The sequence below is a fragment of the Heptranchias perlo genome, unplaced genomic scaffold, assembly GCF_035084215.1.
Source record: "Heptranchias perlo isolate sHepPer1 unplaced genomic scaffold, sHepPer1.hap1 HAP1_SCAFFOLD_66, whole genome shotgun sequence".
NCBI classification, from domain to species: Eukaryota; Metazoa; Chordata; class Chondrichthyes; order Hexanchiformes; family Hexanchidae; genus Heptranchias; species Heptranchias perlo.
The window spans coordinates 741,189-813,277 of NW_027139688.1; positions in this window are offsets into that span (position 1 = coordinate 741,189).

The window sequence follows — 72,089 nt, forward strand, 5'->3', positions numbered from 1 at the left end:
CGAGCTGGAAGTTTTTTCCTTAATAGAGTAAGATTTTATCTTAAAATACAAGAACTTTTCGTGGTTCTTGTCAATTTTTGTTGGTTTTCATCTAATGAACTTATTTCAGTCAGCTAGATCTTTCTTCTTCAAAGCAAAAAGATTTTATCTTCAAATACAAGAACTTTTCGTGGTTTTGATGGTTTTCAGCAAATGAACATATTTCAGCGAGCTGGAAGTTTTTTCCTTAATAGAGTAAGATTTTATCTTAAAATACAAGAACTTTTCGTGGTTCTTGTCAATTTTTGTTGGTTTTCATCTAATGAACTTATTTCAGTCAGCTAGATCTTTCTTCTTCAAAGCAAAAAGATTTTATCTTCAAATACAAGAACTTTTCGTGGTTTTGATGGTTTTCAGCAAATGAACAGATTTCAGCGAGCTGGAAGTTTTTTCTTTAATAGCCTAAGATTTTATCTTAAAATACAAGAACTTTTCGTGGTTCTTGTCAATTTTTGTTGGTTTTCATCGAATGAACTTATTTCAGTCAGCTAGATCTTTCTTCTTCAAAGCAAAAAGATTTTATCTTCAAATACAAGAACTTTTCGTGGTTTTGATGGTTTTCAGCAAATGAACATATTTCAGCGAGCTGGAAGTTTTTTCCTGAATAGAGTAAGATTTTATCTTAAAATACAAGAACTTTTCGTGGTTCTTGTCAATTTTTGTTGGTTTTCATCTAATGAACTTATTTCAGTCAGCTAGATCTTTCTTCTTCAAAGAAAAAAGATTTTATCTTCAAATACAAGAACTTTTCGTGGTTTTGTTGGTTTTCAGCAAATGAACATATTTCAGCGAGCTGGGAGTTTTTTCTTTAATAGCGTAAGATTTTATCTTAAAATACAAGAACTTTTCGTGGTTCTTGTCAATTTTTGTTGGTTTTCATCTAATGAACTTATTTCAGTCAGCTGGATCTTTCTTCTTCAAAGCAAAAAGATTTTATCTTCAAATACAAGAACTTTTCGCGGTTTTGTTGTTTTTCAGCAAATGAACATATTTCAGCGAGCTGGGAGTTTTTTCTTTAACAGAGTAAGATTTTATCTTAAAATACAAGAACTTTTCGTGGTTCTTGTCAATTTTTGTTGGTTTTCATCTAATGAACTTATTTCAGTCAGCTAGATCTTTCTTCTTCAAAGCAAAAAGATTTTATCTTCAAATACAAGAACTTTTCGTGGTTTTGATGGTTTTCAGCAAATGAACATATTTCAGCGAGCTGGAAGTTTTTTCCTTAATAGAGTAAGATTTTATCTTAAAATACAAGAACTTTTCGTGGTTCTTGTCAATTTTTGTTGGTTTTCATCTAATGAACTTATTTCAGTCAGCTAGATCTTTCTTCTTCAAAGAAAAAAGATTTTATCTTCAAATACAAGAACTTTTCGTGGTTTTGTTGGTTTTCAGCAAATGAACATATTTCATCGAGCTGGGAGTTTTTTCTTTAATAGCGTAAGATTTTATCTTAAAATACAAGAACTTTTCGTGGTTCTTGTCAATTTTTGTTGGTTTTCATCTAATGAACTTATTTCAGTCAGCTGGATCTTTCTTCTTCAAAGCAAAAAGATTTTATCTTCAAATACAAGAACTTTTCGTGGTTTTGATGGTTTTCAGCAAATGAACAGATTTCAGCGAGCTGGAAGTTTTTTCTTTAATAGCCTAAGATTTTATCTTAAAATACAAGAACTTTTCGTGGTTCTTGTCAATTTTTGTTGGTTTTCATCTAATGAACTTATTTCAGTCAGCTCGATCTTTCTTCGTCAAAGCAAAAAGATTTTATCTTCAAATACAAGAACTTTTGGTGGTTTTGTTGGTTTTCAGCAAATGAACAGATTTCAGCGAGCTGGAAGTTTTTTCCTTAATAGAGTAAGATTTTATCTTAAAATACAAGAACTTTTCGTGGTTCTTGTCAATTTTTGTTGGTTTTCATCTAATGAACTTATTACAGTCAGCTAGATCTTTCTTCTTCAAAGCAAAAAGATTTTATCTTCAAATACAAGAACTTTTCGTGGTTTTGATGGTTTTCAGCAAATGAACAGATTTCAGCGAGCTGGAAGTTTTTTCTTTAATAGCGTAAGATTTTATCTTAAAATACAAGAACTTTTCGTGGTTCTTGTCAATTTTTGTTGGTTTTCATCTCATGAACTTATTTCAGTCAGCTAGATCTTTCTTCTTCAAAGCAAAAAGATTTTATCTTCAAATACAAGAACTTTTCGTGGTTTTGATGGTTTTCAGCAAATGAACATATTTCAGCGAGCTGGAAGTTTTTTCCTTAATAGAGTAAGATTTTATCTTAAAATACAAGAACTTTTCGTGGTTCTTGTCAATTTTTGTTGGTTTTCATCTAATGAACTTATTTCAGTCAGCTGGATCTTTATTCTTCAAAGAAAAAAGATTTTATCTTCAAATACAAGAACTTTTCGTGGTTTTGTTGGTTTTCAGCAAATGAACATATTTTAGCGAGCTGGGAGTTTTTTCTTTAATAGCGTAAGATTTTATCTTAAAATACAAGAACTTTTCGTGGTTCTTGTCAATTTTTGTTGGTTTTCATCTAATGAACTTATTTCAGTCAGCTAGATCTTTCTTCTTCAAAGCAAAAAGATTTTATCTTCAAATACAAGAACTTTTCGTGGTTTTGATGGTTTTCAGCAAATGAACAGATTTCAGCGAGCTGGAAGTTTTTTCTTTAATAGCGTAAGATTTTATCTTAAAATACAAGAACTTTTCGTGGTTCTTGTCAATTTTTGTTGGTTTTCATCTCATGAACTTATTTCAGTCAGCTAGATCTTTCTTCAAAGCAAAAAGATTTTATCTTCAAATACAAGAACTTTTCGTGGTTTTGTTGGTTTTCAGCAAATGAACATATTTCAGCGAGCTGGGAGTTTTTTCTTTAATAGCGTAAGATTTTATCTTAAAATACAAGAACTTTTCGTGGTTCTTGTCAATTTTTGTTGGTTTTCATCTAATGAACTTATTTCAGTCAGCTAGATCTTTCTTCTTCAAAGCAAAAAGATTTTATCTTCAAATACAAGAACTTTTCGTGGTTCTGTTGGTTTTCAGCAAATGAACATATTTCAGCGAGCTGGGAGTTTTTTCTTTAATAGCATAAGATTTTATCTTAAAATACAAGAACTTTTCGTGGTTCTTGTCAATTTTTGTTGGTTTTCATCTAATGAACTTATTTCAGTCAGCTAGATCTTTCTTCTTCAAAGCAAAAAGATTTTATCTTCAAATACAAGAACTTTTCGTGGTTTTGATGGTTTTCAGCAAATGAACATATTTCAGCGAGCTGGAAGTTTTTTCCTTAATAGAGTAAGATTTTATCTTAAAATACAAGAACTTTTCGTGGTTCTTGTCAATTTTTGTTGGTTTTCATCTAATGAACTTATTTCAGTCAGCTAGATCTTTCTTCTTCAAAGCAAAAAGATTTTATCTTCAAATACAAGAACTTTTCGTGGTTTTGATGGTTTTCAGCAAATGAACAGATTTCAGCGAGCTGGAAGTTTTTTCTTTAATAGCCTAAGATTTTATCTTAAAATACAAGAACTTTTCGTGGTTCTTGTCAATTTTTGTTGGTTTTCATCGAATGAACTTATTTCAGTCAGCTAGATCTTTCTTCTTCAAAGCAAAAAGATTTTATCTTCAAATACAAGAACTTTTCGTGGTTTTGATGGTTTTCAGCAAATGAACATATTTCAGCGAGCTGGAAGTTTTTTCCTGAATAGAGTAAGATTTTATCTTAAAATACAAGAACTTTTCGTGGTTCTTGTCAATTTTTGTTGGTTTTCATCTAATGAACTTATTTCAGTCAGCTAGATCTTTCTTCTTCAAAGAAAAAAGATTTTATCTTCAAATACAAGAACTTTTCGTGGTTTTGTTGGTTTTCAGCAAATGAACATATTTCAGCGAGCTGGGAGTTTTTTCTTTAATAGCGTAAGATTTTATCTTAAAATACAAGAACTTTTCGTGGTTCTTGTCAATTTTTGTTGGTTTTCATCTAATGAACTTATTTCAGTCAGCTGGATCTTTCTTCTTCAAAGCAAAAAGATTTTATCTTCAAATACAAGAACTTTTCGCGGTTTTGTTGTTTTTCAGCAAATGAACATATTTCAGCGAGCTGGGAGTTTTTTCTTTAACAGAGTAAGATTTTATCTTAAAATACAAGAACTTTTCGTGGTTCTTGTCAATTTTTGTTGGTTTTCATCTAATGAACTTATTTCAGTCAGCTAGATCTTTCTTCTTCAAAGCAAAAAGATTTTATCTTCAAATACAAGAACTTTTCGTGGTTTTGATGGTTTTCAGCAAATGAACATATTTCAGCGAGCTGGAAGTTTTTTCCTTAATAGAGTAAGATTTTATCTTAAAATACAAGAACTTTTCGTGGTTCTTGTCAATTTTTGTTGGTTTTCATCTAATGAACTTATTTCAGTCAGCTAGATCTTTCTTCTTCAAAGAAAAAAGATTTTATCTTCAAATACAAGAACTTTTCGTGGTTTTGTTGGTTTTCAGCAAATGAACATATTTCATCGAGCTGGGAGTTTTTTCTTTAATAGCGTAAGATTTTATCTTAAAATACAAGAACTTTTCGTGGTTCTTGTCAATTTTTGTTGGTTTTCATCTAATGAACTTATTTCAGTCAGCTGGATCTTTCTTCTTCAAAGCAAAAAGATTTTATCTTCAAATACAAGAACTTTTCGTGGTTTTGATGGTTTTCAGCAAATGAACAGATTTCAGCGAGCTGGAAGTTTTTTCTTTAATAGCCTAAGATTTTATCTTAAAATACAAGAACTTTTCGTGGTTCTTGTCAATTTTTGTTGGTTTTCATCTAATGAACTTATTTCAGTCAGCTCGATCTTTCTTCGTCAAAGCAAAAAGATTTTATCTTCAAATACAAGAACTTTTGGTGGTTTTGTTGGTTTTCAGCAAATGAACAGATTTCAGCGAGCTGGAAGTTTTTTCCTTAATAGAGTAAGATTTTATCTTAAAATACAAGAACTTTTCGTGGTTCTTGTCAATTTTTGTTGGTTTTCATCTAATGAACTTATTACAGTCAGCTAGATCTTTCTTCTTCAAAGCAAAAAGATTTTATCTTCAAATACAAGAACTTTTCGTGGTTTTGATGGTTTTCAGCAAATGAACAGATTTCAGCGAGCTGGAAGTTTTTTCTTTAATAGCGTAAGATTTTATCTTAAAATACAAGAACTTTTCGTGGTTCTTGTCAATTTTTGTTGGTTTTCATCTCATGAACTTATTTCAGTCAGCTAGATCTTTCTTCTTCAAAGCAAAAAGATTTTATCTTCAAATACAAGAACTTTTCGTGGTTTTGATGGTTTTCAGCAAATGAACATATTTCAGCGAGCTGGAAGTTTTTTCCTTAATAGAGTAAGATTTTATCTTAAAATACAAGAACTTTTCGTGGTTCTTGTCAATTTTTGTTGGTTTTCATCTAATGAACTTATTTCAGTCAGCTGGATCTTTATTCTTCAAAGAAAAAAGATTTTATCTTCAAATACAAGAACTTTTCGTGGTTTTGTTGGTTTTCAGCAAATGAACATATTTTAGCGAGCTGGGAGTTTTTTCTTTAATAGCGTAAGATTTTATCTTAAAATACAAGAACTTTTCGTGGTTCTTGTCAATTTTTGTTGGTTTTCATCTAATGAACTTATTTCAGTCAGCTAGATCTTTCTTCTTCAAAGCAAAAAGATTTTATCTTCAAATACAAGAACTTTTCGTGGTTTTGATGGTTTTCAGCAAATGAACAGATTTCAGCGAGCTGGAAGTTTTTTCTTTAATAGCCTAAGATTTTATCTTAAAATACAAGAACTTTTCGTGGTTCTTGTCAATTTTTGTTGGTTTTCATCGAATGAACTTATTTCAGTCAGCTGGATCTTTCTTCTTCAAAGCAAAAAGATTTTATCTTCAAATACAAGAACTTTTCGTGGTTTTGATGGTTTTCAGCAAATGAACATATTTCAGCGAGCTGGAAGTTTTTTCCTGAATAGAGTAAGATTTTATCTTAAAATACAAGAACTTTTCGTGGTTCTTGTCAATTTTTGTTGGTTTTCATCTAATGAACTTATTTCAGTCAGCTGGATCTTTCTTCTTCAAAGCAAAAAGATTTTATCTTCAAATACAAGAACTTTTCGTGGTTTTGATGGTTTTCAGCAAATGAACATATTTCAGCGAGCTGGAAGTTTTTTCCTGAATAGAGTAAGATTTTATCTTAAAATACAAGAACTTTTCGTGGTTCTTGTCAATTTTTGTTGGTTTTCATCTAATGAACTTATTTCAGTCATCTAGCTCTTTCTTCTTCAAAGAAAAAAGATTTTATCTTCAAGTACAAGAACTTTTCGTGGTTTTGTTGGTTTTCAGCAAATGAACATATTTCAGCGAGCTGGGAGTTTTTTCTTTAATAGCGTAAGATTTTATCTTAAAATACAAGAACTTTTCGTGATTCTTGTCAATTTCTGTTGGTTTTCATCTAATGAACTTATTTCAGTCAGCTAGATCTTTCTTCTTCAAAGCAAAAAGATTTTATCTTCAAATACAAGAACTTTTCGCGGTTTTGTTGTTTTTCAGCAAATGAACATATTTCAGCGAGCTGGGAGTTATTTCTTTAACAGAGTAAGATTTCATCTTAAAATACAAGAACTTTTCGTGGTTCTTGTCAATTTTTGTTGGTTTTCATCTGATGAACTTATTTCAGTCAGCTAGATCTTTCTTCTTCAAAGCAAAAAGATTTTATCTTCAAATACAAGAACTTTTCGTGGTTTTGATGGTTTTCAGCAAATGAACATATTTCAGCGAGCTGGAAGTTTTTTCCTTAATAGAGTAAGATTTTATCTTAAAATACAAGAACTTTTCGTGGTTCCTGTCAATTTTTGTTGGTTTTCATCTAATGAACTTATTTCAGTCAGCTAGATCTTTCTTCTTCAAAGCAAAAAGATTTTATCTTCAAATACAAGAACTTTTCGTGGTTTTGATGGTTTTCAGCAAATGAACAGATTTCAGCGAGCTGGGAATTTTTTCTTTAATAGCATAAGATTTTATCTTAAAATACAAGAACTTTTCGTGGTTCTTGTCAATTTTTGTTGGTTTTCATCTAATGAACTTATTTCAGTCAGCTCGATCTTTCTTCGTCAAAGCAAAAAGATTTTATCTTCAAATACAAGAACTTTTCGTGGTTTTGATGGTTTTCAGCAAATGAACATATTTCAGCGAGCTGGAAGTTTTTTCCTTAATAGAGTAAGATTTTATCTTAAAATACAATAACTTTTCGTGGTTCTTGTCAATTTTTGTTGGTTTTCATCTAATGAACTTATTTCAGTCAGCTAGATCTTTCTTCTTCAAAGCAAAAAGATTTTATCTTCAAATACAAGAACTTTTCGTGGTTTTGATGGTTTTCAGCAAATGAACATATTTCAGCGAGCTGGAAGTTTTTTCCTTAATAGAGTAAGATTTTATCTTAAAATACAAGAACTTTTCGTGGTTCTTGTCAATTTTTGTTGGTTTTCACCTAATGAACTTATTTCAGTCAGCTAGATCTTTCTTCTTCAAAGCAAAAAGATTTTATCTTCAAATTCAAGAACTTTTCGTGGTTTTGATGGTTTTCAGCAAATGAACATATTTCAGAGAGCTGCAAGTTTTTTCCTTAATAGAGTAAGATTTTATCTTAAAATACAAGAACTTTTCGTGGTTCTTGTCAATTTTTGTTGGTTTTCATCGAATGAACTTATTTCAGTCAGCTAGATCTTTCTTCTTCAAAGAAAAAAGATTTTATCTTCAAATACAAGAACTTTTCGTGGTTTTGTTGGTTTTCAGCAAATGAACATATTTCAGCGAGCTGGGAGTTTTTTCTTTAATAGCGTAAGATTTTATCTTAAAATACAAGAACTTTTCGTGGTTCTTGTCAATTTTTGTTGGTTTTCATCTAATGAACTTATTTCAGTCAGCTAGATCTTTCTTCTTCAAAGCAAAAAGATTTTATCTTCAAATACAAGAACTTTTCGTGGTTTTGATGGTTTTCAGCAAATGAACATATTTCAGCGAGCTGGAAGTTTTTTCCTGAATCGAGTAAGATTTTATCTTAAAAAACAAGAACTTTTCGTGGTTCTTGTCAATTTTTGTTGGTTTTCATCGAATGAACTTATTTCAGTCAGCTAGATCTTTCTTCTTCAAAGCAAAAAGATTTTATCTTCAAATACAAGAACTTTTCGTGGTTTTGATGGTTTTCAGCAAATGAACATATATCAGCGAGCTGGAAGTTTTTTCTTTAATAGCCTAAGATTCTATGTTAAAATACAAGAACTTTTCGTGGTTCTTGTCAATTTTTGTTGGTTTTCATCTAATGAACTTATTTCAGTCAGCTAGATCTTTCATCTTCAAAGCAAAAAGATTTTATCTTCAAATACAAGAACTTTTCGTGGTTTTGATGGTTTTCAGCAAATGAACATATTTCAGCGAGCTGGAAGTTTTTTCCTTAATAGAGTAAGATTTTATCTTAAAATACAAGAACTTTTCGTGGTTCTTGTCAATTTTTGTTGGTTTTCATCTAATGAACTTATTTCAGTCAGCTAGATCTTTCTTCTTCAAAGCAAAAAGATTTTATCTTCAAATACAAGAACTTTTCGTGGTTTTGATGGTTTTCAGCAAATGAACATATTTCAGCGAGCTGGAAGTTTTTTCCTTAATAGAGTAAGATTTTATCTGAAAATACAAGAACTTTTCGTGGTTCTTGTCAATTTTTGTTGGTTTTCATCTAATGAACTTATTTCAGTCAGCTAGATCTTTCTTCTTCAAAGCAAAAAGATTTTATCTTCAAATACAAGAACTTTTCGTGGTTTTGATGGTTTTCAGCAAATGAACATATTTCAGCGAGCTGGAAGTTTTTTCCTTAATAGAGTAAGATTTTATCTTAAAATACAAGAACTTTTCGTGGTTCCTGTCAATTTTTGTTGGTTTTCATCTAATGAACTTATTTCAGTCAGCTAGATCTTTCTTCTTCAAAGCAAAAAGATTTTATCTTCAAATACAAGAACTTTTCGTGGTTTTGATGGTTTTCAGCAAATGAACAGATTTCAGCGAGCTGGGAGTTTTTTCTTTAATAGCATAAGATTTTATCTTAAAATACAAGAACTTTTCGTGGTTCTTGTCAATTTTTGTTGGTTTTCATCTAATGAACTTATTTCAGTCAGCTCGATCTTTCTTTGTCAAAGCAAAAAGATTTTATCTTCAAATACAAGAACTTTTCGTGGTTTTGATGGTTTTCAGCAAATGAACATATTTCAGCGAGCTGGAAGTTTTTTCCTTAATAGAGTAAGATTTTATCTTAAAATACAATAACTTTTCGTGGTTCTTGTCAATTTTTGTTGGTTTTCATCTAATGAACTTATTTCAGTCAGCTAGATCTTTCTTCTTCAAAGCAAAAAGATTTTATCTTCAAATACAAGAACTTTTCGTGGTTTTGATGGTTTTCAGCAAATGAACATATTTCAGCGAGCTGGAAGTTTTTTCCTTAATAGAGTAAGATTTTATCTTAAAATACAAGAACTTTTCGTGGTTCTTGTCAATTTTTGTTGGTTTTCATCTAATGAACTTATTTCAGTCAGCTAGATCTTTCTTCTTCAAAGCAAAAAGATTTTATCTTCAAATTCAAGAACTTTTCGTGGTTTTGATGGTTTTCAGCAAATGAACATATTTCAGAGAGCTGCAAGTTTTTTCCTTAATAGAGTAAGATTTTATCTTAAAATACAAGAACTTTTCGTGGTTCTTGTCAATTTTTGTTGGTTTTCATCGAATGAACTTATTTCAGTCAGCTAGATCTTTCTTCTTCAAAGAAAAAAGATTTTATCTTCAAATACAAGAACTTTTCGTGGTTTTGTTGGTTTTCAGCAAATGAACATATTTCAGCGAGCTGGGAGTTTTTTCTTTAATAGCGTAAGATTTTATCTTAAAATACAAGAACTTTTCGTGGTTCTTGTCAATTTTTGTTGGTTTTCATCTAATGAACTTATTTCAGTCAGCTAGATCTTTCTTCTTCAAAGCAAAAAGATTTTATCTTCAAATACAAGAACTTTTCGTGGTTTTGATGGTTTTCAGCAAATGAACATATTTCAGCGAGCTGGAAGTTTTTTCCTGAATCGAGTAAGATTTTATCTTAAAAAACAAGAACTTTTCGTGGTTCTTGTCAATTTTTGTTGGTTTTCATCGAATGAACTTATTTCAGTCAGCTAGATCTTTCTTCTTCAAAGCAAAAAGATTTTATCTTCAAATACAAGAACTTTTCGTGGTTTTGATGGTTTTCAGCAAATGAACATATTTCAGCGAGCTGGAAGTTTTTTCTTTAATAGCCTAAGATTCTATGTTAAAATACAAGAACTTTTCGTGGTTCTTGTCAATTTTTGTTGGTTTTCATCCAATGAACTTATTTCAGTCAGCTAGATCTTTCATCTTCAAAGCAAAAAGATTTTATCTTCAAATACAAGAACTTTTCGTGGTTTTGATGGTTTTCAGCAAATGAACATATTTCAGCGAGCTGGAAGTTTTTTCCTTAATAGAGTAAGATTTTATCTTAAAATACAAGAACTTTTCGTGGTTCTTGTCAATTTTTGTTGGTTTTCATCTAATGAACTTATTTCAGTCAGCTAGATCTTTCTTCTTCAAAGCAAAAAGATTTTATCTTCAAATACAAGAACTTTTCGTGGTTTTGATGGTTTTCAGCAAATGAACATATTTCAGCGAGCTGGAAGTTTTTTCCTTAATAGAGTAAGATTTTATCTGAAAATACAAGAACTTTTCGTGGTTCTTGTCAATTTTTGTTGGTTTTCATCTAATGAACTTATTTCAGTCAGCTAGATCTTTCTTCTTCAAAGCAAAAAGATTTTATCTTCAAATACAAGAACTTTTCGTGGTTTTGATGGTTTTCAGCAAATGAACAGATTTCAGCGAGCTGGAAGTTTTTTCTTTAATAGCCTAAGATTTTATCTTAAAATACAAGAACTTTTCGTGGTTCTTGTCAATTTTTGTTGGTTTTCATCTAATGAACTTATTTCAGTCAGCTAGATCTTTCTTCTTCAAAGAAAAAAGATTTTATCTTCAAATACAAGAACTTTTCGTGGTTTTGTTGGTTTTCAGCAAATGAACATATTTCAGCGAGCTGGGAGTTTTTTCTTTAATAGCGTAAGATTTTATCTTAAAATACAAGAACTTTTCGTGGTTCTTGTCAATTTTTGTTGGTTTTCATCTAATGAACTTATTTCAGTCAGCTAGATCTTTCTTCTTCAAAGCAAAAAGATTTTATCTTCAAATACAAGAACTTTTCGTGGTTTTGATGGTTTTCCGCAAATGAACAGATTTCAGCGAGCTGGAAGTTTTTTCTTTAATAGCCTAAGATTTTATCTTAAAATACAAGAACTTTTCGTGGTTCTTGTCAATTTTTGTTGGTTTTCATCTAATGAACTTATTTCAGTCAGCTAGATCTTTCTTCGTCAAAGCAAAAAGATTTTATCTTCAAATACAAGAACTTTTGGTGGTTTTGTTGGTTTTCAGCAAATGAACAGATTTCAGCGAGCTGGAAGTTTTTTCCTTAATAGAGTAAGATTTTATCTTAAAATACAAGAACTTTTCGTGGTTCTTGTCAATTTTTGTTGGTTTTCATCTAATGAACTTATTTCAGTCAGCTAGATCTTTCTTCTTCAAATCAAAAAGATTTTATCTTCAAATACAAGAACTTTTCGTGGTTTTGATGGTTTTCAGCAAATGAACAGATTTCAGCGAGCTGGAAGTTTTTTCTTTAATAGCCTAAGATTTTATCTTAAAATACAAGAACTTTTCGTGGTTCTTGTCAATTTTTGTTGGTTTTCATCGAATGAACTTATTTCAGTCAGCTAGATCTTTCTTCTTCAAAGCAAAAAGATTTTATCTTCAAATACAAGAACTTTTCGTGGTTTTGATGGTTTTCAGCAAATGAACATATTTCAGCGAGCTGGAAGTTTTTTCCTGAATAGAGTAAGATTTTATCTTAAAATACAAGAACTTTTCGTGGTTCTTGTCAATTTTTGTTGGTTTTCATCTAATGAACTTATTTCAGTCAGCTGGATCTTTCTTCTTCAAAGCAAAAAGATTTTATCTTCAAATACAAGAACTTTTCGTGGTTTTGATGGTTTTCAGCAAATGAACATATTTCAGCGAGCTGGAAGTTTTTTCCTTAATAGAGTAAGATTTTATCTTAAAATACAAGAACTTTTCGTGGTTCTTGTCAATTTTTGTTGGTTTTCATCTAATGAACTTATTTCAGTCATCTAGCTCTTTCTTCTTCAAAGAAAAAAGATTTTATCTTCAAGTACAAGAACTTTTCGTGGTTTTGTTGGTTTTCAGCAAATGAACATATTTCAGCGAGCTGGGAGTTTTTTCTTTAATAGCGTAAGATTTTATCTTAAAATACAAGAACTTTTCGTGGTTCTTGTCAATTTCTGTTGGTTTTCATCTAATGAACTTATTTCAGTCAGCTAGATCTTTCTTCTTCAAAGCAAAAAGATTTTATCTTCAAATACAAGAACTTTTCGCGGTTTTGTTGTTTTTCAGCAAATGAACATATTTCAGCGAGCTGGGAGTTATTTCTTTAACAGAGTAAGATTTCATCTTAAAATACAAGAACTTTTCGTGGTTCTTGTCAATTTTTGTTGGTTTTCATCTGATGAACTTATTTCAGTCAGCTAGATCTTTCTTCTTCAAAGCAAAAAGATTTTATCTTCAAATACAAGAACTTTTCGTGGTTTTGATGGTTTTCAGCAAATGAACATATTTCAGCGAGCTGGAAGTTTTTTCCTTAATAGAGTAAGATTTTATCTTAAAATACAAGAACTTTTCGTGGTTCCTGTCAATTTTTGTTGGTTTTCATCTAATGAACTTATTTCAGTCAGCTAGATCTTTCTTCTTCAAAGAAAAAAGATTTTATCTTCAAATACAAGAACTTTTCGTGGTTTTGTTGGTTTTCAGCAAATGAACATATTTCAGCGAGCTGGGAGTTTTTTCTTTAATAGCGTAAGATTTTATCTTAAAATACAAGAACTTTTCGTGGTTCTTGTCAATTTTTGTTGGTTTTCATCTAATGAACTTATTTCAGTCAGCTAGATCTTTCTTCTTCAAAGCAAAAAGATTTTATCTTCAAATACAAGAACTTTTCGTGGTTTTGATGGTTTTCAGCAAATGAACATATTTCAGCGAGCTGGAAGTTTTTTCCTGAATAGAGTAAGATTTTATCTTAAAATACAAGAACTTTTCGTGGTTCTTGTCAATTTTTGTTGGTTTTCATCTAATGAACTTATTTCAGTCAGCTAGATCTTTCTTCTTCAAAGCAAAAAGATTTTATCTTCAAATACAAGAACTTTTCGTGGTTTTGATGGTTTTCAGCAAATGAACAGATTTCAGCGAGCTGGAAGTTTTTTCTTTAATATCCTAAGATTTTATCTTAAAATACAAGAACTTTTCGTGGTTCTTGTCAATTTTTGTTGGTTTTCATCTAATGAACTTATTTCAGTCAGCTCGATCTTTCTTCGTCAAAGCAAAAAGATTTTATCTTCAAATACAAGAACTTTTCGTGGTTTTGATGGTTTTCAGCAAATGAACATATTTCAGCGAGCTGGAAGTTTTTTCCTTAATAGAGTAAGATTTTATCTTAAAATACAATAACTTTTCGTGGTTCTTGTCAATTTTTGTTGGTTTTCATCTAATGAACTTATTTCAGTCAGCTAGATCTTTCTTCTTCAAAGCAAAAAGATTTTATCTTCAAATACAAGAACTTTTTGTGGTTTTGATGGTTTTCAGCAAATGAACATATTTCAGCGAGCTGGAAGTTTTTTCCTGAATCGAGTAAGATTTTATCTTAAAATACAAGAACTTTTCGTGGTTCTTGTCAATTTTTGTTGGTTTTCATCTAATGAACTTATTTCAGTCAGCTAGATCTTTCTTCTTCAAAGCAAAAAGATTTTATCTTCAAATTCAAGAACTTTTCGTGGTTTTGATGGTTTTCAGCAAATGAACATATTTCAGAGAGCTGCAAGTTTTTTCCTTAATAGAGTAAGATTTTATCTTAAAATACAAGAACTTTTCGTGGTTCTTGTCAATTTTTGTTGGTTTTCATCGAATGAACTTATTTCAGTCAGCTAGATCTTTCTTCTTCAAAGAAAAAAGATTTTATCTTCAAATACAAGAACTTTTCGTGGTTTTGTTGGTTTTCAGCAAATGAACATATTTCAGCGAGCTGGGAGTTTTTTCTTTAATAGCGTAAGATTTTATCTTAAAATACAAGAACTTTTCGTGGTTCTTGTCAATTTTTGTTGGTTTTCATCTAATGAACTTATTTCAGTCAGCTAGATCTTTCTTCTTCAAAGCAAAAAGATTTTATCTTCAAATACAAGAACTTTTTGTGGTTTTGATGGTTTTCAGCAAATGAACATATTTCAGCGAGCTGGAAGTTTTTTCCTGAATCGAGTAAGATTTTATCTTAAAAAACAAGAACTTTTCGTGGTTCTTGTCAATTTTTGTTGGTTTTCATCGAATGAACTTATTTCAGTCAGCTAGATCTTTCTTCTTCAAAGCAAAAAGATTTTATCTTCAAATACAAGAACTTTTCGTGGTTTTGATGGTTTTCAGCAAATGAACATATTTCAGCGAGCTGGAAGTTTTTTCTTTAATAGCCTAAGATTCTATGTTAAAATACAAGAACTTTTCGTGGTTCTTGTCAATTTTTGTTGGTTTTCATCTAATGAACTTATTCAGGTCAGCTAGATCTTTCATCTTCAAAGCAAAAAGATTTTATCTTCAAATACAAGAACTTTTCGTGGTTTTGATGGTTTTCAGCAAATGAACATATTTCAGCGAGCTGGAAGTTTTTTCCTTAATAGAGTAAGATTTTATCTTAAAATACAAGAACTTTTCGTGGTTCTTGTCAATTTTTGTTGGTTTTCATCTAATGAACTTATTTCAGTCAGCTAGATCTTTCTTCTTCAAAGCAAAAAGATTTTATCTTCAAATACAAGAACTTTTCGTGGTTTTGATGGTTTTCAGCAAATGAACATATTTCAGCGAGCTGGAAGTTTTTTCCTTAATAGAGTAAGATTTTATCTGAAAATACAAGAACTTTTCGTGGTTCTTGTCAATTTTTGTTGGTTTTCATCTAATGAACTTATTTCAGTCAGCTAGATCTTTCTTCTTCAAAGCAAAAAGATTTTATCTTCAAATTCAAGAACTTTTCGTGGTTTTGATGGTTTTCAGCAAATGAACATATTTCAGCGAGCTGCAAGGTTTTTCCTTAATAGAGTAAGATTTTATCTTAAAATACAAGAACTTTTCGTGGTTCTTGTCAATTTTTGTTGGTTTTCATCTAATGAACTTATTTCAGTCAGCTAGATCTTTCTTCTTCAAAGAAAAAAGATTTTATCTTCAAATACAAGAACTTTTCGTGGTTTTGTTGGTTTTCAGCAAATGAACATATTTCAGCGAGCTGGGAGTTTTTTCTTTAATAGCGTAAGATTTTATCTTAAAATACAAGAACTTTTCGTGGTTCTTGTCAATTTTTGTTGGTTTTCATCTAATGAACTTATTTCAGTCAGCTAGATCTTTCTTCTTCAAAGCAAAAAGATTTTATCTTCAAATACAAGAACTTTTCGTGGTTTTGATGGTTTTCCGCAAATGAACAGATTTCAGCGAGCTGGATGTTTTTTCTTTAATAGCCTAAGATTTTATCTTAAAATACAAGAACTTTTCGTGGTTCTTGTCAATTTTTGTTGGTTTTCATCTAATGAACTTATTTCAGTCAGCTAGATCTTTCTTCGTCAAAGCAAAAAGATTTTATCTTCAAATACAAGAACTTTTGGTGGTTTTGTTGGTTTTCAGCAAATGAACAGATTTCAGCGAGCTGGAAGTTTTTTCCTTAATAGAGTAAGATTTTATCTTAAAATACAAGAACTTTTCGTGGTTCTTGTCAATTTTTGTTGGTTTTCATCTAATGAACTTATTTCAGTCAGCTAGAACTTTCTTCTTCAAATCAAAAAGATTTTATCTTCAAATACAAGAACTTTTCGTGGTTTTGATGGTTTTCAGCAAATGAACAGATTTCAGCGAGCTGGAAGTTTTTTCTTTAATAGCCTAAGATTTTATCTTAAAATACAAGAACTTTTCGTGGTTCTTGTCAATTTTTGTTGGTTTTCATCGAATGAACTTATTTCAGTCAGCTAGATCTTTCTTCTTCAAAGCAAAAAGATTTTATCTTCAAATACAAGAACTTTTCGTGGTTTTGATGGTTTTCAGCAAATGAACATATTTCAGCGAGCTGGAAGTTTTTTCCTGAATAGAGTAAGATTTTATCTTAAACTACAAGAACTTTTCGTGGTTCTTGTCAATTTTTGTTGGTTTTCATCTAATGAACTTATTTCAGTCAGCTAGATCTTTCTTCTTCAAAGAAATAAGATTTTATCTTCAAATACAAGAACTTTTCGTGGTTTTGTTGGTTTTCAGCAAATTAACATATTTCAGCGAGCTGGGAGTTTTTTCTTTAATAGCGTAAGATTTTATCTTAAAATACAAGAACTTTTCGTGGTTCTTGTCAATTTTTGTTGGTTTTCATCTAATGAACTTATTTCAGTCAGCTAGATCTTTCTTCTTCAAAGCAAAAAGATTTTATCTTCAAATACAAGAACTTTTCGCGGTTTTGTTGTTTTTCAGCAAATGAACATATTTCAGCGAGCTGGGAGTTTTTTCTTTAACAGAGTAAGATTTTATCTTAAAATACAAGAACTTTTCGTGGTTCTTGTCAATTTTTGTTGGTTTTCATCTAATGAACTTATTTCAGTCAGCTAGATCTTTCTTCTTCAAAGCAAAAAGATTTTATCTTCAAATACAAGAACTTTTCGTGGTTTTGATGGTTTTCAGCAAATGAACATATTTCAGCGAGCTGGAAGTTTTTTCCTTAATAGAGTAAGATTTTATCTTAAAATACAAGAACTTTTCGTGGTTCTTGTCAATTTTTGTTGGTTTTCATCTAATGAACTTATTTCAGTCAGCTAGATCTTTCTTCTTCAAAGAAAAAAGATTTTATCTTCAAATACAAGAACTTTTCGTGGTTTTGTTGGTTTTCAGCAAATGAACATATTTCAGCGAGCTGGGAGTTTTTTCTTTAATAGCGTAAGATTTTATCTTAAAATACAAGAACTTTTCGTGGTTCTTGTCAATTTTTGTTGGTTTTCATCTAATGAACTTATTTAAGTCAGCTAGATCTTTCTTCTTCAAAGCAAAAAGATTTTATCTTCAAATACAAGAACTTTTCGTGGTTTTGATGGTTTTCAGCAAATGAACATATTTCAGCGAGCTGGAAGTTTTTTCCTGAATAGAGTAAGATTTTATCTTAAAATACAAGAACTTTTCGTGGTTCTTGTCAATTTTTGTTGGTTTTCATCTAATGAACTTATTTCAGTCAGCTAGATCTTTCTTCTTCAAAGCAAAAAGATTTTATCTTCAAATACAAGAACTTTTCGTGGTTTTGATGGTTTTCAGCAAATGAACATATTTCAGCGAGCTGGAAGTTTTTTCCTAAATAGAGTAAGATTTTATCTTAAAATACAAGAACTTTTCGTGGTTCTTGTCAATTTTTGTTGGTTTTCATCTAATGAACTTATTTCAGTCAGCTAGATCTTTCTTCTTCAAAGCAAAAAGATTTTATCTTCAAATACAAGAACTTTTCGTGGTTTTGATGGTTTTCAGCAAATGAACAGATTTCAGCGAGCTGGAAGTTTTTTCTTTAATAGCCTAAGATTTTATCTTAAAATACAAGAACTTTTCGTGGTTCTTGTCAATTTTTGTTGGTTTTCATCTAATGAACTTATTTCAGTCAGCTAGATCTTTCTTCTTCAAAGCAAAAAGATTTTATCTTCAAATACAAGAACTTTTCGCGGTTTTGTTGTTTTTCAGCAAATGAACATATTTCAGCGAGCTGGGAGTTTTTTCTTTAACAGAGTAAGATTTTATCTTAACATACAAGAACTTTTCGTGGTTCTTGTCAATTTTTGTTGGTTTTCATCTAATGAACTTATTTCAGTCAGCTAGATCTTTCTTCTTCAAAGCAAAAAGATTTTATCTTCAAATACAAGAACTTTTCGTGGTTTTGATGGTTTTCAGCAAATGAACATATTTCAGCGAGCTGGAAGTTTTTTCCTTAATAAAGTAAGATTTTATCTTAAAATACAAGAACTTTTCGTGGTTCTTGTCAATTTTTGTTGGTTTTCATCTAATGAACTTATTTCAGTCAGCTAGATCTTTCTTCTTCAAAGAAAAAAGATTTTATCTTCAAATACAAGAACTTTTCGTGGTTTTGTTGGTTTTCAGCAAATGAACATATTTCAGCGAGCTGGGAGTTTTTTCTTTAATAGCGTAAGATTTTATCTTAAAATACAAGAACTTTTCGTGGTTCTTGTCAATTTTTGTTGGTTTTCATCTAATGAACTTATTTCAGTCAGCTAGATCTTTCTTCTTCAAAGCAAAAAGATTTTATCTTCAAATACAAGAACTTTTCGTGGTTTTGATGGTTTTCAGAAAATGAACATATTTCAGCGAGCTGGAAGTTTTTTCCTTAATAAAGTAAGATTTTATCTTAAAATACAAGAACTTTTCGTGGTTCTTGTCAATTTTTGTTGGTTTTCATCTAATGAACTTATTTCAGTCAGCTAGATCTTTCTTCTTCAAAGCAAAAAGATTTTATCTTCAAATACAAGAACTTTTCGTGGTTTTGATGGTTTTCAGCAAATGAACATATTTCAGCGAGCTGGAAGTTTTTTCCTGAATAGAGTAAGATTTTATCTTAAAATACAAGAACTTTTCGTGGTTCTTGTCAATTTTTGTTGGTTTTCATCTAATGAACTTATTTCAGTCAGCTAGATCTTTCTTCTTCAAAGCAAAAAGATTTTATCTTCAAATACAAGAACTTTTCGTGGTTTTGATGGTTTTCAGCAAATGAACATATTTCAGCGAGCTGGAAGTTTTTTCCTTAATAGAGTAAGATTTTATCTTAAAATACAAGAACTTTTCGTGGTTCTTGTCAATTTTTGTTGGTTTTCATCTAATGAACTTATTTCAGTCAGCTCGATCTTTCTTCTTCAAAGAAAAAAGATTTTATCTTCAAATACAAGAACTTTTCGCGGTTTTGTTGTTTTTCAGCAAATGAACATATTTCAGCGAGCTGGGAGTTTTTTCTTTAACAGAGTAAGATTTTATCTTAAAATACAAGAACTTTTCGTGGTTCTTGTCAATTTTTGTTGGTTTTCATCCAATGAACTTATTTCAGTCAGCTAGATCTTTCTTCTTCAAAGCAAAAAGATTTTATCTTCAAATTCAAGAACTTTTCGTGGTTTTGATGGTTTTCAGCAAATGAACATATTTCAGCGAGCTGCAAGGTTTTTCCTTAATAGAGTAAGATTTTATCTTAAAATACAAGAACTTTTCGTGGTTCTTGTCAATTTTTGTTGGTTTTCATCGAATGAACTTATTTCAGTCAGCTAGATCTTTCTTCTTCAAAGCAAAAAGATTTTATCTTCAAATACAAGAACTTTTCGTGGTTTTGATGGTTTTCAGCAAATGAACATATTTCAGCGAGCTGGAAGTTTTTTCCTGAATAGAGTAAGATTTTATCTTAAAATACAAGAACTTTTCGTGGTTCTTGTCAATTTTTGTTGGTTTTCATCTAATGAACTTATTTCAGTCAGCTGGATCTTTCTTCTTCAAAGCAAAAAGATTTTATCTTCAAATACAAGAACTTTTCGTGGTTTTGATGGTTTTCAGCAAATGAACATATTTCAGCGAGCTGGAAGTTTTTTCCTGAATAGAGTAAGATTTTATCTTAAAATACAAGAACTTTTCGTGGTTCTTGTCAATTTTTGTTGGTTTTCATCTAATGAACTTATTTCAGTCATCTAGCTCTTTCTTCTTCAAAGAAAAAAGATTTTATCTTCAAGTACAAGAACTTTTCGTGGTTTTGTTGGTTTTCAGCAAATGAACATATTTCAGCGAGCTGGGAGTTTTTTCTTTAATAGCGTAAGATTTTATCTTAAAATACAAGAACTTTTCGTGGTTCTTGTCAATTTCTGTTGGTTTTCATCTAATGAACTTATTTCAGTCAGCTAGATCTTTCTTCTTCAAAGCAAAAAGATTTTATCTTCAAATACAAGAACTTTTCGCGGTTTTGTTGTTTTTCAGCAAATGAACATATTTCAGCGAGCTGGGAGTTATTTCTTTAACAGAGTAAGATTTCATCTTAAAATACAAGAACTTTTCGTGGTTCTTGTCAATTTTTGTTGGTTTTCATCTGATGAACTTATTTCAGTCAGCTAGATCTTTCTTCTTCAAAGCAAAAAGATTTTATCTTCAAATACAAGAACTTTTCGTGGTTTTGATGGTTTTCAGCAAATGAACATATTTCAGCGAGCTGGAAGTTTTTTCCTTAATAGAGTAAGATTTTATCTTAAAATACAAGAACTTTTCGTGGTTCCTGTCAATTTTTGTTGGTTTTCATCTAATGAACTTATTTCAGTCAGCTAGATCTTTCTTCTTCAAAGCAAAAAGATTTTATCTTCAAATACAAGAACTTTTCGTGGTTTTGATGGTTTTCAGCAAATGAACAGATTTCAGCGAGCTGGAAGTTTTTTCTTTAATTTCCTAAGATTTTATCTTAAAATACAAGAACTTTTCGTGGTTCTTGTCAATTTTTGTTGGTTTTCATCTAATGAACTTATTTCAGTCAGCTCGATCTTTCTTCGTCAAAGCAAAAAGATTTTATCTTCAAATACAAGAACTTTTCGTGGTTTTGATGGTTTTCAGCAAATGAACATATTTCAGCGAGCTGGAAGTTTTTTCCTTAATAGAGTAAGATTTTATCTTAAAATACAATAACTTTTCGTGGTTCTTGTCAATTTTTGTTGGTTTTCATCTAATGAACTTATTTCAGTCAGCTAGATCTTTCTTCTTCAAAGCAAAAAGATTTTATCTTCAAATACAAGAACTTTTCGTGGTTTTGATGGTTTTCAGCAAATGAACATATTTCAGCGAGCTGGAAGTTTTTTCCTTAATAGAGTAAGATTTTATCTTAAAATACAAGAACTTTTCGTGGTTCTTGTCAATTTTTGTTGGTTTTCATCTAATGAACTTATTTCAGTCAGCTAGATCTTTCTTCTTCAAAGCAAAAAGATTTTATCTTCAAATTCAAGAACTTTTCGTGGTTTTGATGGTTTTCAGCAAATGAACATATTTCAGAGAGCTGCAAGTTTTTTCCTTAATAGAGTAAGATTTTATCTTAAAATACAAGAACTTTTCGTGGTTCTTGTCAATTTTTGTTGGTTTTCATCGAATGAACTTATTTCAGTCAGCTAGATCTTTCTTCTTCAAAGAAAAAAGATTTTATCTTCAAATACAAGAACTTTTCGTGGTTTTGTTGGTTTTCAGCAAATGAACATATTTCAGCGAGCTGGGAGTTTTTTCTTTAATAGCGTAAGATTTTATCTTAAAATACAAGAACTTTTCGTGGTTCTTGTCAATTTTTGTTGGTTTTCATCTAATGAACTTATTTCAGTCAGCTAGATCTTTCTTCTTCAAAGCAAAAAGATTTTATCTTCAAATACAAGAACTTTTTGTGGTTTTGATGGTTTTCAGCAAATGAACATATTTCAGCGAGCTGGAAGTTTTTTCCTGAATCGAGTAAGATTTTATCTTAAAAAACAAGAACTTTTCGTGGTTCTTGTCAATTTTTGTTGGTTTTCATCGAATGAACTTATTTCAGTCAGCTAGATCTTTCTTCTTCAAAGCAAAAAGATTTTATCTTCAAATACAAGAACTTTTCGCGGTTTTGTTGTTTTTCAGCAAATGAACATATTTCAGCGAGCTGGGAGTTTTTTCTTTAACAGAGTAAGATTTTATCTTAACATACAAGAACTTTTCGTGGTTCTTGTCAATTTTTGTTGGTTTTCATCTAATGAACTTATTTCAGTCAGCTAGATCTTTCTTCTTCAAAGCAAAAAGATTTTATCTTCAAATACAAGAACTTTTCGTGGTTTTGATGGTTTTCAGCAAATGAACATATTTCAGCGAGCTGGAAGTTTTTTCCTTAATAAAGTAAGATTTTATCTTAAAATACAAGAACTTTTCGTGGTTCTTGTCAATTTTTGTTGGTTTTCATCTAATGAACTTATTTCAGTCAGCTAGATCTTTCTTCTTCAAAGAAAAAAGATTTTATCTTCAAATACAAGAACTTTTCGTGGTTTTGTTGGTTTTCAGCAAATGAACATATTTCAGCGAGCTGGGAGTTTTTTCTTTAATAGCGTAAGATTTTATCTTAAAATACAAGAACTTTTCGTGGTTCTTGTCAATTTTTGTTGGTTTTCATCTAATGAACTTATTTCAGTCAGCTAGATCTTTCTTCTTCAAAGCAAAAAGATTTTATCTTCAAATACAAGAACTTTTCGTGGTTTTGATGGTTTTCAGAAAATGAACATATTTCAGCGAGCTGGAAGTTTTTTCCTTAATAAAGTAAGATTTTATCTTAAAATACAAGAACTTTTCGTGGTTCTTGTCAATTTTTGTTGGTTTTCATCTAATGAACTTATTTCAGTCAGCTAGATCTTTCTTCTTCAAAGCAAAAAGATTTTATCTTCAAATACAAGAACTTTTCGTGGTTTTGATGGTTTTCAGCAAATGAACATATTTCAGCGAGCTGGAAGTTTTTTCCTGAATAGAGTAAGATTTTATCTTAAAATACAAGAACTTTTCGTGGTTCTTGTCAATTTTTGTTGGTTTTCATCTAATGAACTTATTTCAGTCAGCTAGATCTTTCTTCTTCAAAGCAAAAAGATTTTATCTTCAAATACAAGAACTTTTCGTGGTTTTGATGGTTTTCAGCAAATGAACATATTTCAGCGAGCTGGAAGTTTTTTCCTTAATAGAGTAAGATTTTATCTTAAAATACAAGAACTTTTCGTGGTTCTTGTCAATTTTTGTTGGTTTTCATCTAATGAACTTATTTCAGTCAGCTCGATCTTTCTTCTTCAAAGAAAAAAGATTTTATCTTCAAATACAAGAACTTTTCGCGGTTTTGTTGTTTTTCAGCAAATGAACATATTTCAGCGAGCTGGGAGTTTTTTCTTTAACAGAGTAAGATTTTATCTTAAAATACAAGAACTTTTCGTGGTTCTTGTCAATTTTTGTTGGTTTTCATCCAATGAACTTATTTCAGTCAGCTAGATCTTTCTTCTTCAAAGCAAAAAGATTTTATCTTCAAATTCAAGAACTTTTCGTGGTTTTGATGGTTTTCAGCAAATGAACATATTTCAGCGAGCTGCAAGGTTTTTCCTTAATAGAGTAAGATTTTATCTTAAAATACAAGAACTTTTCGTGGTTCTTGTCAATTTTTGTTGGTTTTCATCGAATGAACTTATTTCAGTCAGCTAGATCTTTCTTCTTCAAAGCAAAAAGATTTTATCTTCAAATACAAGAACTTTTCGTGGTTTTGATGGTTTTCAGCAAATGAACATATTTCAGCGAGCTGGAAGTTTTTTCCTGAATAGAGTAAGATTTTATCTTAAAATACAAGAACTTTTCGTGGTTCTTGTCAATTTTTGTTGGTTTTCATCTAATGAACTTATTTCAGTCAGCTGGATCTTTCTTCTTCAAAGCAAAAAGATTTTATCTTCAAATACAAGAACTTTTCGTGGTTTTGATGGTTTTCAGCAAATGAACATATTTCAGCGAGCTGGAAGTTTTTTCCTGAATAGAGTAAGATTTTATCTTAAAATACAAGAACTTTTCGTGGTTCTTGTCAATTTTTGTTGGTTTTCATCTAATGAACTTATTTCAGTCATCTAGCTCTTTCTTCTTCAAAGAAAAAAGATTTTATCTTCAAGTACAAGAACTTTTCGTGGTTTTGTTGGTTTTCAGCAAATGAACATATTTCAGCGAGCTGGGAGTTTTTTCTTTAATAGCGTAAGATTTTATCTTAAAATACAAGAACTTTTCGTGGTTCTTGTCAATTTCTGTTGGTTTTCATCTAATGAACTTATTTCAGTCAGCTAGATCTTTCTTCTTCAAAGCAAAAAGATTTTATCTTCAAATACAAGAACTTTTCGCGGTTTTGTTGTTTTTCAGCAAATGAACATATTTCAGCGAGCTGGGAGTTATTTCTTTAACAGAGTAAGATTTCATCTTAAAATACAAGAACTTTTCGTGGTTCTTGTCAATTTTTGTTGGTTTTCATCTGATGAACTTATTTCAGTCAGCTAGATCTTTCTTCTTCAAAGCAAAAAGATTTTATCTTCAAATACAAGAACTTTTCGTGGTTTTGATGGTTTTCAGCAAATGAACATATTTCAGCGAGCTGGAAGTTTTTTCCTTAATAGAGTAAGATTTTATCTTAAAATACAAGAACTTTTCGTGGTTCCTGTCAATTTTTGTTGGTTTTCATCTAATGAACTTATTTCAGTCAGCTAGATCTTTCTTCTTCAAAGCAAAAAGATTTTATCTTCAAATACAAGAACTTTTCGTGGTTTTGATGGTTTTCAGCAAATGAACAGATTTCAGCGAGCTGGAAGTTTTTTCTTTAATTTCCTAAGATTTTATCTTAAAATACAAGAACTTTTCGTGGTTCTTGTCAATTTTTGTTGGTTTTCATCTAATGAACTTATTTCAGTCAGCTCGATCTTTCTTCGTCAAAGCAAAAAGATTTTATCTTCAAATACAAGAACTTTTCGTGGTTTTGATGGTTTTCAGCAAATGAACATATTTCAGCGAGCTGGAAGTTTTTTCCTTAATAGAGTAAGATTTTATCTTAAAATACAATAACTTTTCGTGGTTCTTGTCAATTTTTGTTGGTTTTCATCTAATGAACTTATTTCAGTCAGCTAGATCTTTCTTCTTCAAAGCAAAAAGATTTTATCTTCAAATACAAGAACTTTTCGTGGTTTTGATGGTTTTCAGCAAATGAACATATTTCAGCGAGCTGGAAGTTTTTTCCTTAATAGAGTAAGATTTTATCTTAAAATACAAGAACTTTTCGTGGTTCTTGTCAATTTTTGTTGGTTTTCATCTAATGAACTTATTTCAGTCAGCTAGATCTTTCTTCTTCAAAGCAAAAAGATTTTATCTTCAAATTCAAGAACTTTTCGTGGTTTTGATGGTTTTCAGCAAATGAACATATTTCAGAGAGCTGCAAGTTTTTTCCTTAATAGAGTAAGATTTTATCTTAAAATACAAGAACTTTTCGTGGTTCTTGTCAATTTTTGTTGGTTTTCATCGAATGAACTTATTTCAGTCAGCTAGATCTTTCTTCTTCAAAGAAAAAAGATTTTATCTTCAAATACAAGAACTTTTCGTGGTTTTGTTGGTTTTCAGCAAATGAACATATTTCAGCGAGCTGGGAGTTTTTTCTTTAATAGCGTAAGATTTTATCTTAAAATACAAGAACTTTTCGTGGTTCTTGTCAATTTTTGTTGGTTTTCATCTAATGAACTTATTTCAGTCAGCTAGATCTTTCTTCTTCAAAGCAAAAAGATTTTATCTTCAAATACAAGAACTTTTTGTGGTTTTGATGGTTTTCAGCAAATGAACATATTTCAGCGAGCTGGAAGTTTTTTCCTGAATCGAGTAAGATTTTATCTTAAAAAACAAGAACTTTTCGTGGTTCTTGTCAATTTTTGTTGGTTTTCATCGAATGAACTTATTTCAGTCAGCTAGATCTTTCTTCTTCAAAGCAAAAAGATTTTATCTTCAAATACAAGAACTTTTCGTGGTTTTGATGGTTTTCAGCAAATGAACATATTTCAGCGAGCTGGAAGTTTTTTCTTTAATAGCCTAAGATTCTATGTTAAAATACAAGAACTTTTCGTGGTTCTTGTCAATTTTTGTTGGTTTTCATCTAATGAACTTATTCAGGTCAGCTAGATCTTTCATCTTCAAAGCAAAAAGATTTTATCTTCAAATACAAGAACTTTTCGTGGTTTTGATGGTTTTCAGCAAATGAACATATTTCAGCGAGCTGGAAGTTTTTTCCTTAATAGAGTAAGATTTTATCTTAAAATACAAGAACTTTTCGTGGTTCTTGTCAATTTTTGTTGGTTTTCATCTAATGAACTTATTTCAGTCAGCTAGATCTTTCTTCTTCAAAGCAAAAAGATTTTATCTTCAAATACAAGAACTTTTCGTGGTTTTGATGGTTTTCAGCAAATGAACATATTTCAGCGAGCTGGAAGTTTTTTCCTTAATAGAGTAAGATTTTATCTGAAAATACAAGAACTTTTCGTGGTTCTTGTCAATTTTTGTTGGTTTTCATCTAATGAACTTATTTCAGTCAGCTAGATCTTTCTTCTTCAAAGCAAAAAGATTTTATCTTCAAATTCAAGAACTTTTCGTGGTTTTGATGGTTTTCAGCAAATGAACATATTTCAGCGAGCTGCAAGGTTTTTCCTTAATAGAGTAAGATTTTATCTTAAAATACAAGAACTTTTCGTGGTTCTTGTCAATTTTTGTTGGTTTTCATCTAATGAACTTATTTCAGTCAGCTAGATCTTTCTTCTTCAAAGAAAAAAGATTTTATCTTCAAATACAAGAACTTTTCGTGGTTTTGTTGGTTTTCAGCAAATGAACATATTTCAGCGAGCTGGGAGTTTTTTCTTTAATAGCGTAAGATTTTATCTTAAAATACAAGAACTTTTCGTGGTTCTTGTCAATTTTTGTTGGTTTTCATCTAATGAACTTATTTCAGTCAGCTAGATCTTTCTTCTTCAAAGCAAAAAGATTTTATCTTCAAATACAAGAACTTTTCGTGGTTTTGATGGTTTTCCGCAAATGAACAGATTTCAGCGAGCTGGAAGTTTTTTCTTTAATAGCCTAAGATTTTATCTTAAAATACAAGAACTTTTCGTGGTTCTTGTCAATTTTTGTTGGTTTTCATCTAATGAACTTATTTCAGTCAGCTAGATCTTTCTTCGTCAAAGCAAAAAGATTTTATCTTCAAATACAAGAACTTTTGGTGGTTTTGTTGGTTTTCAGCAAATGAACAGATTTCAGCGAGCTGGAAGTTTTTTCCTTAATAGAGTAAGATTTTATCTTAAAATACAAGAACTTTTCGTGGTTCTTGTCAATTTTTGTTGGTTTTCATCTAATGAACTTATTTCAGTCAGCTAGAACTTTCTTCTTCAAATCAAAAAGATTTTATCTTCAAATACAAGAACTTTTCGTGGTTTTGATGGTTTTCAGCAAATGAACAGATTTCAGCGAGCTGGAAGTTTTTTCTTTAATAGCCTAAGATTTTATCTTAAAATACAAGAACTTTTCGTGGTTCTTGTCAATTTTTGTTGGTTTTCATCGAATGAACTTATTTCAGTCAGCTAGATCTTTCTTCTTCAAAGCAAAAAGATTTTATCTTCAAATACAAGAACTTTTCGTGGTTTTGATGGTTTTCAGCAAATGAACATATTTCAGCGAGCTGGAAGTTTTTTCCTGAATAGAGTAAGATTTTATCTTAAAATACAAGAACTTTTCGTGGTTCTTGTCAATTTTTGTTGGTTTTCATCTAATGAACTTATTTCAGTCAGCTAGATCTTTCTTCTTCAAAGCAAAAAGATTTTATCTTCAAATACAAGAACTTTTCGTGGTTTTGATGGTTTTCAGCAAATGAACATATTTCAGCGAGCTGGAAGTTTTTTCCTGAATAGAGTAAGATTTTATCTTAAACTACAAGAACTTTTCGTGGTTCTTGTCAATTTTTGTTGGTTTTCATCTAATGAACTTATTTCAGTCAGCTAGATCTTTCTTCTTCAAAGAAATAAGATTTTATCTTCAAATACAAGAACTTTTCGTGGTTTTGTTGGTTTTCAGCAAATTAACATATTTCAGCGAGCTGGGAGTTTTTTCTTTAATAGCGTAAGATTTTATCTTAAAATACAAGAACTTTTCGTGGTTCTTGTCAATTTTTGTTGGTTTTCATCTAATGAACTTATTTCAGTCAGCTAGATCTTTCTTCTTCAAAGCAAAAAGATTTTATCTTCAAATACAAGAACTTTTCGCGGTTTTGTTGTTTTTCAGCAAATGAACATATTTCAGCGAGCTGGGAGTTTTTTCTTTAACAGAGTAAGATTTTATCTTAAAATACAAGAACTTTTCGTGGTTCTTGTCAATTTTTGTTGGTTTTCATCTAATGAACTTATTTCAGTCAGCTAGATCTTTCTTCTTCAAAGCAAAAAGATTTTATCTTCAAATACAAGAACTTTTCGTGGTTTTGATGGTTTTCAGCAAATGAACATATTTCAGCGAGCTGGAAGTTTTTTCCTTAATAGAGTAAGATTTTATCTTAAAATACAAGAACTTTTCGTGGTTCTTGTCAATTTTTGTTGGTTTTCATCTAATGAACTTATTTCAGTCAGCTAGATCTTTCTTCTTCAAAGAAAAAAGATTTTATCTTCAAATACAAGAAGTTTTCGTGGTTTTGTTGGTTTTCAGCAAATGAACATATTTCAGCGAGCTGGGAGTTTTTTCTTTAATAGCGTAAGATTTTATCTTAAAATACAAGAACTTTTCGTGGTTCTTGTCAATTTTTGTTGGTTTTCATCTAATGAACTTATTTAAGTCAGCTAGATCTTTCTTCTTCAAAGCAAAAAGATTTTATCTTCAAATACAAGAACTTTTCGTGGTTTTGATGGTTTTCAGCAAATGAACATATTTCAGCGAGCTGGAAGTTTTTTCCTGAATAGAGTAAGATTTTATCTTAAAATACAAGAACTTTTCGTGGTTCTTGTCAATTTTTGTTGGTTTTCATCTAATGAACTTATTTCAGTCAGCTAGATCTTTCTTCTTCAAAGCAAAAAGATTTTATCTTCAAATACAAGAACTTTTCGTGGTTTTGATGGTTTTCAGCAAATGAACATATTTCAGCGAGCTGGAAGTTTTTTCCTAAATAGAGTAAGATTTTATCTTAAAATACAAGAACTTTTCGTGGTTCTTGTCAATTTTTGTTGGTTTTCATCTAATGAACTTATTTCAGTCAGCTAGATCTTTCTTCTTCAAAGCAAAAAGATTTTATCTTCAAATACAAGAACTTTTCGTGGTTTTGATGGTTTTCAGCAAATGAACAGATTTCAGCGAGCTGGAAGTTTTTTCTTTAATAGCCTAAGATTTTATCTTAAAATACAAGAACTTTTCGTGGTTCTTGTCAATTTTTGTTGGTTTTCATCTAATGAACTTATTTCAGTCAGCTAGATCTTTCTTCTTCAAAGCAAAAAGATTTTATCTTCAAATACAAGAACTTTTCGCGGTTTTGTTGTTTTTCAGCAAATGAACATATTTCAGCGAGCTGGGAGTTTTTTCTTTAACAGAGTAAGATTTTATCTTAACATACAAGAACTTTTCGTGGTTCTTGTCAATTTTTGTTGGTTTTCATCTAATGAACTTATTTCAGTCAGCTAGATCTTTCTTCTTCAAAGCAAAAAGATTTTATCTTCAAATACAAGAACTTTTCGTGGTTTTGATGGTTTTCAGCAAATGAACATATTTCAGCGAGCTGGAAGTTTTTTCCTTAATAAAGTAAGATTTTATCTTAAAATACAAGAACTTTTCGTGGTTCTTGTCAATTTTTGTTGGTTTTCATCTAATGAACTTATTTCAGTCAGCTAGATCTTTCTTCTTCAAAGAAAAAAGATTTTATCTTCAAATACAAGAACTTTTCGTGGTTTTGTTGGTTTTCAGCAAATGAACATATTTCAGCGAGCTGGGAGTTTTTTCTTTAATAGCGTAAGATTTTATCTTAAAATACAAGAACTTTTCGTGGTTCTTGTCAATTTTTGTTGGTTTTCATCTAATGAACTTATTTCAGTCAGCTAGATCTTTCTTCTTCAAAGCAAAAAGATTTTATCTTCAAATACAAGAACTTTTCGTGGTTTTGATGGTTTTCAGAAAATGAACATATTTCAGCGAGCTGGAAGTTTTTTCCTTAATAAAGTAAGATTTTATCTTAAAATACAAGAACTTTTCGTGGTTCTTGTCAATTTTTGTTGGTTTTCATCTAATGAACTTATTTCAGTCAGCTAGATCTTTCTTCTTCAAAGCAAAAAGATTTTATCTTCAAATACAAGAACTTTTCGTGGTTTTGATGGTTTTCAGCAAATGAACATATTTCAGCGAGCTGGAAGTTTTTTCCTGAATAGAGTAAGATTTTATCTTAAAATACAAGAACTTTTCGTGGTTCTTGTCAATTTTTGTTGGTTTTCATCTAATGAACTTATTTCAGTCAGCTAGATCTTTCTTCTTCAAAGCAAAAAGATTTTATCTTCAAATACAAGAACTTTTCGTGGTTTTGATGGTTTTCAGCAAATGAACATATTTCAGCGAGCTGGAAGTTTTTTCCTTAATAGAGTAAGATTTTATCTTAAAATACAAGAACTTTTCGTGTTTCTTGTCAATTTTTGTTGGTTTTCATCTAATGAACTTATTTCAGTCAGCTAGATCTTTCTTCTTCAAAGCAAAAATATTTTATCTTCAAATACAAGAACTTTTCGTGGTTTTGTTGGTTTTCAGCAAATGAACATATTTCAGCGAGCTGGGAGTTTTTTCTTTAATAGCCTAAGATTTTAATCTTAAAATACAAGAACTTTTCGTGGTTCTTGTCAATTTTTGTTGGTTTTCATCTAATGAACTTATTTCAGTCAGCTCGATCTTTCTTCTTCAAAGAAAAAAGATTTTATCTTCAAATACAAGAACTTTTCGCGGTTTTGTTGTTTTTCAGCAAATGAACATATTTCAGCGAGCTGGGAGTTTTTTCTTTAACAGAGTAAGATTTTATCTTAAAATACAAGAACTTTTCGTGGTTCTTGTCAATTTTTGTTGGTTTTCATCCAATGAACTTATTTCAGTCAGCTAGATCTTTCTTCTTCAAAGCAAAAAGATTTTATCTTCAAATTCAAGAACTTTTCGTGGTTTTGATGGTTTTCAGCAAATGAACATATTTCAGCGAGCTGCAAGGTTTTTCCTTAATAGAGTAAGATTTTATCTTAAAATACAAGAACTTTTCGTGGTTCTTGTCAATTTTTGTTGGTTTTCATCTAATGAACTTATTTCAGTCAGCTAGATCTTTCTTCTTCAAAGAAAAAAGATTTTATCTTCAAATACAAGAACTTTTCGTGGTTTTGTTGGTTTTCAGCAAATGAACATATTTCAGCGAGCTGGGAGTTTTTTCTTTAATAGCGTAAGATTTTATCTTAAAATACAAGAACTTTTCGTGGTTCTTGTCAATTTTTGTTGGTTTTCATCTAATGAACTTATTTCAGTCAGCTAGATCTTTCTTCTTCAAAGCAAAAAGATTTTATCTTCAAATACAAGAACTTTTCGTGGTTTTGATGGTTTTCAGCAAATGAACATATTTCAGCGAGCTGGAAGTTTTTTCCTGAATAGAGTAAGATTTTATCTTAAAATACAAGAACTTTTCGTGGTTCTTGTCAATTTTTGTTGGTTTTCATCTAATGAACTTATTTCAGTCAGCTCGATCTTTCTTCTTCAAAGCAAAAAGATTTTATCTTCAAATACAAGAACTTTTCGTGGTTTTGATGGTTTTCAGCAAATGAACATATTTCAGCGAGCTGGAAGTTTTTTCCTTAATAGAGTAAGATTTTATCTTAAAATACAAGAACTTTTCGTGTTTCTTGTCAATTTTTGTTGGTTTTCATCTAATGAACTTATTTCAGTCAGCTGGATCTTTCTTCTTCAAAGCAAAAATATTTTATCTTCAAATACAAGTACTTTTCGTGGTTTTGATGGTTTTCAGCAAATGAACATATTTCAGCGAGCTGGAAGTTTTTTCCTTAATAGAGTAAGATTTTATCTTAAAATACAAGAACTTTTCGTGGTTCTTGTCAATTTTTGTTGGTTTTCATCTAATGAACTTATTTCAGTCAGCTAGATCTTTCTTCTTCAAAGAAAAAAGATTTTATCTTCAAATACAAGAACTTTTCGTGGTTTTGTTGGTTTTCAGCAAATGAACATATTTCAGCGAGCTGGGAGTTTTTTCTTTAATAGCCTAAGATTTTATCTTAAAATACAAGAACTTTTCGTGGTTCTTGTCAATTTTTGTTGGTTTTCATCTAATGAACTTATTTCAGTCAGCTAGATCTTTCTTCTTCAAAGAAAAAAGATTTTATCTTCAAATACAAGAACTTTTCGCGGTATTGTTGTTTTTCAGCAAATGAACATATTTCAGCGAGCTGGGAGTTTTTTCTTTAACAGAGTAAGATTTTATCTTAAAATACAAGAACTTTTCGTGGTTCTTGTCAATTTTTGTTGGTTTTCATCTAATGAACTTATTTCAGTCAGCTAGATCTTTCTTCTTCAAAGCAAAAAGATTTTATCTTCAAATTCAAGAACTTTTCGTGGTTTTGATGGTTTTCAGCAAATGAACATATTTCAGCGAGCTGCAAGGTTTTTCCTTAATAGAGTAAGATTTTATCTTAAAATACAAGAACTTTTCGTGGTTCTTGTCAATTTTTGTTGGTTTTCATCTGATGAACTTATTTCAGTCAGCTAGATCTTTCTTCTTCAAAGAAAAAAGATTTTATCTTCAAATACAAGAACTTTTCGTGGTTTTGTTGGTTTTCAGCAAATGAACATATTTCAGCGAGCTGGGAGTTTTTTCTTTAATAGCGTAAGATTTTATCTTAAAATACAAGAACTTTTCGTGGTTCTTGTCAATTTTTGTTGGTTTTCATCTAATGAACTTATTTCAGTCAGCTAGATCTTTCTTCTTCAAAGCAAAAAGATTTTATCTTCAAATACAAGAACTTTTCGTGGTTTTGATGGTTTTCCGCAAATGAACAGATTTCAGCGAGCTGGAAGTTTTTTCTTTAATAGCCTAAGATTTTATCTTAAAATACAAGAACTTTTCGTGGTTCTTGTCAATTTTTGTTGGTTTTCATCTAATGAACTTATTTCAGTCAGCTAGATCTTTCTTCGTCAAAGCAAAAAGATTTTATCTTCAAATACAAGAACTTTTGGTGGTTTTGTTGGTTTTCAGCAAATGAACAGATTTCAGCGAGCTGGAAGTTTTTTCCTTAATAGAGTAAGATTTTATCTTAAAATACAAGAACTTTTCGTGGTTCTTGTCAATTTTTGTTGGTTTTCATCTAATGAACTTATTTCAGTCAGCTAGATCTTTCCTCTTCAAATCAAAAAGATTTTATCTTCAAATACAAGAACTTTTCGTGGTTTTGATGGTTTTCAGCAAATGAACAGATTTCAGCGAGCTGGAAGTTTTTTCTTTAATAGCCTAAGATTTTATCTTAAAATACAAGAACTTTTCGTGGTTCTTGTCAATTTTTGTTGGTTTTCATCGAATGAACTTATTTCAGTCAGCTAGATCTTTCTTCTTCAAAGCAAAAAGATTTTATCTTCAAATACAAGAACTTTTCGTGGTTTTGATGGTTTTCAGCAAATGAACATATTTCAGCGAGCTGGAAGTTTTTTCCTGAATAGAGTAAGATTTTATCTTAAAATACAAGAACTTTTCGTGGTTCTTGTCAATTTTTGTTGGTTTTCATCTAATGAACTTATTTCAGTCAGCTAGATCTTTCTTCTTCAAAGCAAAAAGATTTTATCTTCAAATACAAGAACTTTTCGTGGTTTTGATGGTTTTCAGCAAATGAACATATTTCAGCGAGCTGGAAGTTTTTTCCTGAATAGAGTAAGATTTTATCTTAAAATACAAGAACTTTTCGTGGTTCTTGTCAATTTTTGTTGGTTTTCATCTAATGAACTTATTTCAGTCAGCTAGATCTTTCTTCTTCAAAGAAATAAGATTTTATCTTCAAATACAAGAACTTTTCGTGGTTTTGTTGGTTTTCAGCAAATTAACATATTTCAGCGAGCTGGGAGTTTTTTCTTTAATAGCGTAAGATTTTATCTTAAAATACAAGAACTTTTCGTGGTTCTTGTCAATTTTTGTTGGTTTTCATCTAATGAACTTATTTCAGTCAGCTAGATCTTTCTTCTTCAAAGCAAAAAGATTTTATCTTCAAATACAAGAACTTTTCGCGGTTTGGTTGTTTTTCAGCAAATGAACATATTTCAGCGAGCTGGGAGTTTTTTCTTTAACAGAGTAAGATTTTATCTTAAAATACAAGAACTTTTCGTGGTTCTTGTCAATTTTTGTTGGTTTTCATCTAATGAACTTATTTCAGTCAGCTAGATCTTTCTTCTTCAAAGCAAAAAGATTTTATCTTCAAATACAAGAACTTTTCGTGGTTTTGATGGTTTTCAGCAAATGAACATATTTCAGCGAGCTGGAAGTTTTTTCCTTAATAGAGTAAGATTTTATCTTAAAATACAAGAACTTTTCGTGGTTCTTGTCAATTTTTGTTGGTTTTCATCTAATGAACTTATTTCAGTCAGCTAGATCTTTCTTCTTCAAAGAAAAAAGATTTTATCTTCAAATACAAGAACTTTTCGTGGTTTTGTTGGTTTTCAGCAAATGAACATATTTCAGCGAGCTGGGAGTTTTTTCTTTAATAGCGTAAGATTTTATCTTAAAATACAAGAACTTTTCGTGGTTCTTGTCAATTTTTGTTGGTTTTCATCTAATGAACTTATTTCAGTCAGCTAGATCTTTCTTCTTCAAAGCAAAAAGATTTTATCTTCAAATACAAGAACTTTTCGTGGTTTTGATGGTTTTCAGCAAATGAACATATTTCAGCGAGCTGGAAGTTTTTTCCTGAATAGAGTAAGATTTTATCTTAAAATACAAGAACTTTTCGTGGTTCTTGTCAATTTTTGTTGGTTTTCATCTAATGAACTTATTTCAGTCAGCTAGATCTTTCTTCTTCAAAGCAAAAAGATTTTATCTTCAAATACAAGAACTTTTCGTGGTTTTGATGGTTTTCAGCAAATGAACATATTTCAGCGAGCTGGAAGTTTTTTCCTAAATAGAGTAAGATTTTATCTTAAAATACAAGAACTTTTCGTGGTTCTTGTCAATTTTTGTTGGTTTTCATCTAATGAACTTATTTCAGTCAGCTAGATCTTTCTTCTTCAAAGCAAAAAGATTTTATCTTCAAATACAAGAACTTTTCGTGGTTTTGATGGTTTTCAGCAAATGAACAGATTTCAGCGAGCTGGAAGTTTTTTCTTTAATAGCCTAAGATTTTATCTTAAAATACAAGAACTTTTCGTGGTTCTTGTCAATTTTTGTTGGTTTTCATCTAATGAACTTATTTCAGTCAGCTAGATCTTTCTTCTTCAAAGCAAAAAGATTTTATCTTCAAATACAAGAACTTTTCGCGGTTTTGTTGTTTTTCAGCAAATGAACATATTTCAGCGAGCTGGGAGTTTTTTCTTTAACAGAGTAAGATTTTATCTTAACATACAAGAACTTTTCGTGGTTCTTGTCAATTTTTGTTGGTTTTCATCTAATGAACTTATTTCAGTCAGCTAGATCTTTCTTCTTCAAAGCAAAAAGATTTTATCTTCAAATACAAGAACTTTTCGTGGTTTTGATGGTTTTCAGCAAATGAACATATTTCAGCGAGCTGGAAGTTTTTTCCTGAATAGAGTAAGATTTTATCTTAAAATACAAGAACTTTTCGTGGTTCTTGTCAATTTTTGTTGGTTTTCATCTAATGAACTTATTTCAGTCAGCTAGATCTTTCTTCTTCAAAGCAAAAAGATTTTATCTTCAAATACAAGAACTTTTCGTGGTTTTGATGGTTTTCAGCAAATGAACATATTTCAGCGAGCTGGAAGTTTTTTCCTTAATAGAGTAAGATTTTATCTTAAAATACAAGAACTTTTCGTGTTTCTTGTCAATTTTTGTTGGTTTTCATCTAATGAACTTATTTCAGTCAGCTAGATCTTTCTTCTTCAAAGCAAAAATATTTTATCTTCAAATACAAGAACTTTTCGTGGTTTTGATGGTTTTCAGCAAATGAACATATTTCAGCGAGCTGGAAGTTTTTTCCTTAATAGAGTAAGATTTTATCTTAAAATACAAGAACTTTTCGTGGTTCTTGTCAATTTTTGTTGGTTTTCATCTAATGAACTTATTTCAGTCAGCTAGATCTTTCTTCTTCAAAGAAAAAAGATTTTATCTTCAAATACAAGAACTTTTCGTGGTTTTGTTGGTTTTCAGCAAATGAACATATTTCAGCGAGCTGGGAGTTTTTTCTTTAATAGCCTAAGATTTTATCTTAAAATACAAGAACTTTTCGTGGTTCTTGTCAATTTTTGTTGGTTTTCATCTAATGAACTTATTTCAGTCAGCTAGATCTTTCTTCTTCAAAGCAAAAAGATTTTATCTTCAAATACAAGAACTTTTGGTGGTTTTGTTGGTTTTCAGCAAATGAACAGATTTCAGCGAGCTGGAAGTTTTTTCCTTAATAGAGTAAGATTTTATCTTAAAATACAAGAACTTTTCGTGGTTCTTGTCAATTTTTGTTGGTTTTCATCTAATGAACTTATTTCAGTCAGCTAGATCTTTCTTCTTCAAAGCAAAAAGATTTTATCTTCAAATACAAGAACTTTTCGTGGTTTTGATGGTTTTCAGCAAATGAACATATTTCAGCGAGCTGGAAGTTTTTTCCTTAATAGAGTAAGATTTTATCTTAAAATACAAGAACTTTTCGTGGTTCTTGTCAATTTTTGTTGGTTTTCATCTAATGAACTTATTTCAGTCAGCTAGATCTTTCTTCTTCAAAGCAAAAAGATTTTATCTTCAAATTCAAGAACTTTTCGTGGTTTTGATGGTTTTCAGCAAATGAACATATTTCAGCGAGCTGGAAGTTTTTTCCTTAATAGAGTAAGATTTTATCTTAAAATACAAGAACTTTTCGTGGTTCTTGTCAATTTTTGTTGGTTTTCATCTAATGAACTTATTTCAGTCAGCTAGAGCTTTCTTCTTCAAAGAAAAAAGATTTTATCTTCAAATTCAAGAACTTTTCGTGGTTTTGATGGTTTTCAGCAAATGAACATATTTCAGCGAGCTGGAAGTTTTTTCCTTAATAGAGTAAGATTTTATCTTAAAATACAAGAACTTTTCGTGGTTCTTGTCAATTTTTGTTGGTTTTCATCTAATGAACTTATTTCAGTCAGCTAGAGCTTTCTTCTTCAAAGCAAAAAGATTTTATCTTCAAATACAAGAACTTTTCGTGGTTTTGATGGTTTTCAGCAAATGAACATATTTCAGCGAGCTGGAAGTTTTTTCTTTAATAGCCTAAGATTTTATCTTAAAATACAAGAACTTTTCGTGGTTCTTGTCAATTTTTGTTGGTTTTCATCTAATGAACTTATTTCAGTCAGCTAGATCTTTCTTCTTCAAAGCAAAAAGATTTTATCTTCAAATACAAGAACTTTTCGTGGTTTTGATGGTTTTCAGCAAATGAACATATTTCAGCGAGCTGGAAGTTTTTTCCTGAATCGAGTAAGATTTTATCTTAAAATACAAGAACTTTTCGTGGTTCTTGTCAATTTTTGTTGGTTTTCATCTAATGAACTTATTTCAGTCAGCTAGATCTTTCTTCTTCAAAGAAAAAAGTTTTTATCTTCAAATACAAGAACTTTTCGTGGTTTTGTTGGTTTTCAGCAAATGAACATATTTCAGCGAGCTGGGAGTTTTTTCTTTAATAGCGTAAGATTTTATCTTAAAATACAAGAACTTTTCGTGGTTCTTGTCAATTTTTGTTGGTTTTCATCTAATGAACTTATTTCAGTCAGCTAGATCTTTCTTCTTCAAAGCAAAAAGATTTTATCTTCAAATACAAGAACTTTTCGCGGTTTTGTTGTTTTTCAGCAAATGAACATATTTCAGCGAGCTGGGAGTTTTTTCTTTAACAGAGTAAGATTTTATCTTAAAATACAAGAACTTTTCGTGGTTCTTGTCAATTTTTGTTGGTTTTCATCTAATGAACTTATTTCAGTCAGCTCGATCTTTCTTCTTCAAAGCAAAAAGATTTTATCTTCAAATACAAGAACTTTTCGTGGTTTGGATGGTTTTCAGCAAATGAACATATTTCAGCGAGCTGGAAGTTTTTTCGTTAATAGAGTAAGATTTTATCTTAAAATACAAGAACTTTTCGTGGTTCTTGTCAATTTTTGTTGGTTTTCATCTAATGAACTTATTTCAGTCAGCTAGATCTTTCTTCTTCAAAGAAAAAAGATTTTATCTTCAAATACAAGAACTTTTCGTGGTTTTGTTGGTTTTCAGCAAATGAACATATTTCAGCGAGCTGGGAGTTTTTTCTTTAATAGCGTAAGATTTTATCTTAAAATACAAGAACTTTTCGTGGTTCTTGTCAATTTTTGTTGGTTTTCATCTAATGAACTTATTTCAGTCAGCTAGATCTTTCTTCTTCAAAGCAAAAAGATTTTATCTTCAAATACAAGAACTTTTCGTGGTTTTGATGGTTTTCAGCAAATGAACATATTTCAGCGAGCTGGAAGTTTTTTCCTGAATAGAGTAAGATTTTATCTTAAAATACAAGAACTTTTCGTGGTTCTTGTCAATTTTTGTTGGTTTTCATCTAATGAACTTATTTCAGTCAGCGAGATCTTTCTTCTTCAAAGCAAAAAGATTTTATCTTCAAATACAAGAACTTTTCGTGGTTTTGATGGTTTTCAGCAAATGAACATATTTCAGCGAGCTGGAAGTTTTTTCCTTAATAGAGTAAGATTTTATCTTAAAATACAAGAACTTTTCGTGGTTCTTGTCAATTTTTGTTGGTTTTCATCTAATGAACTTATTTCAGTCAGCTAGATCTTTCTTCTTCAAAGCAAAAAGATTTTATCTTCAAATTCAAGAACTTTTCGTGGTTTTGATGGTTTTCAGCAAATGAACATATTTCAGCGAGCTGCAAGTTTTTTCCTTAATAGAGTAAGATTTTATCTTAAAATACAAGAACTTTTCGTGGTTCTTGTCAATTTTTGTTGGTTTTCATCTAATGAACTTATTTCAGTCAGCTGGATCTTTCTTCTTCAAAGAAAAAAGATTTTATCTTCAAATACAAGAACTTTTCGTGGTTTTGTTGGTTTTCAGCAAATGAACATATTTCAGCGAGCTGGGAGTTTTTTCTTTAATAGCGTAAGATTTTATCTTAACATACAAGAACTTTTCGTGGTTCTTGTCAATTTTTGTTGGTTTTCATCTAATGAACTTATTTCAGTCAGCTAGATCTTTCTTCTTCAAAGCAAAAAGATTTTATCTTCAAATACAAGAACTTTTCGTGGTTTTGATGGTTTTCAGCAAATGAACATATTTCAGCGAGCTGGAAGTTTTTTCCTTAATAGAGTAAGATTTTATCTTAAAATACAAGAACTTTTCGTGGTTCTTGTCAATTTTTGTTGGTTTTCATCTAATGAACTTATTTCAGTCAGCGAGATCTTTCTTCTTCAAAGCAAAAAGATTTTATCTTCAAATACAAGAACTTTTCGTGGTTTTGATGGTTTTCAGCAAATGAACATATTTCAGCGAGCTGGAAGTTTTTTCCTTAATAGAGTAAGATTTTATCTTAAAATACAAGAACTTTTCGTGGTTCTTGTCAATTTTTGTTGGTTTTCATCTAATGAACTTATTTCAGTCAGCGAGATCTTTCTTCTTCAAAGCAAAAAGATTTTATCTTCAAATACAAGAACTTTTCGTGGTTTTGATGGTTTTCAGCAAATGAACATATTTCAGCGAGCTGGAAGTTTTTTCCTTAATAGAGTAAGATTTTATCTTAAAATACAAGAACTTTTCGTGGTTCTTGTCAATTTTTGTTGGTTTTCATCTAATGAACTTATTTCAGTCAGCTAGATCTTTCTTCTTCAAAGCAAAAAGATTTTATCTTCAAATACAAGAACTTTTCGTGGTTTTGATGGTTTTCAGCAAATGAACATATTTCAGCGAGCTGGAAGTTTTTTCCTTAATAGAGTAAGATTTTATCTTAAAATACAAGAACTTTTCGTGGTTCTTGTCAATTTTTGTTGGTTTTCATCTAATGAACTTATTTCAGTCAGCTCGATCTTTCTTCTTCAAAGCAAAAAGATTTTATCTTCAAATACAAGAACTTTTCGTGGTTTTGATGGTTTTCAGCAAATGAACATATTTCAGCGAGCTGGAAGTTTTTTCCTGAATCGAGTAAGATTTTATCTTAAAATACAAGAACTTTTCGTGGTTCTTGTCAATTTTTGTTGGTTTTCATCTAATGAACTTATTTCAGTCAGCTAGATCTTTCTTCTTCAAAGAAAAAAATTTTATCTTCAAATACAAGAACTTTTCGTGGTTTTGTTGGTTTTCAGCAAATGAACATATTTCAGCGAGCTGGGAGTTTTTTCTTTAATAGCGTAAGATTTTATCTTAAAATACAAGAACTTTTCGTGGTTCTTGTCAATTTTTGTTTGTTTTCATCTAATGAACTTATTTCAGTCAGCTAGATCTTTCTTCTTCAAAGCAAAAAGATTTTATCTTCAAATACAAGAACTTTTCGTGGTTTTGATGGTTTTCAGCAAATGAACATATTTCAGCGAGCTGGAAGTTTTTTCCTGAATCGAGTAAGATTTTATCTTAAAATACAAGAACTTTTCGTGGTTCTTGTCAATTTTTGTTGGTTTTCATCTAATGAACTTATTTCAGTCAGCTAGATCTTTCTTCTTCAAAGCAAAAAGATTTTATCTTCAAATACAAGAACTCTTCGTGGTTTTGATGGTTTTCAGCAAATGAACATATTTCAGCGAGCTGGAAGTTTTTTCCTTAATAGAGTAAGATTTTATCTTAAAATACAAGAACTTTTCGTGGTTCTTGTCAATTTTTGTTGGTTTTCATCTAATGAACTTATTTCAGTCAGCTAGATCTTTCTTCTTCAAAGCAAAAAGATTTTATCTTCAAATACAAGAACTTTTCGTGGTTTTGATGGTTTTCAGCAAATGAACATATTTCAGTGAGCTGGAAGTTTTTTCCTGAATAGAGTAAGATTTTATCTTAAAATACAAGAACTTTTCGTGGTTCTTGTCAATTTTTGTTGGTTTTCATCTAATGAACTTATTTCAGTCAGCGAGATCTTTCTTCTTCAAAGCAAAAAGATTTTATCTTCAAATACAAGAACTTTTCGTGGTTTTGATGGTTTTCAGCAAATGAACAGATTTCAGCGAGCTAGATCTTTCTTCGTCAAAGCAAAAAGATTTTATCTTCAAATACAAGAACTTTTGGTGGTTTTGTTGGTTTTCAGCAAATGAACAGATTTCAGCGAGCTGGGAGTTTTTTCTTTAATAGCCTAAGATTTTATCTTAAAATACAAGAACTTTTCGTGGTTCTTGTCAATTTTTGTTTGTTTTCATCTAATGAACTTATTTCAGTCAGCTAGATCTTTCTTCTTCAAAGCAAAAAGATTTTATCTTCAAATACAAGAACTTTTCGTGGTTTTGATGGTTTTCAGCAAATGAACATATTTCAGCGAGCTGGAAGTTTTTTCCTTAATAGAGTAAGATTTTATCTTAAAATACAAGAACTTTTCGTGGTTCTTGTCAATTTTTGTTGGTTTTCATCTAATGAACTTATTTCAGTCAGCTAGATCTTTCTTCTTCAAAGCAAAAAGATTTTATCTTCAAATACAAGAACTTTTCGTGGTTTTGATGGTTTTCAGCAAATGAACATATTTCAGCGAGCTGGAAGTTTTTTCCATAATAGAGTAAGATTTTATCTTAAAATACAAGAACTTTTCGTGGTTCTTGTCAATTTTTGTTGGTTTTCATCTAATGAACTTATTTCAGTCAGCTAGATCTTTCTTCTTCAAAGCAAAAAGATTTTATCTTCAAATTCAAGAACTTTTCGTGGTTTTGATGGTTTTCAGCAAATGAACATATTTCAGCGAGCTGCAAGTTTTTTCCTTAATAGAGTAAGATTTTATCTTAAAATACAAGAACTTTTCGTGGTTCTTGTCAATTTTTGTTGGTTTTCATCTAATGAACTTATTTCAGTCAGCTAGATCTTTCTTCTTCAAAGCAAAAAGATTTTATCTTCAAATACAAGAACTTTTCGTGGTTTTGATGGTTTTCAGCAAATGAACATATTTCAGCGAGCTGGAAGTTTTTTCCTTAATAGAGTAAGATTTTATCTTAAAATACAAGAACTTTTCGTGGTTCTTGTCAATTTTTGTTGGTTTTCATCTAATGAACTTATTTCAGTCAGCTAGATCTTTCTTCTTCAAAGCAAAAAGATTTTATCTTCAAATTCAAGAACTTTTCGTGGTTTTGATGGTTTTCAGCAAATGAACATATTTCAGCGAGCTGCAAGTTTTTTCCTTAATAGAGTAAGATTTTATCTTAAAATACAAGAACTTTTCGTGGTTCTTGTCAATTTTTGTTGGTTTTCATCTAATGAACTTATTTCAGTCAGCTGGATCTTTCTTCTTCAAAGAAAAAAGATTTTATCTTCAAATACAAGAACTTTTCGTGGTTTTGTTGGTTTTCAGCAAATGAACATATTTCAGCGAGCTGGGAGTTTTTTCTTTAATAGCGTAAGATTTTATCTTAACATACAAGAACTTTTCGTGGTTCTTGTCAATTTTTGTTGGTTTTCATCTAATGAACTTATTTGAGTCAGCTAGATCTTTCTTCTTCAAAGCAAAAAGATGTTATCTTCAAATACAAGAACTTTTCGTGGTTTTGATGGTTTTCAGCAAATGAACATATTTCAGCGAGCTGGAAGTTTTTTCCTTAATAGAGTAAGATTTTATCTTAAAATACAAGAACTTTTCGTGGTTCTTGTCAATTTTTGTTGGTTTTCATCTAATGAACTTATTTCAGTCAGCGAGATCTTTCTTCTTCAAAGCAAAAAGATTTTATCTTCAAATACAAGAACTTTTCGTGGTTTTGATGGTTTTCAGCAAATGAACATATTTCAGCGAGCTGGAAGTTTTTTCCTTAATAGAGTAAGATTTTATCTTAAAATACAAGAACTTTTCGTGGTTCTTGTCAATTTTTGTTGGTTTTCATCTAATGAACTTATTTCAGTCAGCGAGATCTTTCTTCTTCAAAGCAAAAAGATTTTATCTTCAAATACAAGAACTTTTCGTGGTTTTGATGGTTTTCAGCAAATGAACATATTTCAGCGAGCTGGAAGTTTTTTCCTTAATAGAGTAAGATTTTATCTTAAAATACAAGAACTTTTCGTGGTTCTTGTCAATTTTTGTTGGTTTTCATCTGATGAACTTATTTCAGTCAGCTAGATCTTTCTTCTTCAAAGCAAAAAGATTTTATCTTCAAATACAAGAACTTTTCGTGGTTTTGATGGTTTTCAGCAAATGAACAGATTTCAGCGAGCTGGAAGTTTTTTCTTTAATAGCCTAAGATTTTATCTTAAAATACAAGAACTTTTCGTGGTTCTTGTCAATTTTTGTTGGTTTTCATCTAATGAACTTATTTCAGTCAGCTAGATCTTTCTTCTTCAAAGCAAAAAGATTTTATCTTCAAATTCAAGAACTTTTCGTGGTTTTGATGGTTTTCAGCAAATGAACATATTTCAGCGAGCTGCAAGTTTTTTCCTTAATAGAGTAAGATTTTATCTTAAAATACAAGAACTTTTCGTGGTTCTTGTCAATTTTTGTTGGTTTTCATCTAATGAACTTATTTCAGTCAGCGAGATCTTTCTTCTTCAAAGCAAAAAGATTTTATCTTCAAATACAAGAACTTTTCGTGGTTTTGATGGTTTTCAGCAAATGAACATATTTCAGCGAGCTGGAAGTTTTTTCCTTAATAGAGTAAGATTTTATCTTAAAATACAAGAACTTTTCGTGGTTCTTGTCAATTTTTGTTGTTTTTCATCTAATGAACTTATTTCAGTCAGCTAGATCTTTCTTCTTCAAAGCAAAAAGATTTTATCTTCAAATTCAAGAACTTTTCGTGGTTTTGATGGTTTTCAGCAAATGAACATATTTCAGCGAGCTGCAAGTTTTTTCCTTAATAGAGTAAGATTTTATCTTAAAATACAAGAACTTTTCGTGGTTCTTGTCAATTTTTGTTGGTTTTCATCTAATGAACTTATTTCAGTCAGCTAGATCTTTCTTCTTCAAAGAAAAAAATTTTATCTTCAAATACAAGAACTTTTCGTGGTTTTGTTGGTTTCCAGCAAATGAACATATTTCAGCGAGCTGGGAGTTTTTTCTTTAATAGCGTAAGATTTTATCTTAAAATACAAGAACTTTTCGTGGTTCTTGTCAATTTTTGTTTGTTTTCATCTAATGAACTTATTTCAGTCAGCTAGATCTTTCTTCTTCAAAGCAAAAAGATTTTATCTTCAAATACAAGAACTTTTCGTGGTTTTGATGGTTTTCAGCAAATGAACATATTTCAGCGAGCTGGAAGTTTTTTCCTGAATCGAGTAAGATTTTATCTTAAAATACAAGAACTTTTCGTGGTTCTTGTCAATTTTTGTTGGTTTTCATCTAATGAACTTATTTCAGTCAGCTAGATCTTTCTTCTTCAAAGAAAAATTTTTTATCTTCAAATACAAGAACTTTTCGTGGTTTTGTTGGTTTTCAGCAAATGAACATATTTCAGCGAGCTGGGAGTTTTTTCTTTAATAGCGTAAGATTTTATCTTAAAATACAAGAACTTTTCGTGGTTCTTGTCAATTTTTGTTGGTTTTCATCTAATGAACTTATTTCAGTCAGCTAGATCTTTCTTCTTCAAAGCAAAAAGATTTTATCTTCAAATACAAGAACTTTTCGTGGTTTTGATGGTTTTCAGCAAATGAACAGATTTCAGCGAGCTGGAAGTTTTTTCTTTAATAGCCTAAGATTTTATCTTAAAATACAAGAACTTTTCGTGGTTCTTGTCAATTTTTGTTGGTTTTCATCTAATGAACTTATTTCAGTCAGCTAGATCTTTCTTCTTCAAAGCAAAAAGATTTTATCTTCAAATACAAGAACTTTTCGTGGTTTTGATGGTTTTCAGCAAATGAACATATTTCAGCGAGCTGGAAGTTTTTTCCTTAATAGAGTAAGATTTTATCTTAAAATACAAGAACTTTTCGTGGTTCTTGTCAATTTTTGTTGGTTTTCATCTAATGAACTTATTTCAGTCAGCTAGATCTTTCTTCTTCAAAGCAAAAAGATTTTATCTTCAATTACAAGAACTTTTCGTGGTTTTGATGGTTTTCAGCAAATGAACATATTTCAGCGAGCTGCAAGTTTTTTCCTTAATAGAGTAAGATTTTATCTTAAAATACAAGAACTTTTCGTGGTTCTTGTCAATTTTTGTTGGTTTTCATCTAATGAACTTATTTCAGTCAGCTAGATCTTTCTTCTTCAAAGAAAAAAGATTTTATCTTCAAATACAAGAACTTTTCGTGGTTTTGTTGGTTTTCAGCAAATGAACATATTTCAGCGAGCTGGGAGTTTTTTCTTTAATAGCGTAAGATTTTATCTTAAAATACAAGAACTTTTCGTGGTTCTTGTCAATTTTTGTTGGTTTTCATCTAATGAACTTATTTCAGTCAGCTAGATCTTTCTTCTTCAAAGCAAAAAGATTTTATCTTCAAATACAAGAACTTTTCGCGGTTTTGTTGTTTTTCAGCAAATGAACATATTTCAGCGAGCTGGGAGTTTTTTCTTTAACAGAGTAAGATTTTATCTTAAAATACAAGAACTTTTCGTGGTTCTTGTCAATTTTTGTTGGTTTTCATCTAATGAACTTATTTCAGTCAGCTAGATCTTTCTTCTTCAAAGCAAAAAGATTTTATCTTCAAATACAAGAACTTTTCGTGGTTTTGATGGTTTTCAGCAAATGAACATATTTCAGCGAGCTGGAAGTTTTTTCCTTAATAGAGTAAGATTTTATCTTAAAATACAAGAACTTTTCGTGGTTCTTGTCAATTTTTGTTGGTTTTCATCTAATGAACTTATTTCAGTCAGCTAGATCTTTCTTCTTCAAAGAAAAAAGATTTTATCTTCAAATACAAGAACTTTTCATGGTTTTGTTGGTTTTCAGCAAATGAACATATTTCAGCGAGCTGAGAGTTTTTTCTTTAATAGCGAAAGATTTTATCTTAAAATACAAGAACTTTTCGTGGTTCTTGTCAATTTTTGTTGGTTTTCATCTAATGAACTTATTTCAGTCAGCTGGATCTTTCTTCTTCAAAGCAAAAAGATTTTATCTTCAAATACAAGAACTTTTCGTGGTTTTGATGGTTTTCAGCAAATGAACATATTTCAGCGAGCTGGAAGTTTTTTCCTTAATAGAGTAAGATTTTATCTTAAAATACAAGAACTTTTCGTGGTTCTTGTCAATTTTTGTTGGTTTTCATCTAATGAACTTATTTCAGTCAGCTAGATCTTTCTTCTTCAAAGAAAAAAGATTTTATCTTCAAATACAAGAACTTTTCATGGTTTTGTTGGTTTTCAGCAAATGAACATATTTCAGCGAGCTGGAAGTTTTTTCCTGAATAGAGTAAGATTTTATCTTAAAATACAAGAACTTTTCGTGGTTCTTGTCAATTTTTGTTGGTTTTCATCTAATGAACTTATTTCAGTCAGCTAGATCTTTCTTCTTCAAAGCAAAAAGATTTTATCTTCAAATACAAGAACTTTTCGTGGTTTTGATGGTTTTCAGCAAATGAACAGATTTCAGCGAGCTGGAAGTTTTTTCCTGAATAGAGTAAGATTTTATCTTAAAATACAAGAACTTTTCGTGGTTCTTGTCAATTTTTGTTGGTTTTCATCTAATGAACTTATTTCAGTCAGCTAGATCTTTCTTCTTCAAAGCAAAAAGATTTTATCTTCAAATACAAGAACTTTTCGTGGTTTTGATGGTTTTCAGCAAATGAACAGATTTCAGCGAGCTGGAAGTTTTTTCTTTAATAGCCTAAGATTTTATCTTAAAATACAAGAACTTTTCGTGGTTCTTGTCAATTTTTGTTGGTTTTCATCTAATGAACTTATTTCAGTCAGCTGGATCTTTCTTCTTCAAAGCAAAAAGATTTTATCTTCAAATACAAGAACTTTTCGTGGTTTTGATGGTTTTCAGCAAATGAACAGATTTCAGCGAGCTGGAAGTTTTTTCTTTAATAGCCTAAGATTTTATCTTAAAATACAAGAACTTTTCGTGGTTCTTGTCAATTTTTGTTGGTTTTCATCTAATGAACTTATTTCAGTCAGCTAGATCTTTCTTCTTCAAAGCAAAAAGATTTTATCTTCAAATACAAGAACTTTTCGTGGTTTTGATGGTTTTCAGCAAATGAACATATTTCAGCGAGCTGGAAGTTTTTTCCTGAATAGAGTAAGATTTTATCTTAAAATACAAGAACTTTTCGTGGTTCTTGTCAATTTTTGTTGGTTTTCATCTAATGAACTTATTTCAGTCAGCTAGATCTTTCTTCTTCAAAGCAAAAAGATTTTATCTTCAAATACAAGAACTTTTCGTGGTTTTGATGGTTTTCAGCAAATGAACAGATTTCAGCGAGCTGGAAGTTTTTTCTTTAATAGCCTAAGATTTTATCTTAAAATACAAGAACTTTTCGTGGTTCTTGTCAATTTTTGTTGGTTTTCATCGAATGAACTTATTTCAGTCAGCTGGATCTTTCTTCGTCAAAGCAAAAAGATTTTATCTTCAAATACAAGAACTTTTGGTGGTTTTGTTGGTTTTCAGCAAATGAACAGATTTCAGCGAGCTGGAAGTTTTTTCCTGAATAGAGTAAGATTTTATCTTAAAATACAAGAACTTTTCGTGGTTCTTGTCAATTTTTGTTGGTTTTCATCTAATGAACTTATTTCAGTCAGCTAGATCTTTCTTCTTCAAAGCAAAAAGATTTTATCTTCAAATACAAGAACTTTTCGTGGTTTTGATGGTTTTCAGCAAATGAACAGATTTCAGCGAGCTGGAAGTTTTTTCTTTAATAGCCTAAGATTTTATCTTAAAATACAAGAACTTTTCGTGGTTCTTGTCAATTTTTGTTGGTTTTCATCTAATGAACTTATTTCAGTCAGCTGGATCTTTCTTCGTCAAAGCAAAAAGATTTTATCTTCAAATACAAGAACTTTTGGTGGTTTTGTTGGTTTTCAGCAAATGAACAGATTTCAGCGAGCTGGAAGTTTTTTCCTTAATAGAGTAAGATTTTATCTTAAAATACAAGAACTTTTCGTGGTTCTTGTCAATTTTTGTTGGTTTTCATCTAATGAACTTATTTCAGTCAGCTAGATCTTTCTTCTTCAAAGCAAAAAGATTTTATCTTCAAATACAAGAACTTTTCGTGGTTTTGATGGTTTTCAGCAAATGAACAGATTTCAGCGAGCTGGAAGTTTTTTCTTTAATAGCCTAAGATTTTATCTTAAAATACAAGAACTTTTCGTGGTTCTTGTCAATTTTTGTTGGTTTTCATCTAATGAACTTATTTCAGTCAGCTAGATCTTTCTTCTTCAAAGCAAAAAGATTTTATCTTCAAATACAAGAACTTTTCGTGGTTTTGATGGTTTTCAGCAAATGAACATATTTCAGCGAGCTGGAAGTTTTTTCCTGAATAGAGTAAGATTTTATCTTAAAATACAAGAACTTTTCGTGGTTCTTGTCAATTTTTGTTGGTTTTCATCAAATGAACTTATTTCAGTCAGCTAGATCTTTCTTCTTCAAAGCAAAAAGATTTTATCTTCAAATACAAGAACTTTTCGTGGTTTTGATGGTTTTCAGCAAATGAACAGATTTCAGCGAGCTGGAAGTTTTTTCTTTAATAGCCTAAGATTTTATCTTAAAATACAAGAACTTTTCGTGGTTCTTGTCAATTTTTGTTGGTTTTCATCTAATGAACTTATTTCAGTCAGCTGGATCTTTCTTCGTCAAAGCAAAAAGATTTTATCTTCAAATACAAGAACTTTTGGTGGTTTTGTTGGTTTTCAGCAAATGAACAGATTTCAGCGAGCTGGAAGTTTTTTCCTTAATAGAGTAAGATTTTATCTTCAAATACAAGAACTTTTCGTGGTTTTGATGGTTTTCAGCAAATGAACAGATTTCAGCGAGCTGGAAGTTTTTTCTTTAATAGCCTAAGATTTTATCTTAAAATACAAGAACTTTTCGTGGTTCTTGTCAATTTTTGTTGGTTTTCATCTAATGAACTTATTTCAGTCAGCTGGATCTTTCTTCGTCAAAGCAAAAAGATTTTATCTTCAAATACAAGAACGTTTGGTGGTTTTGTTGGTTTTCAGCAAATGAACAGATTTCAGCGAGCTGGAAGTTTTTTCCTTAATAGAGTAAGATTTTATCTTAAAATACAAGAAATTTTCGTGGTTCTTGTCAATTTTTGTTGGTTTTCATCTAATGAACTTATTTCAGTCAGCAAATCTTTCTTCTTCAAAGCAAAAAGATTTTATCTTCAAATACAAGAACTTTTCGTGGTTTTGATGGTTTTCAGCAAATGAACAGATTTCAGCGAGCTGGAAGTTTTTTCTTTAATAGCCTAAGATTTTATCTTAAAATACAAGAACTTTTCGTGGTTCTTGTCAATTTTTGTTGGTTTTCATCTAATGAACTTATTTCAGTCAGCTAGATCTTTCTTCTTCAAAGCAAAAAGATTTTATCTTCAAATACAAGAACTTTTCGTGGTTTTGATGGTTTTCAGCAAATGAACATATTTCAGCGAGCTGGAAGTTTTTTCCTGAATCGAGTAAGATTTTATCTTAAAATACAAGAACTTTTCGTGGTTCTTGTCAATTTTTGTTGGTTTTCATCTAATGAACTTATTTCAGTCAGCTAGATCTTTCTTCTTCAAAGCAAAAAGATTTTATCTTCAAATACAAGAACTTTTCGTGGTTTTGATGGTTTTCAGCAAATGAACATATTTCAGCGAGCTGGAAGTTTTTTCCTTAATAGAGTAAGATTTTATCTTAAAATACAAGAACTTTTCGTGGTTCTTGTCAATTTTTGTTGGTTTTCATCTAATGAACTTATTTCAGTCAGCTAGATCTTTCTTCTTCAAAGCAAAAAGATTTTATCTTCAAATACAAGAACTTTTCGTGGTTTTGATGGTTTTCAGCAAATGAACATATTTCAGCGAGCTGCAAGTTTTTTCCTTAATAGAGTAAGATTTTATCTTAAAATACAAGAACTTTTCGTGGTTCTTGTCAATTTTTGTTGGTTTTCATCTAATGAACTTATTTCAGTCAGCTCGATCTTTCTTCTTCAAAGAAAAAAGATTTTATCTTCAAATACAAGAACTTTTCGTGGTTTTGTTGGTTTTCAGCAAATGAACATATTTCAGCGAGCTGGGAGTTTTTTCTTTAATAGCGTAAGATTTTATCTTAAAATACAAGAACTTTTCGTGGTTCTTGTCAATTTTTGTTGGTTTTCATCTAATGAACTTATTTCAGTCAGCTAGATCTTTCTTCTTCAAAGCAAAAAGATTTTATCTTCAAATACAAGAACTTTTCGCGGTTTTGTTGTTTTTCAGCAAATGAACATATTTCAGCGAGCTGGGAGTTTTTTCTTTAACAGAGTAAGATTTTATCTTAAAATACAAGAACTTTTCGTGGTTCTTGTCAATTTTTGTTGGTTTTCATCTAATGAACTTATTTCAGTCAGCTAGATCTTTCTTCTTCAAAGCAAAAAGATTTTATCTTCAAATACAAGAACTTTTCGTGGTTTTGATGGTTTTCAGCAAATGAACATTTTTCAGCGAGCTGGAAGTTTTTTCCTTAATAGAGTAAGATTTTATCTTAAAATACAAGAACTTTTCGTGGTTCTTGTCAATTTTTGTTGGTTTTCATCTAATGAACTTATTTCAGTCAGCTAGATCTTTCTTCTTCAAAGAAAAAAGATTTTATCTTCAAATACAAGAACTTTTCATGGTTTTGTTGGTTTTCAGCAAATGAACATATTTCAGCGAGCTGAGAGTTTTTTCTTTAATATCGAAAGATTTTATCTTAAAATACAAGAACTTTTCGTGGTTCTTGTCAATTTTTGTTGGTTTTCATCTAATGAACTTATTTCAGTCAGCTAGATCTTTCTTCTTCAAAGCAAAAAGATTTTATCTTCAAATACAAGAACTTTTCGTGGTTTTGATGGTTTTCAGCAAATGAACATATTTCAGCGAGCTGGAAGTTTTTTCCTGAATAGAGTAAGATTTTATCTTAAAATACAAGAACTTTTCGTGGTTCTTGTCAATTTTTGTTGGTTTTCATCTAATGAACTTATTTCAGTCAGCTAGATCTTTCTTCTTCAAAGCAAAAAGATTTTATCTTCAAATACAAGAACTTTTCGTGGTTTTGATGGTTTTCAGCAAATGAACAGATTTCAGCGAGCTGGAAGTTTTTTCTTTAATAGCCTAAGATTTTATCTTAAAATACAAGAACTTTTCGTGGTTCTTGTCAATTTTTGTTGGTTTTCATCTAATGAACTTATTTCAGTCAGCTGGATCTTTCTTCGTCAAAGCAAAAAGATTTTATCTTCAAATACAAGAACTTTTGGTGGTTTTGTTGGTTTTCAGCAAATGAACAGATTTCAGCGAGCTGGAAGTTTTTTCCTTAATAGAGTAAGATTTTATCTTCAAATACAAGAACTTTTCGTGGTTTTGATGGTTTTCAGCAAATGAACAGATTTCAGCGAGCTGGAAGTTTTTTCTTTAATAGCCTAAGATTTTATCTTAAAATACAAGAACTTTTCGTGGTTCTTGTCAATTTTTGTTGGTTTTCATCTAATGAACTTATTTCAGTCAGCTGGATCTTTCTTCGTCAAAGCAAAAAGATTTTATCTTCAAATACAAGAACTTTTGGTGGTTTTGTTGGTTTTCAGCAAATGAACAGATTTCAGCGAGCTGGAAGTTTTTTCCTTAATAGAGTAAGATTTTATCTTAAAATACAAGAAATTTTCGTGGTTCTTGTCAATTTTTGTTGGTTTTCATCTAATGAACTTATTTCAGTCAGCAAATCTTTCTTCTTCAAAGCAAAAAGATTTTATCTTCAAATACAAGAACTTTTCGTGGTTTTGATGGTTTTCAGCAAATGAACAGATTTCAGCGAGCTGGAAGTTTTTTCTTTAATAGCCTAAGATTTTATCTTAAAATACAAGAACTTTTCGTGGTTCTTGTCAATTTTTGTTGGTTTTCATCTAATGAACTTATTTCAGTCAGCTAGATCTTTCTTCTTCAAAGCAAAAAGATTTTATCTTCAAATACAAGAACTTTTCGTGGTTTTGATGGTTTTCAGCAAATGAACATATTTCAGCGAGCTGGAAGTTTTTTCCTGAATCGAGTAAGATTTTATCTTAAAATACAAGAACTTTTCGTGGTTCTTGTCAATTTTTGTTGGTTTTCATCTAATGAACTTATTTCAGTCAGCTAGATCTTTCTTCTTCAAAGCAAAAAGATTTTATCTTCAAATACAAGAACTTTTCGTGGTTTTGATGGTTTTCAGCAAATGAACATATTTCAGCGAGCTGGAAGTTTTTTCCTTAATAGAGTAAGATTTTATCTTAAAATACAAGAACTTTTCGTGGTTCTTGTCAATTTTTGTTGGTTTTCATCTAATGAACTTATTTCAGTCAGCTAGATCTTTCTTCTTCAAAGCAAAAAGATTTTATCTTCAAATACAAGAACTTTTCGTGGTTTTGATGGTTTTCAGCAAATGAACATATTTCAGCGAGCTGCAAGTTTTTTCCTTAATAGAGTAAGATTTTATCTTAAAATACAAGAACTTTTCGTGGTTCTTGTCAATTTTTGTTGGTTTTCATCTAATGAACTTATTTCAGTCAGCTCGATCTTTCTTCTTCAAAGAAAAAAGATTTTATCTTCAAATACAAGAACTTTTCGTGGTTTTGTTGGTTTTCAGCAAATGAACATATTTCAGCGAGCTGGGACTTTTTTCTTTAATAGCGTAAGATTTTATCTTAAAATACAAGAACTTTTCGTGGTTCTTGTCAATTTTTGTTGGTTTTCATCTAATGAACTTATTTCAGTCAGCTAGATCTTTCTTCTTCAAAGCAAAAAGATTTTATCTTCAAATACAAGAACTTTTCGCGGTTTTGTTGTTTTTCAGCAAATGAACATATTTCAGCGAGCTGGGAGTTTTTTCTTTAACAGAGTAAGATTTTATCTTAAAATACAAGAACTTTTCGTGGTTCTTGTCAATTTTTGTTGGTTTTCATCTAATGAACTTATTTCAGTCAGCTAGATCTTTCTTCTTCAAAGCAAAAAGATTTTATCTTCAAATACAAGAACTTTTCGTGGTTTTGATGGTTTTCAGCAAATGAACATTTTTCAGCGAGCTGGAAGTTTTTTCCTTAATAGAGTAAGATTTTATCTTAAAATACAAGAACTTTTCGTGGTTCTTGTCAATTTTTGTTGGTTTTCATCTAATGAACTTATTTCAGTCAGCTAGATCTTTCTTCTTCAAAGAAAAAAGATTTTATCTTCAAATACAAGAACTTTTCATGATTTTGTTGGTTTTCAGCAAATCAACATATTTCAGCGAGCTGGAAGTTTTTTCCTGAATAGAGTAAGATTTTATCTTAAAATACAAGAACTTTTCGTGGTTCTTGTCAATTTTTGTTGGTTTTCATCTAATGAACTTATTTCAGTCAGCTAGATCTTTCTTCTTCAAAGCAAAAAGATTTTATCTTCAAATACAAGAACTTTTCGTGGTTTTGATGGTTTTCAGCAAATGAACATATTTCAGCGAGCTGCAAGTTTTTTCCTTAATAGAGTAAGATTTTATCTTAAAATACAAGAACTTTTCGTGGTTCTTGTCAATTTTTGTTGGTTTTCATCTAATGAACTTATTTCAGTCAGCTCGATCTTTCTTCTTCAAAGAAAAAAGATTTTATCTTCAAATACAAGAACTTTTCGTGGTTTTGATGGTTTTCAGCAAATGAACAGATTTCAGCGAGCTGGAAGTTTTTTCCTGAATAGAGTAAGATTTTATCTTAAAATACAAGAACTTTTCGTGGTTCTTGTCAATTTTTGTTGGTTTTCATCTAATGAACTTATTTCAGTCAGCTAGATCTTTCTTCTTCAAAGCAAAAAGATTTTATCTTGAAATACAAGAACTTTTCGTGGTTTTGATGGTTTTCAGCAAATGAACAGATTCAGCGAGCTGGAAGTTTTTTCTTTAATAGCCTAAGATTTTATCTTAAAATACAAGAACTTTTCGTGGTTCTTGTCAATTTTTGTTGGTTTTCATCTAATGAACTTATTTCAGTCAGCTGGATCTTTCTTCGTCAAAGCAAAAAGATTTTATCTTCAAATACAAGAACTTTTGGTGGTTTTGTTGGTTTTCAGCAAATGAACAGATTTCAGCGAGCTGGAAGTTTTTTCCTTAATAGAGTAAGATTTTATCTTAAAATACAAGAACTTTTCGTGGTTCTTGTCAATTTTTGTTGGTTTACATCTAATGAACTTATTTCAGTCAGCTAGATCTTTCTTCTTCAAAGCAAAATGATTTTATCTTCAAATTCAAGAACTTTTCGTGGTTTTGATGGTTTTCAGCAAATGAACATATTTCAGCGAGCTGCAAGTTTTTTCCTTAATAGAGTAAGATTTTATCTTAAAATACAAGAACTTTTCGTGGTTCTTGTCAATTTTTGTTGGTTTTCATCTAATGAACTTATTTCAGTCAGCTAGATCTTTCTTCTTCAAAGAAAAAAGATTTTATCTTCAAATACAAGAACTTTTCGTGGTTTTGTTGGTTTTCAGCAAATGAACATATTTCAGCGAGCTGGGAGTTTTTTCTTTCATAGCGTAAGATTTTATCTTAAAATACAAGAACGTTTCGTGGTTCTTGTCAATTTTTGTTTGTTTTCATCTAATGAACTTATTTCAGTCAGCTAGATCTTTCTTCTTCAAAGCAAAAAGATTTTATCTTCAAATACAAGAACTTTTCGTGGTTTTGATGGTTTTCAGGAAATGAACATATTTCAGCGAGCTGGAAGTTTTTTCCTGAATCGAGTAAGATTTTATCTTAAAATACAAGAACTTTTCGTGGTTCTTGTCAATTTTTGTTGGTTTTCATCGAATGAACTTATTTCAGTCAGCTAGATCTTTCTTCTTCAAAGCAAAAAGATTTTATCTTCAAATACAAGAACTTTTCGTGGTTTTGATGGTTTTCAGCAAATGAACAGATTTCAGCGAGCTGGGAGTTTTTTCTTTAATAGCCTAAGATTTTATCTTAAAATACAAGAACTTTTCGTGGTTCTTGTCAATTTTTGTTGGTTTTCATCTAATGAACTTATTTCAGTCAGCTGGATCTTTCTTCGTCAAAGCAAAAAGATTTTATCTTCAAATACAAGAACTTTTGGTGGTTTTGTTGGTTTTCAGCAAATGAACAGATTTCAGCGAGCTGGAAGTTTTTTCCTTAATAGAGTAAGATTTTATCTTAAAATACAAGAACTTTTCGTGGTTCTTGTCAATTTTTGTTGGTTTACATCTAATGAACTTATTTCAGTCAGCTAGATCTTTCTTCTTCAAAGCAAAATGATTTTATCTTCAAATTCAAGAACTTTTCGTGGTTTTGATGGTTTTCAGCAAATGAACATATTTCAGCGAGCTGCAAGTTTTTTCCTTAATAGAGTAAGATTTTATCTTAAAATACAAGAACTTTTCGTGGTTCTTGTCAATTTTTGTTGGTTTTCATCTAATGAACTTATTTCAGTCAGCTAGATCTTTCTTCTTCAAAGAAAAAAGATTTTATCTTCAAATACAAGAACTTTTCGTGGTTTTGTTGGTTTTCAGCAAATGAACATATTTCAGCGAGCTGGGAGTTTTTTCTTTCATAGCGTAAGATTTTATCTTAAAATACAAGAACGTTTCGTGGTTCTTGTCAATTTTTGTTTGTTTTCATCTAATGAACTTATTTCAGTCAGCTAGATCTTTCTTCTTCAAAGCAAAAAGATTTTATCTTCAAATACAAGAACTTTTCGTGGTTTTGATGGTTTTCAGGAAATGAACATATTTCAGCGAGCTGGAAGTTTTTTCCTGAATCGAGTAAGATTTTATCTTAAAATACAAGAACTTTTCGTGGTTCTTGTCAATTTTTGTTGGTTTTCATCGAATGAACTTATTTCAGTCAGCTAGATCTTTCTTCTTCAAAGCAAAAAGATTTTATCTTCAAATACAAGAACTTTTCGTGGTTTTGATGGTTTTCAGCAAATGAACAGATTTCAGCGAGCTGGGAGTTTTTTCTTTAATAGCCTAAGATTTTATCTTAAAATACAAGAACTTTTCGTGGTTCTTGTCAATTTTTGTTGGTTTTCATCTAATGAACTTATTTCAGTCAGCTAGATCTTTCTTCTTCAAAGCAAAAAGATTTTATCTTCAAATACAAGAACTTTTCGTGGTTTTGATGGTTTTCAGCAAATGAACATATTTCAGCGAGCTGGAAGTTTTTTCCTTAATAGAGTAAGATTTTATCTTAAAATACAAGAACTTTTCGTGGTTCTTGTCAATTTTTGTTGGTTTTCATCTAATGAACTTATTTCAGTCAGCTAGATCTTTCTTCTTCAAAGCAAAAATATTTTATCTTCAAATACAAGAACTTTTCGTGGTTTTGATGGTTTTCAGCAAATGAACATATTTCAGCGAGCTGGGAGTTTTTTCTTTAATAGCGTAAGATTTTATCTTAAAATACAAGAACTTTTCGTGGTTCTTGTCAATTTTTGTTGGTTTTCATCTAATGAACTTATTTCAGTCAGCTAGATCTTTCTTCTTCAAAGCAAAAAGATTTTATCTTCAAATACAAGAACTTTTCGTGGTTTTGATGGTTTTCAGCAAATGAACATATTTCAGCGAGCTGGAAGTTTTTTCCTTAATAGAGTAAGATTTTATCTTAAAATACAAGAACTTTTCGTGGTTCTTGTCAATTTTTGTTGGTTTTCATCCAATGCACTTATTTCAGTCAGCTAGATCTTTCTTCTTCAAAGAAAAAAGATTTTATCTTCAAATACAAGAACTTTTCATGGTTTTGTTGGTTTTCAGCAAATGAACATATTTCAGCGAGCTGGGAGTTTTTTCTTTAATAGCGAAAGATTTTATCTTAAAATACAAGAACTTTTCGTGGTTCTTGTCAATTTTTGTTTGTTTTCATCTAATGAACTTATTTCAGTCAGCTAGATCTTTCTTCTTCAAAGCAAAAAGATTTTATCTTCAAATACAAGAACTTTTCGTGGTTTTGATGGTTTTCAGCAAATGAACATATTTCAGCGAGCTGGGAGTTTTTTCTTTAACAGAGTAAGATTTTATCTTAAAATACAAGAACTTTTCGTGGTTCTTGTCAATTTTTGTTGGTTTTCATCTAATGAACTTATTTCAGTCAGCTAGATCTTTCTTCTTCAAAGCAAAAAGATTTTATCTTCAAATACAAGAACTTTTCGTGGTTTTGATGGTTTTCAGGAAATGAACATATTTCAGCGAGCTGGAAGTTTTTTTCCTGAATCGAGTAAGATTTTATCTTAAAATACAAGAACTTTTCGTGGTTCTTGTCAATTTTTGTTGGTTTTCATCGAATGAACTTATTTCAGTCAGCTAGATCTTTCTTCTTCAAAGCAAAAAGATTTTATCTTCAAATACAAGAACTTTTCGTGGTTTTGATGGTTTTCAGCAAATGAACAGATTTCAGCGAGCTGGAAGTTTTTTCTTTAATCGCCTAAGATTTTATCTTAAAATACAAGAACTTTTCGTGGTCCTTGTCAATTTTTGTTGGTTTACATCTAATGAACTTATTTCAGTCAGCTAGATCTTTCTTCTTCAAAGCAAAAAGATTTTATCTTCAAATACAAGAACTTTTCGTGGTTTTGATGGTTTTCAGCAAATGAACATATTTCAGCGAGCTGGAAGTTTTTTCCTTAATAGAGTAAGATTTTATCTTAAAATACAAGAACTTTTCGTGGTTCTTGTCAATTTTTGTTGGTTTTCATCTAATGAACTTATTTCAGTCAGCTAGATCTTTCTTCTTCAAAGCAAAAAGATTTTATCTTCAAATACAAGAACTTTTCGTGGTTTTGATGGTTTTCAGCAAATGAACATATTTCAGCGAGCTGGGAGTTTTTTCTTTAATAGCGTAAGATTTTATCTTAAAATACAAGAACTTTTCGTGGTTCTTGTCAATTTTTGTTGGTTTTCATCTAATGAACTTATTTCAGTCAGCTAGATCTTTCTTCTTCAAAGCAAAAAGATTTTATCTTCAAATACAAGAACTTTTCGCGGTTTTGTTGTTTTTCAGCAAATGAACATATTTCAGCGAGCTGGGAGTTTTTTCTTTAACAGAGTAAGATTTTATCTTAAAATACAAGAACTTTTCGTGGTTCTTGTCAATTTTTGTTGGTTTTCATCTAATGAACTTATTTCAGTCAGCTAGATCTTTCTTCGTCAAAGCAAAAAGATTTTATCTTCAAATACAAGAACTTTTGGTGGTTTTGTTGGTTTTCAGCAAATGAACAGATTTCAGCGAGCTGGAAGTTTTTTCCTTAATAGAGTAAGATTTTATCATAAAATACAAGAACTTTTCGTGGTTCTTGTCAATTTTTGTTGGTTTTCATCTAATGAACTTATTTCTGTCAGCTCGATCTTTCTTCTTCAAAGCAAAAAGATTTTATCTTCAAATACAAGAACTTTTCGTGGTTTTGATGGTTTTCAGCAAATGAACAGATTTCAGCGAGCTGGAAGTTTTTTCTTTAATAGCCTAAGATTTTATCTTAAAATACAAGAACTTTTCGTGGTTCTTGTCAATTTTTGTTGGTTTTCATCCAATGAACTTATTTCAGTCAGCTGGATCTTTCTTCTTCAAAGCAAAAAGATTTTATCTTCAAATACAAGAACTTTTCGTGGTTTTGATGGTTTTCAGCAAATGAACATATTTCAGCGAGCTGGAAGTTTTTTCCTTAATAGCGTAAGATTTTATCTTAAAATACAAGAACTTTTCGTGGTTCTTGTCAATTTTTGTTGGTTTTCATCTAATGAACTTATTTCAGTCAGCTAGATCTTTCTTCTTCAAAGCAAAAAGATTTTATCTTCAAATACAAGAACTTTTCGTGGTTTTGATGGTTTTCAGCAAATGAACATATTTCAGCGAGCTGGAAGTTTTTTCCTGAATAGAGTAAGATTTTATCTTAAAATACACGAACTTTTCGTGGTTCTTGTCAATTTTTGTTGGTTTTCATCTAATGAACTTATTTCAGTCAGCTACATCTTTCTTCTTCAAAGCAAAAAGATTTTATCTTCAAATACAAGAACTTTTCGTGGTTTTGATGGTTTTCAGCAAATGAACATATTTCAGAGAGCTGCAAGTTTTTTCCTTAATAGAGTAAGATTTTATCTTAAAATACAAGAACTTTTCGTGGTTCTTGTCAATTTTTGTTGGTTTTCATCTCATGAACTTATTTCAGTCAGCTCGATCTTTCTTCTTCAAAGAAAAAAGATTTTATCTTCAAATACAAGAACCTTTGGTGGTTTTGTTGGTTTTCAGCAAATGAACAGATTTCAGCGAGCTGGAAGTTTTTTCCTTAATAGAGTAAGATTTTATCTTAAAATACAAGAACTTTTCGTGGTTCTTGTCAATTTTTGTTGGTTTTCATCTAATGAACTTATTTCTGTCTGCTAGATCTTTCTTCTTCAAAGCAAAAAGATTTTATCTTCAAATACAAGAACTTTTCGTGGTTTTGATGGTTTTCAGCAAATGAACAGATTTCAGCGAGCTGGAAGTTTTTTCTTTAATAGCCTAAGATTTTATCTTAAAATACAAGAACTTTTCGTGGTTCTTGTCAATTTTTGTTGGTTTTCATCCAATGAACTTATTTCAGTCAGCTGGATCTTTCTTCTTCAAAGCAAAAAGATTTTATCTTCAAATACAAGAACTTTTCGTGGTTTTGATGGTTTTCAGCAAATGAACATATTTCAGCGAGCTGGAAGTTTTTTCCTTAATAGAGTAAGATTTTATCTTAAAATACAAGAACTTTTCGTGGTTCTTGTCAATTTTTGTTGGTTTTCATCTAATGAACTTATTTCAGTCAGCTCGATCTTTCTTCTTCAAAGCAAAAAGATTTTATCTTCAAATACAAGAACTTTTCGTGGTTTTGATGGTTTTCAGCAAATGAACATATTTCAGCGAGCTGGAAGTTTTTTCCTTAATAGAGTAAGATTTTATCTTAAAATACAAGAACTTTTCGTGGTTCTTGTCAATTTTTGTTGGTTTTCATCTAATGAACTTATTTCAGTCAGCTAGATCTTTCTTCTTCAAAGCAAAAAGATTTTATCTTCAAATTCAAGAACTTTTCGTGGTTTTGATGGTTTTCAGCAAATGAACATATTTCAGCGAGCTGCAAGTTTTTTCCTCAATAGAGTAAGATTTTATCTTAAAATACAAGAACTTTTTGTGGTTCTTGTCAATTTTTGTTGGTTTTCATCTAATGAACTTATTTCAGTCAGCTAGATCTTTCTTCTTCAAAGAAAAAATATTTTATCTTCAAATACAAGAACTTTTCGTGGTTTTGTTGGTTTTCAGCAAATGAACATATTTCAGCGAGCTGGGAGTTTTTTCTTTAATAGCGTAAGATTTTATCTTAAAATACAAGAACTTTTCGTGGTTCTTGTCAATTTTTGTTGGTTTTCATCTAATGAACTTATTTCAGTCAGCTAGATCTTTCTTCTTCAAAGCAAAAAGATTTTATCTTCAAATACAAGAACTTTTCGTGGTTTTGATGGTTTTCAGCAAATGAACATATTTCAGCGAGCTGGAAGTTTTTTCCTGAATAGAGTAAGATTTTATCTTAAAATACACGAACTTTTCGTGGTTCTTGTCAATTTTTGTTGGTTTTCATCTAATGAACTTATTTCAGTCAGCTACATCTTTCTTCTTCAAAGCAAAAAGATTTTATCTTCAAATACAAGAACTTTTCGTGGTTTTGATGGTTTTCAGCAAATGAACATATTTCAGAGAGCTGCAAGTTTTTTCCTTAATAGAGTAAGATTTTATCTTAAAATACAAGAACTTTTCGTGGTTCTTGTCAATTTTTGTTGGTTTTCATCTCATGAACTTATTTCAGTCAGCTCGATCTTTCTTCTTCAAAGAAAAAAGATTTTATCTTCAAATACAAGAACTTTTCGTGGTTTTGTTGGTTTTCAGCAAATGAACATATTTCAGCGAGCTGGGAGTTTTTTCTTTAATAGCGTAAGATTTTATCTCAAAATACAAGAACTTTTCGTGGTTCTTGTCAATTTTTGTTGGTTTTCATCTAATGAACTTATTTCAGTCAGCTAGATCTTTCTTCTTCAAAGCAAAAAGATTTTATCTTCAAATACAAGAACTTTTCGTGGTTTTGATGGTTTTCAGCAAATGAACATATTTCAGCGAGCTGGAAGTTTTTTCCTTAATAGAGTAAGATTTTATCTTAAAATACAAGAACTTTTCGTGGTTCTTGTCAATTTTTGTTGGTTTTCATCTAATGCACTTATTTCAGTCAGCTAGATCTTTCTTCTTCAAAGAAAAAAGATTTTATCTTCAAATACAAGAACTTTTCATGGTTTTGTTGGTTTTCAGCAAATGAACATATTTCAGCGAGCTGGGAGTTTTTTCTTTAATAGCGAAAGATTTTATCTTAAAATACAAGAACTTTTCGTGGTTCTTGTAAATTTTTGTTTGTTTTCATCTAATGAACTTATTTCAGTCAGCTAGATCTTTCTTCTTCAAAGCAAAAAGATTTTATCTTCAAATACAAGAACTTTTCGTGGTTTTGATGGTTTTCAGCAAATGAACATATTTCAGCGAGCTGGGAGTTTTTTCTTTAACAGAGTAAGATTTTATCTTAAAATACAAGAACTTTTCGTGGTTCTTGTCAATTTTTGTTGGTTTTCATCTAATGAACTTATTTCAGTCAGCTAGATCTTTCTTCTTCAAAGCAAAAAGATTTTATCTTCAAATACAAGAACTTTTCGTGGTTTTGATGGTTTTCAGGAAATGAACATATTTCAGCGAGCTGGAAGTTTTTTTCCTGAATCGAGTAAGATTTTATCTTAAAATACAAGAACTTTTCGTGGTTCTTGTCAATTTTTGTTGGTTTTCATCTAATGAACTTATTTCAGTCAGCTAGATCTTTCTTCTTCAAAGCAAAAAGATTTTATCTTCAAATACAAGAACTTTTCGTGGTTTTGATGGTTTTCAGCAAATGAACAGATTTCAGCGAGCTGGAAGTTTTTTCTTTAATAGCCTAAGATTTTATCTTAAAATACAAGAACTTTTCGTGGTCCTTGTCAATTTTTGTTGGTTTACATCTAATGAACTTATTTCAGTCAGCTAGATCTTTCTTCTTCAAAGCAAAAAGATTTTATCTTCAAATACAAGAACTTTTCGTGGTTTTGATGGTTTTCAGCAAATGAACATATTTCAGCGAGCTGGAAGTTTTTTCCTTAATAGAGTAAGATTTTATCTTAAAATACAAGAACTTTTCGTGGTTCTTGTCAATTTTTGTTGGTTTTCATCTAATGAACTTATTTCAGTCAGCTAGATCTTTCTTCTTCAAAGCAAAAAGATTTTATCTTCAAATACAAGAACTTTTCGTGGTTTTGATGGTTTTCAGCAAATGAACATATTTCAGCGAGCTGGGAGTTTTTTCTTTAATAGCGTAAGATTTTATCTTAAAATACAAGAACTTTTCGTGGTTCTTGTCAATTTTTGTTGGTTTTCATCTAATGAACTTATTTCAGTCAGCTAGATCTTTCTTCTTCAAAGCAAAAAGATTTTATCTTCAAATACAAGAACTTTTCGCGGTTTTGTTGTTTTTCAGCAAATGAACATATTTCAGCGAGCTGGGAGTTTTTTCTTTAACAGAGTAAGATTTTATCTTAAAATACAAGAACTTTTCGTGGTTCTTGTCAATTTTTGTTGGTTTTCATCTAATGAACTTATTTCAGTCAGCTAGATCTTTCTTCGTCAAAGCAAAAAGATTTTATCTTCAAATACAAGAACTTTTGGTGGTTTTGTTGGTTTTCAGCAAATGAACAGATTTCAGCGAGCTGGAAGTTTTTTCCTTAATAGAGTAAGATTTTATCATAAAATACAAGAACTTTTCGTGGTTCTTGTCAATTTTTGTTGGTTTTCATCTAATGAACTTATTTCTGTCAGCTCGATCTTTCTTCTTCAAAGCAAAAAGATTTTATCTTCAAATACAAGAACTTTTCGTGGTTTTGATGGTTTTCAGCAAATGAACAGATTTCAGCGAGCTGGAAGTTTTTTCTTTAATAGCCTAAGATTTTATCTTAAAATACAAGAACTTTTCGTGGTTCTTGTCAATTTTTGTTGGTTTTCATCCAATGAACTTATTTCAGTCAGCTGGATCTTTCTTCTTCAAAGCAAAAAGATTTTATCTTCAAATACAAGAACTTTTCGTGGTTTTGATGGTTTTCAGCAAATGAACATATTTCAGCGAGCTGGAAGTTTTTTCCTTAATAGAGTAAGATTTTATCTTAAAATACAAGAACTTTTCGTGGTTCTTGTCAATTTTTGTTGGTTTTCATCTAATGAACTTATTTCAGTCAGCTCGATCTTTCTTCTTCAAAGCAAAAAGATTTTATCTTCAAATACAAGAACTTTTCGTGGTTTTGATGGTTTTCAGCAAATGAACATATTTCAGCGAGCTGGAAGTTTTTTCCTTAATAGAGTAAGATTTTATCTTAAAATACAAGAACTTTTCGTGGTTCTTGTCAATTTTTGTTGGTTTTCATCTAATGAACTTATTTCAGTCAGCTAGATCTTTCTTCTTCAAAGCAAAAAGATTTTATCTTCAAATTCAAGAACTTTTCGTGGTTTTGATGGTTTTCAGCAAATGAACATATTTCAGCGAGCTGCAAGTTTTTTCCTCAATAGAGTAAGATTTTATCTTAAAATACAAGAACTTTTTGTGGTTCTTGTCAATTTTTGTTGGTTTTCATCTAATGAACTTATTTCAGTCAGCTAGATCTTTCTTCTTCAAAGAAAAAATATTTTATGTTCAAATACAAGAACTTTTCGTGGTTTTGTTGGTTTTCAGCAAATGAACATATTTCAGCGAGCTGGGAGTTTTTTCTTTAATAGCGTAAGATTTTATCTTAAAATACAAGAACTTTTCGTGGTTCTTGTCAATTTTTGTTGGTTTTCATCTAATGAACTTATTTCAGTCAGCTAGATCTTTCTTCTTCAAAGCAAAAAGATTTTATCTTCAAATACAAGAACTTTTCGTGGTTTTGATGGTTTTCAGCAAATGAACATATTTCAGCGAGCTGGAAGTTTTTTCCTGAATAGAGTAAGATTTTATCTTAAAATACACGAACTTTTCGTGGTTCTTGTCAATTTTTGTTGGTTTTCATCTAATGAACTTATTTCAGTCAGCTACATCTTTCTTCTTCAAAGCAAAAAGATTTTATCTTCAAATACAAGAACTTTTCGTGGTTTTGATGGTTTTCAGCAAATGAACATATTTCAGAGAGCTGCAAGTTTTTTCCTTAATAGAGTAAGATTTTATCTTAAAATACAAGAACTTTTCGTGGTTCTTGTCAATTTTTGTTGGTTTTCATCTCATGAACTTATTTCAGTCAGCTCGATCTTTCTTCTTCAAAGAAAAAAGATTTTATCTTCAAATACAAGAACCTTTGGTGGTTTTGTTGGTTTTCAGCAAATGAACAGATTTCAGCGAGCTGGAAGTTTTTTCCTTAATAGAGTAAGATTTTATCTTAAAATACAAGAACTTTTCGTGGTTCTTGTCAATTTTTGTTGGTTTTCATCTAATGAACTTATTTCTGTCTGCTAGATCTTTCTTCTTCAAAGCAAAAAGATTTTATCTTCAAATACAAGAACTTTTCGTGGTTTTGATGGTTTTCAGCAAATGAACAGATTTCAGCGAGCTGGAAGTTTTTTCTTTAATAGCCTAAGATTTTATCTTAAAATACAAGAACTTTTCGTGGTTCTTGTCAATTTTTGTTGGTTTTCATCCAATGAACTTATTTCAGTCAGCTGGATCTTTCTTCTTCAAAGCAAAAAGATTTTATCTTCAAATACAAGAACTTTTCGTGGTTTTGATGGTTTTCAGCAAATGAACATATTTCAGCGAGCTGGAAGTTTTTTCCTTAATAGAGTAAGATTTTATCTTAAAATACAAGAACTTTTCGTGGTTCTTGTCAATTTTTGTTGGTTTTCATCTAATGAACTTATTTCAGTCAGCTAGATCTTTCTTCTTCAAAGCAAAAAGATTTTATCTTCAAATTCAAGAACTTTTCGTGGTTTTGATGGTTTTCAGCAAATGAACATATTTCAGCGAGCTGCAAGTTTTTTCCTCAATAGAGTAAGATTTTATCTTAAAATACAAGAACTTTTTGTGGTTCTTGTCAATTTTTGTTGGTTTTCATCTAATGAACTTATTTCAGTCAGCTAGATCTTTCTTCTTCAAAGAAAAAATATTTTATCTTCAAATACAAGAACTTTTCGTGGTTTTGTTGGTTTTCAGCAAATGAACATATTTCAGCGAGCTGGGAGTTTTTTCTTTAATAGCGTAAGATTTTATCTTAAAATACAAGAACTTTTCGTGGTTCTTGTCAATTTTTGTTGGTTTTCATCTAATGAACTTATTTCAGTCAGCTAGATCTTTCTTCTTCAAAGCAAAAAGATTTTATCTTCAAATACAAGAACTTTTCGTGGTTTTGATGGTTTTCAGCAAATGAACATATTTCAGCGAGCTGGAAGTTTTTTCCTGAATAGAGTAAGATTTTATCTTAAAATACACGAACTTTTCGTGGTTCTTGTCAATTTTTGTTGGTTTTCATCTAATGAACTTATTTCAGTCAGCTACATCTTTCTTCTTCAAAGCAAAAAGATTTTATCTTCAAATACAAGAACTTTTCGTGGTTTTGATGGTTTTCAGCAAATGAACATATTTCAGAGAGCTGCAAGTTTTTTCCTTAATAGAGTAAGATTTTATCTTAAAATACAAGAACTTTTCGTGGTTCTTGTCAATTTTTGTTGGTTTTCATCTCATGAACTTATTTCAGTCAGCTCGATCTTTCTTCTTCAAAGAAAAAAGATTTTATCTTCAAATACAAGAACTTTTCGTGGTTTTGTTGGTTTTCAGCAAATGAACATATTTCAGCGAGCTGGGAGTTTTTTCTTTAATAGCGTAAGATTTTATCTTAAAATACAAGAACTTTTCGTGGTTCTTGTCAATTTTTGTTGGTTTTCATCTAATGAACTTATTTCAGTCAGCTAGATCTTTCTTCTTCAAAGCAAAAAGATTTTATCTTCAAATACAAGAACTTTTCGTGGTTTTGATGGTTTTCAGCAAATGAACATATTTCAGCGAGCTGGAAGTTTTTTCCTGAATAGAGTAAGATTTTATCTTAAAATACAAGAACTTTTCGTGGTTCTTGTCAATTTTTATTGGTTTTCATCTAATGACCTTATTTCAGTCAGCTAGATCTTTCTTCTTCAAAGCAAAAAGATTTTATCTTCAAATACAAGAACTTTTCGTGGTTTTGATGGTTTTCAGCAAATGAACATATTTCAGCGAGCTGGGAGTTTTTTCTTTAATAGCGTAAGATTTTATCTTAAAATACAAGAACTTTTCGTGGTTCTTGTCAATTTTTGTTGGTTTTCATCTAATGAACTTATTTCAGTCAGCTAGATCTTTCTTCTTCAAAGCAAAAAGATTTTATCTTCAAATACAAGAACTTTTCGCGGTTTTGTTGTTTTTCAGCAAATGAACATATTTCAGCGAGCTGGGAGTTTTTTCTTTAACAGAGTAAGATTTTATCTTAAAATACAAGAACTTTTCGTGGTTCTTGTCAATTTTTGTTGGTTTTCATCTAATGAACTTATTTCAGTCAGCTAGATCTTTCTTCGTCAAAGCAAAAAGATTTTATCTTCAAATACAAGAACTTTTGGTGGTTTTGTTGGTTTTCAGCAAATGAACAGATTTCAGCGAGCTGGAAGTTTTTTCCTTAATAGAGTAAGATTTTATCTTAAAATACAAGAACTTTTCGTGGTTCTTGTCAATTTTTGTTGGTTTTCATCTAATGAACTTATTTCTGTCAGCTAGATCTTTCTTCTTCAAAGCAAAAAGATTTTATCTTCAAATACAAGAACTTTTCGTGGTTTTGATGGTTTTCAGCAAATGAACAGATTTCAGCGAGCTGGAAGTTTTTTCTTTAATAGCCTAAGATTTTATCTTAAAATACAAGAACTTTTCGTGGTTCTTGTCAATTTTTGTTGGTTTTCATCCAATGAACTTATTTCAGTCAGCTGGATCTTTCTTCTTCAAAGCAAAAAGATTTTATCTTCAAATACAAGAACTTTTCGTGGTTTTGATGGTTTTCAGCAAATGAACATATTTCAGCGAGCTGGAAGTTTTTTCCTTAATAGAGTAAGATTTTATCTTAAAATACAAGAACTTTTTGTGGTTCTTGTCAATTTTTGTTGGTTTTCATCTAATGAACTTATTTCAGTCAGCTAGATCTTTCTTCTTCAAAGAAAAAATATTTTATCTTCAAATACAAGAACTTTTCGTGGTTTTGTTGGTTTTCAGCAAATGAACATATTTCAGCGAGCTGGGAGTTTTTTCTTTAATAGCGTAAGATTTTATCTTAAAATACAAGAACTTTTCGTGGTTCTTGTCAATTTTTGTTGGTTTTCATCTAATGAACTTATTTCAGTCAGCTAGATCTTTCTTCTTCAAAGCAAAAAGATTTTATCTTCAAATACAAGAACTTTTCGTGGTTTTGATGGTTTTCAGCAAATGAACATATTTCAGCGAGCTGGAAGTTTTTTCCTGAATAGAGTAAGATTTTATCTTAAAATACACGAACTTTTCGTGGTTCTTGTCAATTTTTGTTGGTTTTCATCTAATGAACTTATTTCAGTCAGCTACATCTTTCTTCTTCAAAGCAAAAAGATTTTATCTTCAAATACAAGAACTTTTCGTGGTTTTGATGGTTTTCAGCAAATGAACATATTTCAGAGAGCTGCAAGTTTTTTCCTTAATAGAGTAAGATTTTATCTTAAAATACAAGAACTTTTCGTGGTTCTTGTCAATTTTTGTTGGTTTTCATCTCATGAACTTATTTCAGTCAGCTCGATCTTTCTTCTTCAAAGAAAAAAGATTTTATCTTCAAATACAAGAACTTTTCGTGGTTTTGTTGGTTTTCAGCAAATGAACATATTTCAGCGAGCTGGGAGTTTTTTCTTTAATAGCGTAAGATTTTATCTTAAAATACAAGAACTTTTCGTGGTTCTTGTCAATTTTTGTTGGTTTTCATCTAATGAACTTATTTCAGTCAGCTAGATCTTTCTTCTTCAAAGCAAAAAGATTTTATCTTCAAATACAAGAACTTTTCGTGGTTTTGATGGTTTTCAGCAAATGAACATATTTCAGCGAGCTGGAAGTTTTTTCCTGAATAGAGTAAGATTTTATCTTAAAATACAAGAACTTTTCGTGGTTCTTGTCAATTTTTATTGGTTTTCATCTAATGACCTTATTTCAGTCAGCTAGATCTTTCTTCTTCAAAGCAAAAAGATTTTATCTTCAAATACAAGAACTTTTCGTGGTTTTGATGGTTTTCAGCAAATGAACATATTTCAGCGAGCTGGGAGTTTTTTCTTTAATAGCGTAAGATTTTATCTTAAAATACAAGAACTTTTCGTGGTTCTTGTCAATTTTTGTTGGTTTTCATCTAATGAACTTATTTCAGTCAGCTAGATCTTTCTTCTTCAAAGCAAAAAGATTTTATCTTCAAATACAAGAACTTTTCGCGGTTTTGTTGTTTTTCAGCAAATGAACATATTTCAGCGAGCTGGGAGTTTTTTCTTTAACAGAGTAAGATTTTATCTTAAAATACAAGAACTTTTCGTGGTTCTTGTCAATTTTTGTTGGTTTTCATCTAATGAACTTATTTCAGTCAGCTAGATCTTTCTTCGTCAAAGCAAAAAGATTTTATCTTCAAATACAAGAACTTTTGGTGGTTTTGTTGGTTTTCAGCAAATGAACAGATTTCAGCGAGCTGGAAGTTTTTTCCTTAATAGAGTAAGATTTTATCTTAAAATACAAGAACTTTTCGTGGTTCTTGTCAATTTTTGTTGGTTTTCATCTAATGAACTTATTTCTGTCAGCTAGATCTTTCTTCTTCAAAGCAAAAAGATTTTATCTTCAAATACAAGAACTTTTCGTGGTTTTGATGGTTTTCAGCAAATGAACAGATTTCAGCGAGCTGGAAGTTTTTTCTTTAATAGCCTAAGATTTTATCTTAAAATACAAGAACTTTTCGTGGTTCTTGTCAATTTTTGTTGGTTTTCATCCAATGAACTTATTTCAGTCAGCTGGATCTTTCTTCTTCAAAGCAAAAAGATTTTATCTTCAAATACAAGAACTTTTCGTGGTTTTGATGGTTTTCAGCAAATGAACATATTTCAGCGAGCTGGAAGTTTTTTCCTTAATAGAGTAAGATTTTATCTTAAAATACAAGAACTTTTCGTGGTTCTTGTCAATTTTTGTTGGTTTTCATCTAATGAACTTATTTCAGTCAGCTCGATCTTTCTTCTTCAAAGCAAAAAGATTTTATCTTCAAATACAAGAACTTTTCGTGGTTTTGATGGTTTTCAGCAAATGAACATATTTCAGCGAGCTGGAAGTTTTTTCCTTAATAGAGTAAGATTTTATCTTAAAATACAAGAACTTTTCGTGGTTCTTGTCAATTTTTGTTGGTTTTCATCTAATGAACTTATTTCAGTCAGCTAGATCTTTCTTCTTCAAAGCAAAAAGATTTTATCTTCAAATTCAAGAACTTTTCATGGTTTTGATGGTTTTCAGCAAATGAACATATTTCAGCGAGCTGCAAGTTTTTTCCTCAATAGAGTAAGATTTTATCTTAAAATACAAGAACTTTTTGTGGTTCTTGTCAATTTTTGTTGGTTTTCATCTAATGAACTTATTTCAGTCAGCTAGATCTTTCTTCTTCAAAGAAAAAATATTTTATCTTCAAATACAAGAACTTTTCGTGGTTTTGTTGGTTTTCAGCAAATGAACATATTTCAGCGGGCTGGGAGTTTTTTCTTTAATAGCGTAAGATTTTATCTTAAAATACAAGAACTTTTCGTGGTTCTTGTCAATTTTTGTTGGTTTTCATCTAATGAACTTATTTCAGTCAGCTAGATCTTTCTTCTTCAAAGCAAAAAGATTTTATCTTCAAATACAAGAACTTTTCGTGGTTTTGATGGTTTTCAGCAAATGAACATATTTCAGCGAGCTGGAAGTTTTTTCCTGAATAGAGTAAGATTTTATCTTAAAATACAAGAACTTTTCGTGGTTCTTGTCAATTTTTATTGGTTTTCATCTAATGAACTTATTTCAGTCAGCGAGATCTTTCTTCTTCAAAGCAAAAAGATTTTATCTTCAAATACAAGAACTTTTCGTGGTTTTGATGGTTTTCAGCAAATGAACATATTTCAGCGAGCTGGGAGTTTTTTCTTTAATAGCGTAAGATTTTATCTTAAAATACAAGAACTTTTCGTGGTTCTTGTCAATTTTTGTTGGTTTTCATCTAATGAACTTATTTCAGTCAGCTAGATCTTTCTTCGTCAAAGCAAAAAGATTTTATCTTCAAATACAAGAACTTTTGGTGGTTTTGTTGGTTTTCAGCAAATGAACAGATTTCAGCGAGCTGGAAGTTTTTTCCTTAATAGAGTAAGATTTTATCTTAAAATACAAGAACTTTTCGTGGTTCTTGTCAATTTTTGTTGGTTTTCATCTAATGAACTTATTTCTGTCAGCTAGATCTTTCTTCTTCAAAGCAAAAAGATTTTATCTTCAAATACAAGAACTTTTCGTGGTTTTGATGGTTTTCAGCAAATGAACAGATTTCAGCGAGCTGGAAGTTTTTTCTTTAATAGCCTAAGATTTTATCTTAAAATACAAGAACTTTTCGTGGTTCTTGTCAATTTTTGTTGGTTTTCATCCAATGAACTTATTTCAGTCAGCTGGATCTTTCTTCTTCAAAGCAAAAAGATTTTATCTTCAAATACAAGAACTTTTCGTGGTTTTGATGGTTTTCAGCAAATGAACATATTTCAGCGAGCTGGAAGTTTTTTCCTTAATAGAGTAAGATTTTATCTTAAAATACAAGAACTTTTCGTGGTTCTTGTCAATTTTTGTTGGTTTTCATCTAATGAACTTATTTCAGTCAGCTCGATCTTTCTTCTTCAAAGCAAAAAGATTTTATCTTCAAATACAAGAACTTTTCGTGGTTTTGATGGTTTTCAGCAAATGAACATATTTCAGCGAGCTGGAAGTTTTTTCCTTAATAGAGTAAGATTTTATCTTAAAATACAAGAACTTTTCGTGGTTCTTGTCAATTTTTGTTGGTTTTCATCTAATGAACTTATTTCAGTCAGCTAGATCTTTCTTCTTCAAAGCAAAAAGATTTTATCTTCAAATTCAAGAACTTTTCATGGTTTTGATGGTTTTCAGCAAATGAACATATTTCAGCGAGCTGCAAGTTTTTTCCTCAATAGAGTAAGATTTTATCTTAAAATACAAGAACTTTTTGTGGTTCTTGTCAATTTTTGTTGGTTTTCATCTAATGAACTTATTTCAGTCAGCTAGATCTTTCTTCTTCAAAGAAAAAATATTTTATCTTCAAATACAAGAACTTTTCGTGGTTTTGTTGGTTTTCAGCAAATGAACATATTTCAGCGGGCTGGGAGTTTTTTCTTTAATAGCGTAAGATTTTATCTTAAAATACAAGAACTTTTCGTGGTTCTTGTCAATTTTTGTTGGTTTTCATCTAATGAACTTATTTCAGTCAGCTAGATCTTTCTTCTTCAAAGCAAAAAGATTTTATCTTCAAATACAAGAACTTTTCGTGGTTTTGATGGTTTTCAGCAAATGAACATATTTCAGCGAGCTGGAAGTTTTTTCCTGAATAGAGTAAGATTTTATCTTAAAATACAAGAACTTTTCGTGGTTCTTGTCAATTTTTATTGGTTTTCATCTAATGAACTTATTTCAGTCAGCGAGATCTTTCTTCTTCAAAGCAAAAAGATTTTATCTTCAAATACAAGAACTTTTCGTGGTTTTGA